Source organism: Triticum aestivum, chromosome 3A (genome assembly GCF_018294505.1).
Source record: "Triticum aestivum cultivar Chinese Spring chromosome 3A, IWGSC CS RefSeq v2.1, whole genome shotgun sequence".
NCBI lineage: Eukaryota > Viridiplantae > Streptophyta > Magnoliopsida > Poales > Poaceae > Triticum > Triticum aestivum.
In genome coordinates this window covers 103,541,776-103,613,864 of record NC_057800.1, presented here as the reverse complement: position 1 = coordinate 103,613,864, position 72,089 = coordinate 103,541,776, and positions in this window count along the sequence as shown.

The following is a 72,089-nucleotide window of genomic DNA, read 5'->3' as shown; positions in this document are numbered from 1 at the left end:
CGGGGTACCTCACGAGGTGCCCATGATGCAAGCCATGACAACTCAGGGCGCCAGGCGGGTGCCAGCCCGCGCAATGTCCTCCTTTCCTCTTTGGTGCAAAGGGGCAAGCGCAGGCACGGAGTACCGAGGCATCAGGCAAAGGTTGCCATTTTGGTGCAACGAGACCAAGACCAGGAGGACTACGAGACGGAGGTCACCATGGAGCCCAAGACGGTGTCATCACCAGAGCTTTGCGCAGGCGAAGACTACTTTTGTCAGGATAGCTGATACTTGCTGTCCCCCTTCAAATTAGCCCGCCATTGTTGGCTCCCTTCCCACTCAATATTTGGGAAGAGGACCAGGGCCTCTATAAATAGGACCAGCCACCCACACAGCAAGGGGGTCGGCCGGTCGGTCGGTCGGTCAGAGCAGAGAGAGAGAGAGAGAGAGAGAGAGAGAGAGGTGGCTGAACTCCTCCAGCAGTTCATCGCCTCAGCCAAGAACAGACCCTCGTGAGGCTGCTCTTCCCTATATTGTTCATCATCATCAGCCCAAGAGGCAATCCACACACCACACACTGGAGTAGGGTATTACACCACAACGGTGGCCCGAACCAGTATAAACCCTGTGTCTCTTGTGTTGTCCTTTCCTTAGTTTAGATCCTAGCATGGCGGAGGGGTGCAGGTAGGTAGGAGGCGAAATCTCCGCGCGCACCCCAGTGTTCCAACCTCAAGGGTCTGCCGGAACCCGAAATCCGACAGGTCCCATGTAAGAAATGGGAATGAATGTCAAACACCCTGCCACGGTCACTCAGCCGCAAACATTGATATACCTGGTTTTTAAGTTCTAGTAAATCGAAAGGTTGTCTGAAATTCATGAAACTTGGCATGCTATCATGGAGCGGCATCAAACATGCTGTGGTAAATTTTTTGTCCCATTTGGGGCAGGTTTGGAGAAATGCTTCTTACAAACCAGAGCTTCTCACAACAAGCATGATGGTTTCGGTAGGGAGCATCCCACCTTTGGGGATGAAACGATATCCATTGCCTCTTATTGATTTCAAAAAAAAATCTCGTGTCAACATAGAACAACAGGAGTGTTGTGTCAATTTTTGGGATAATTCAGGGTTCGTTTGGACATTTTTATGCATTAATTGAGTTTTCAATGCATTTATGTGCATAATTCAAATTTGAACTACATGCACATGCTCTAATGCATATAAATTGGTTGAAAAATCAAATATGTGTCCTTGGGTGCATGCTTAGGTCCCATGCAAGAAATGGGAATGAATATCAAACACCAGGGCACCCTTAATTGCCGGAAAAACGTTGAGATACTTTGTTTTTAAATTCTAGTAAATCCAAAACTCGTGCGAAATTCATGAAACTTGGCATGCTTTCATGGAATGGCACCCGACATGTTGTGATATTTTTCGTGTCCATTTTGAGAGAAGGCGCACTCGAATAACAGCCAACAAAGGCGTTTTGAAAAAAATAGCTGCCACTTTAATATCTGATACGGTTGTATAATTCAAATCATGTGCGTTCTGTTAACCATTCACGTGACGCCACGTGTCTTCGTTCTAATGGCTATAGGAGGTTCCGTGCGGACAGCTGCTTGACCTTGACTGAATGGGAGGCGTGCAAGCAGAGTCCGGTGCGCAGGCTGACCAAGAGGCGTGCAAGCTGTCCTCTAATGCGCAGGCTCATCGGGAAGCATGCGAGCTGTATGCGACGCAGGATCGCTGGGAAGCGAGCCCTTTGACTTCCATGGACGCCCTCCTTCCTCTCCGTTAATGGAGCCCAATCCGCTATTTAATAAAGGTGGCCTTACTGTTCGCCTCCCATTCCCCTCCCTCCCGTAGACCTCCACTAACGCCATGGCGCAGAATGATCATGTCACATCCCTAGTTCTGTCCTGACCTATGCTTGCTTCCATCTGTGCATCATATTTAAATTTTTGAAACTTGAACTAAGGGAAATTGGAAGCCTCAAAATCCTAAATTAAAGAAGGGCAAAAACCCTAAAATCTCATTCATTGTTCCAAAATGTTCTTCTTAAATGTTTGATAATTTTTGGCAAGGGTTCTGGTCCCAACCAAAATATTGAACATTTTTAAGGATTTATTTTTGGGATTTTGAATTTAAATCATTAGCTATTTGAATTTGAATTATATTCATATAATTAGAATATAATTTCAAATACCCCTGAAATATTTTATGAGCTTTTGGAAAAGTCCATCTAGCCAAATAAAATTATTCAGAGGAGTTTTTGGCATTGTTTGAATTTGTTTAAAATTCAAAAACAATGGCAAAAGATATTAAATAAAACAAAACAGAAGAAAAAAAATAAAACAGAGCAGAGAAACCTTACCTGACGCAGCCCACCTGGCAGCCTGCTGGCCGGCCCAGCACTGTGCTGGCCCGTGCCAGCCACCTGCTTCCTCCCGCCAGAGCAGGCAGGCAGCTGCCTGTCGGCCGCGCGCGCCGCCGTGTGCCACCTCCTGCCTGGTTGCCTCCCTCCTCGATGCGCCTGGAGACGCCACGACACCCCTGGCCTCTCTCTCACTCTCCCTGGAACCCCTCTCGCTCTCCCTCCGTCCCTATTCCTCCTCTGCTTCTCTCCCCCCCCCATGGCCGAGAGTCGCCGTCGCCGCCGCTCGCCATAACCACGGCCACCGGGCCTCCCTCGCTCCCCCGACTAGCCCAGAGGCTCCGCCTCGACCCCCTCTTCCTCTCCACCGAGCCACGAGGCCCCGGACGCGCTGCAACGCCGCCACCATCGTCGTTTCCGTCGCCGGCCGTCGTGGATCCTTGTCGTCGATTCGAGAGCTACCGGACGTCCCCGAGCCCGCTAACCATCCCTGCAGCTCCGCGGTGAGCCGCTGACCCGATTCCCCCTTGCCCCGTCGTCCCTAGCATCCTGTAGTTGCCGTCCCCTTGAGCTCCGAAGCTCGCCGCCGCCGTGCCTCGTCACCGCCGTGGCTGGAGCCGTTGTAGCTCGAAGCCGAGCACACCACCGCACTCAACACGTTTCCAGGAGCCGAGCGCGCCCACCCGTGCGACCTGCCGTGCCCCCTAGCGCCAACCCCGACCTCCCCGAGCTCCGGCGACCGCCAAGGTCGACGCCGGCGACAACTCCGGCCACCCCCGCACCCAACGCCTGCACCACTCGACGCACGAGTCCACCAGCGTCACGTAGATGCCCTCCGCCGGCCGTTTGGTCGCCGGAGATGCAAACCCGAGGCTCGCCACCGCGGTTGGCCTCGCCGGCGTCAAGTCGCCGGTGGGGTTGACCCCGTTGACAGTTGACTTGCTGGGCCCAGTCTGACCCTGGGTCACTGACGTGTGGGCCTCGGGCCACTAACTAAATTAGGATTAGCACTAATCGGATTAGTTAAACTAATTACCCCCTGCTGACACTGACATGTGGGCCCTAGTGCCCTAATCTTTAATTAAACTAAACTAAACCCCCCCTGTTTAACCCGTGTCACTGACGTGTGGACCCCACACGTCAGGTTTGACCTGGACCGCCCTGTTGACCTGATGACGTCAGGGTGAGGTCATGCTGACGCCATATTCCTTTTCTGGAATTTAATTTATTTTATAATAATCAGGAAATTCCAGAAATAGCTAAAACTTCAATAAATCATAGAAAATTAACCGTAACTCCAAATTAAATAATTTATATATGAAAAATTATCAGAAAAATTCAAGGAATCCATATGTACCATTTTCATGCATGTTAGAAAAACTTATCACTACTGTTTAGGGCAAATGAAGTGAATGACATTTAAATAACCACATATGGAGTTTGAATTTAAATCTTGGATTCAAACCAACTTCATTTAATCTGGTTTTAGGTGCATTAGCCCAAAACACATTCATATTGCCATGTCATAGCATGCATCATATTGTGCATTGCATTGATCGTGTTTTTCTGTATTTGCCGGTATTTGTCCCCTCTCGATAGACGTGATACCGATGATGTGATCGTTGACACTGATGAAGACTCAATGTTATCTTCAGAAGTGCCAGGCAAGCAAAACCCCCTTGTTCATTCCGATAAAATCCCACTCTCTCGCTCCTGCTCTCTATTACTGCATTAGAACAACAACGATTCAGCTGTTACTTGCTGTGGTAGCTGAACCCCTTTATCCTTTGCATGACCTGTCATTCCACAGTAAATAGATGAAACCCACTAGCATGAGTAGGAGTTGTTTGAGCCCTGTTGTGCCTACTCATTCATGCTTGTTTGTCATGCCTGCTACTGCTTAGAGTTGTGTCAGGTCTGATTCATCGGGGATGAATCAGAGGCGTGTGAACATGTCCCAATGTGTGTGAGCTAAGTGTGTGAACACGATTTGGTAAAGGTAGCGGTGAGAGGCCATGCAGGAGTACATGGTGGGTTGTCTCATTGCAGCCGTCCTCAGGAACTGAGTTCTGTGTTTGTGATCCATGACCAGCTACTACCACACATTGGAATGCTTAAGTGCCCCTCTCGACTTATTAATCAACATGATCTCTGTCCAGGAGTTGCAACTAGTTTCTGGTGTTTGTAGGTAGTGTTAGTAGTCTACCAAGTGGCACCCGGTATAGGTGGGCTTGGGACAGACTAGGCACAGTGGCCCGGTGTACCAAGTGGCACCCGGTTGGTGGGCTTGGGAACCCTGCACACATCGTTTGGGGCCGTAAGCGACACCCTGGCCGGATCTCCTTGCGGATGGAACCCGAATAGGCGATAAACCTGGACTAGAGACTTGTTCGGTTAGTCAGATCGTGGCCGACTCCCTCGCCCGGCTTCCGCTTGAAGGTTGCCGAGGTACATGACGTGTACAGGGCGGTAAGTGGCGGGAGCGTGTGTGAAGAAGTACACCCCTGCAGGGTTATCATTATCTATTCGAATAGCCGGATTCCTTGGATATGGAAACTTGGACCCCTTGTACAGTTCATAGACAAGTGAAAGTGGATACTCTAAAATACGCAAGATAAGCGTGAGTGCTATGGATGGCGTTCTCGTAGGGAGACGGGAGCGGATCCATAGTGGTGTATTGATATGGTGTATATGTGGACTCGTGTGCGCCACCTCAAAAGAGTTACTTGCAGTCGTAGTTCAGGATTATCCACCGAGTCAAAGCTGGCTTGCTGCAGTCAAACTCCACCATCCCCTTTGTTGATAATGATGCATATGTAGATAGATCTGATGTAAGTCTTGCTGGGTACATTTGTACTCACGTTTGCCTATTTTATGTTTTTGCAGAGAGACTTCAGTCTCACTAGTAGTTCCACGTGGACTTCGACGTTTAGCTTGTTACCTCAGCTACGATCTTGTGCCCTCGGCAGGATCTGGTAGATAGTCAGGCTTCTTAGCCTTTTTCGTTTATAGATGTCTGTACTCAGACATGATAGCTTCCGCTTGTGCTTTGACTTGTATGCTCTGAGTGTTGGGTCATGAGACCCATGATTGTAATATCTCGCTCCTCGGAGCCTTTTGAATATAAACTACTGAGTTGTAGAGTCATTTTGTGATGCCATGTTGTATTGCACATATCGAGCATATTGTGTGTATGTTATTGAAATGCTTGGTATGTGTGGGATCTGACTATCTAGTTGTTTATCTCTAGTAGCCTCTCTTACCGGGAAATGTCTCCTAGTGTTTCCACCGAGCCATGGTAGCTTGCTACTGCTCCGGAACACTTAGGCTGGCCGGCATGTGTCCTTCTTTGTTCCTGTGTCTGTCCCTTTGGGGAAATGTCACGCGGTGAATACCAGAGTCCTGTTAGCCCGCTACAGCCCGGTTCACCGGAGTCCTGCTAGCCCAGTGCTACAGCCTGGATTCACTCGCGGATGACCGACACGTTCGATGCTGGGTCATGGATGCCTGTCCCTGTAAGTTTGTGCCACTTTGGGTTTACGACTAGCCATGTCAGCCCGGGCTCCTTATCATATAGATGCTAGCGACACTGTCATATACATGTGCCAAAAGGCGCAAACGGTCCCGGGTAAAGGTAAGGCGACACCCGTGGGAATACCGTGCGTGAGGCCGCAAAGTGATATGAGGTGTTACATGCTAGATCGATGTGGCATTGAGTTGGGGTCCTGACAGCGTTGGTATCAGAGCTTGACTGCCTGTAGGATTACCAAGCCAAACTGGTCGAAGTTGAGTCTAGAAATTCTTTAGTTATATAAGGGAATTGATTGTGGGATGGAACGTAAGGCTCTTTTTACTCCTTTACCTCATGCCCTTCTGATCTGAGTCATCTTATCTTTCCTACGGGGATTAAGAACTAGGCTATCTCTTCTTTCTATCAGGATCACGTGTTACTAATCTGCAGACTTGTAGGATTGATGGTTCTAAGCTTGAGTTCAGTTTCTACTTCTGTATGTTAACTGTTGATCTCGAAACCTTGATATTGTGCTTTTAAGTGGTTATGCCACCATTTTTGTGAATGTCTCAAATCTTTTCTGAGCATTTACAACCGTTATGCTGTCCGAGTCATTCCAGGTTTCTAAATAGTCTGATGCATTTGCAAAATCCTTTCCCTCTGGTTTCGATGTTCCTTTATGCCAGCTCAATCACACTAATTGTTGAGTTGAGGTATTCTATTGCCTTGACATTATGTTGGAGTTACTATTATGACCCTAGGTGTCTCAGGGGATCATCTAGTAGTCTAGCCATGATTTATGTTCCAGTGTGATGACTCTGGCCGTCATTATCGAAAGCATCCCGTGATGCCATTTAGTAGTAGGTATTCTATCCCTGGGTTTTGAACCCGAGATTCACCCTACTTGCTTCATGTTGATAGTTTTGCTCGTTCCTTTAGGTTATTAGTAACCTTTGCATTAGTCCTCGATGTTCGTGGTATTCCTTTCTTCCAAATACTATGAACCGCTTATGGCAGATGTTCCTCGCTGATCGAAAGATCACAATTAGAGTGCTCTCGATGGGTTCTCGATTCTACATTGTGACTCTGCCAGTTCTACCTTTCTGCATGGGTTATCCGGAAGAAATATGTGGAATTCGTTCGACATGCTAAACCATGCATCCACAACTCAGAAAATCGTATGTTCCTTTGAGTTGTCCCTCTTTAGTTGTCTTCTGACCCTCGTCTATCAATTGATAGTCAAGAGTATGCGTGCATTCGTTCGTTGATGCCTATTACCCTTGTGGTCCGCCAAGCCATTCTATTTCAGAATGAATAGGAGAAACAAACTCCAGTACCTCATCCATATTTAGGATTGGGTCAAAGTAGTTGTGTTCCACAGATCAAGTTACAATCTAGCTTCTAGTCTGCTCTACCCTGAAGTATTACCTTCTTTATGACAGGAATTTCATGAGAATTGCACCACCTTTTGTGAATTCTTGACATAGTGATACTTCTCGCCATCCTTTTTCATTCCTCGGTTCCGTGTTGTTGCAACCGGAGTGCCAACAAGTGAATCATGGTGTGTGAAATCAATACCCCCAGCAACCCCATTGCTTGGTAGTTAATGGACAATAATCTCATTCTTAGCGTGCTGATTTTTGAATCATCCTTCTAAGACTGATCGTGCTACCTAGTCCTTATTTCCTGATGCACTCGTTGATTAATGAGTTAGGATTTTGTCAAGTCCTCGCTCATTTGATCATATCATCTTGCCCTGAAAAGCAAGATTGTTCTCGAGCTTAGTAACATATCGGTGGTTCGTGATTTCCGAAGATCTTCTCGGAAGTATTACCAGGTTGTCACCTGACCGCTATGTTGAGCTCGTGATCAAGTTGGTTTCTTGTGAACCACCTTCTCTCCAAGAATCGGTGTTAGATATCCCTGAGCTAGTTGGTTAAGCTAAACGATAACTTGGAGGGTTGGAAGATAAAAGCTTGCCTGACTTAGTTCGTTCCAAAGGGATATTCTTGTGTAGTGTGTGTTGAAGAAAGATGATATCTTCATCGATTGGTCCCTGTGATCAGTTGCTGGACCTATCGTCTTATCAATCCTTTGATTTGAGTGTGGGCTATCGTCAAATCAAGTCAGAACCAACGATGTTCGTAGTGTTGTCTTCCTCCTGGTTGATCCCTCGAGCATACACCATTATATCTTTTGGGTCTGACCAATGCTATCACCGTGTTCACACGATGGTGGAAGTCCAGTGATATGGAAATTCCGATGAGTTGTTGTTGAGCCCATTGACAACATCCTTATCTCCTCCATGATGTTGTTGAACATTAAGTTAGTGTTGGAAACTTTTGAAAGCATTTTCTTCATGCTAGCTCATGAAGTACTTGTTTGATGAAACGAGTGACTTCCTTTGATTCACGTGCATTTTGATGTAAGTTGCCGTCGTGAATTCGAGAAAGTTTGTTTTTGCTCCTTTGGAATCATCCCAAGTCGGTCATGCACGTGCGAAGAATTCTGTGGTCTGTTAGGCTGATCATCTTCATTCCATATGTGTCCCGAGCACACCAAGCCACTGATTGATTTGTTCAAGGAGAAGAAGTTCCTTTATAAGAGCTAATCATATGACTTATGCAAGGACTTCGTTATCCACGGTGATGGTTCCCAACCAGAACTCGGTAGTGTTTTATTGTAAGACTACCATGTGATCATGTTTGTCTGAGACAACATGTTCACACGTACGTAGCGGAACCAGCTCATGTTTTGGAGCTTGCTATCGTAGTTCATTTCCCAAGAATCTCGCAACGTCATCTCGTCGATTTGTGTTGCAAACTTTCATTTTCTTCCTAGACTCGATGAGTCTGGAATATCCTGACACCAACCAGATCTGAATCTCAGGCAGATATGATGGTTTGAACATTTCCCAAGAACTATAATATTGGTCCCTCGATAACCGGTAATGTGGATGTCGTGGCCAACACACCCAGCCGGAAGACCTATCATTGTAGTATCTTGTTTGAGGAAGTTGGCCACCTCCCCATAAGGATTTCGTAGGATTTACCTCCGTAACTGTTCCTTATGGATTCTATTGCTCCCGAAGTCCGACCTTTACTTGATGTTCTAGTTATCAAACCATATCTATGAATGGGTTACACTAGCACGTCAAGGAGAACATTAGAAGCGGAGTGCTAAATGTCTCTCGGTCGATCATCCAGATTTTGTTTCCTTGGCCTCGCTAGGGTGAAATCTGAGTTGATGTTATCTTCCTATGCATCTGCATCGTCCATCGTTGTTCATCATGGTGGTATGTTGTGTTGCCAGGATCCTTGACACGGATGTTGGTAAAACCTTGATGAATATGGAAATGCTCGAGTTCTTGAGAGCACGCACAAGCGCTACGTGTTATCATCGGCACTAACTGGGTTTGCTCTCAGTTTCCTCGGCAATGCTATGATCCTTTCAAACAGTGAATTCACTCTCTATTGTTGGGTTCTTCCCCCGTTACCAGAATCATTCCCAGCATTTGCATTTTGTTCCCAGCTTACACCGCCAATGTGCCATTCTACCATGGGTCTCTTCCATTTCCGGTGATAAGAAAATCATCCATTGCGTTGTCTTCAACAAGGTAATCCACATCATCCAAGTCCGGGTATGCCTTTCTACCGAACCCCTCTAAATGATCGATTATGAATTTCCTTAAGCTGGTATAAAGAGTTTCAATGATCTTTAAATCAAAGGTAATTCTTTTTGCCACTTAAGGGGATATTTCTACGAGTCACCGTCCCTAAGGTGCTTTGTTGTGGTATCATGGCAACTCAACTCCTCGCTACGTTGACAATCGTTTACCACCTTTTAAGTGTGGAATTGTTGTCCACCTAGTGAACCTTCGTCATCCATTTCTTTCCACCCCTCTTGATGTGTATCTCGTGTCTCAACCCAAGAGATGGTTCTATGTCTCATTCCGTGAGTTGTTCGACCTTCAAGAAGTTCGATCCTTCTAGAGTTTCCCTTTCCTCTTCTTGTCATGATTAGTTGGAGTTCTCAGAACAAGACGACAAGACAAAGATGGTGATCGAAACAACATTCCTATGAAGTGCAACCTGGATCATGAAGATTGTACTAGTTTGCGTTTCCCTTTCATCCTACCCTACGCTTGAATCTCGAGACGAGATTCTTGTTTAGTGGGGGTGAGTTGTCACATCCCTAGTTCTGTCCTGACCTATGCTTGCTTCCATCTGTGCATCATATTTAAATTTTTGAAACTTGAACTGAGGGAAATTGGAAGCCTCAAAATCCTAAATTAAAGAAGGGCAAAAACCCTAAAATCTCATTCATTGTTCCAAAATGTTCTTCTTAAATGTTTGATAATTTTTGGCAAGGGTTCTGGTCCCAACCAAAATATTGAACATTTTTAAGGATTTATTTTTGGGATTTTGAATTTAAATCATTAGCTATTTGAATTTGAATTATATTCATATAATTAGAATATAATTTCAAATACCCCTGAAATATTTTATGAGCTTTTGGAAAAGTCCATCTAGCCAAATAAAATTATTCAGAGGAGTTTTTGGCATTGTTTGAATTTGTTTAAAATTCAAAAACAATGGCAAAAGATATTAAATAAAACAAAACAGAAGAAAAAAATAAAACAGAGCAGAGAAACCTTACCTGACGCAGCCCACCTGGCAGCCCGCTGGCCGGCCCAGCACTGTGCTGGCCTGTGCCAGCCACCTGCTTCCTCCCGCCAGAGCAGGCAGGCAGCTGCCTGTCGGCCGCGCGCGCCGCCGTGCGCCACCTCCTGCCTGGTTGCCTCCCTCCTCGATGCGCCTGGAGACGCCACGACACCCCTGGCCTCTCTCTCACTCTCCCTGGAACCCCTCTCGCTCTCCCTCCGTCCCTATTCCTCCTCTGCTTCTCCCCCCCCATGACCAAGAGTCGCCGTCGCCGCCGCTCGCCATAACCACGGCCACCGGGCCTCCCTCGCTCCCCCGACTAGCCCAGAGGCTCCGCCTCGACCCCCTCTTCCTCTCCACCGAGCCACGAGGCCCCGGACACGCTGCAACGCCGCCACCATCGTCGTTTCCGTCGCCGGCCGCCGTGGATCCTTGTCGTCGATTCGAGAGCTACCGGATGTCCCCGAGCCCGCTAACCATCCCTGCAGCTCCGCGGTGAGCCGCTGACCCGATTCCCCCTTGCCCCGTCGTCCCTAGCATCCTGTAGTTGCCGTCCCCTTGAGCTCCGAAGCTCGCCGCTGCCGTGCCTCGTCACCGCCGTGGCTGGAGCCGTTGTACCTCGAAGCCGAGCACACCACCGCACTCAACACGTTTCCAGGAGCCGAGCGCGCCCACCCGTGCGACCTGCCGTGCTCCCTAGCGCCAACCCCGACCTCCCCGAGCTCCGGCGACCGCCAAGGTCGACGCCGGCGACAACTCCAGCCACCCCCGCACCCAACGCCTGCACCACTCGATGCGCGAGTCCACCAGCGTCACGTAGATGCCCTCCGCCGGCCGTTTGGTCGCCGGAGATGCAAACCCGAGGCTCGCCGCCGCGGTTGGCCTCGCCGGCGTCAAGTCGCCGGTGGGGTTGACCACGTTGACAGTTGACTTGCTGGGCCCAGTCTGACCCTGGGTCACTGACGTGTGGGCCTCCGGCCACTAACTAAATTAGGATTAGCACTAATCGGATTAGTTAAACTAATTACCCCCTGCTGACACTGACATGTGGGCCCTAGTGCCCTAATCTTTAATTAAACTAAACTAAACCCCCCCTGTTTAACCCGTGTCACTGACGTGTGGACCCCACACGTCAGGTTTGACCTGGACCGCCCTGTTGACCTGATGACGTCAGGGTGAGGTCATGCTGACGCCATATTCCTTTTCTGGAATTTAATTTATTTTATAATAATCAGGAAATTCCAGAAATAGCTAAAATTTCAATAAATCATAGAAAATTAACCGTAACTCCAAATTAAATAATTTATATATGAAAAATTATCAGAAAAATTCAAGGAATCCATCTGTACCATTTTCATGCATGTTAGAACAACTGATCACTACTGTTTAGGGCAAATGAAGTGAATGACATTTAAATAACCACATATGGAGTTTGAATTTAAATCTTGGATTCAAACCAACTTCATTTAATCTGGTTTTAGGTGCATTAGCCCAAAACACATTCATATTGCCATGTCATAGCATGCATCATATTGTGCATTGCATTGATCGTGTTTTTCTGTATTTGCCGGTATTTGTCCCCTCTCGATAGACGTGATACCGATGATGTGATCGTTGACACTGATGAAGACTCAATGTTATCTTCAGAAGTGCCAGGCAAGCAAAACCCCCTTGTTCATTCCGATAAAATCCCACTCTCTCGCTCCTGCTCTCTATTACTGCATTAGAACAACAACGATTCAGCTGTTACTTGCTGTGGTAGCTGAACCCCTTTATCCTTTGCATGACCTGTCATTCCACAGTAAATAGATGAAACCCACTAGCATGAGTAGGAGTTGTTTGAGCCCTGTTGTGCCTACTCATTCATGCTTGTTTGTCATGCCTGCTACTGCTTAGAGTTGTGTCAGGTCTGATTCATCGGGGATGAATCAGAGGCGTGTGAACATGTCCCAATGTGTGTGAGCTAAGTGTGTGAACACGATTTGGTAAAGGTAGCGGTGAGAGGCCATGCAGGAGTACATGGTGGGTTGTCTCATTGCAGCCGTCCTCAGGAACTGAGTTCTGTGTTTGTGATCCATGACCAGCTACTACCACACATTGGAATGCTTAAGTGCCCCTCTCGACTTATTAATCAACATGATCTCTGTCCAGGAGTTGCAACTAGTTTCTGGTGTTTGTAGGTAGTGTTAGTAGTCTACCAAGTGGCACCCGGTACAGGTGGGCTTGGGACAGACTAGGCACAGTGGCCCGGTGTACCAAGTGGCACCCGGTTGGTGGGCTTGGGAACCCTGCACACATCGTTTGGGGCCGTAAGCGACACCCCGGCCGGATCTCCTTGCGGATGGAACCCGAATAGGCGATAAACCTGGACTAGAGACTTGTTCGGTTAGTCAGGTCGTGGCCGACTCCCTCGCCCGGCTTCCGCTTGAAGGTTGCCGAGGTACATGACGTGTACAGGGCGGTAAGTGGCGGGAGCGTGTGTGAAGAAGTACACCCCTGCAGGGTTATCATTATCTATTCGAATAGCCGAATTCCTCGGATATGGAAACTTGGACCCCTTGTACAGTTCATAGACAAGTGAAAGTGGATACTCTAAAATACGCAAGATAAGCGTGAGTGCTATGGATGGCGTTCTCGTAGGGAGACGGGAGCGGATCCATAGTGGTGTATTGATATGGTGTATATGTGGACTCGTGTGCGCCACCTCAAAAGAGTTACTTGCAGTCGTAGTTCAGGATTAGCCACCGAGTCAAAGCTGGCTTGCTGCAGTCAAACTCCACCATCCCCTTTGTTGATAATGATGCATATGTAGATAGATCTGATGTAAGTCTTGCTGGGTACATTTGTACTCATGTTTGCCTATTTTATGTTTTTGCAGAGAGACTTCAGTCTCACTAGTAGTTCCACGTGGACTTCGACGTTTAGCTTGTTACCTCAGCTACGATCTTGTGCCCTCGGCAGGATCTGGTAGATAGTCAGGCTTCTTAGCCTTTTTCATTTATAGATGTCTGTACTCAGACATGATAGCTTCCGCTTGTGCTTTGACTTGTATGCTCTGAGTGTTGGGTCATGAGACCCATGATTGTAATATCTCGCTCCTCGGAGCCTTTTGAATATAAACTACTGAGTCGTTGAGTCATTTTGTGATGCCATGTTGTATTGCACATATCGATCATATTGTGTGTATGTTATTGAAATGCTTGGTATGTGTGGGATCTGACTATCTAGTTGTTTATCTCTAGTAGCCTCTCTTACCGGGAAATGTCTCCTAGTGTTTCCACCGAGCCATGGTAGCTTGCTACTGCTCCGGAACACTTAGGCTGGCCGACATGTGTCCTTCTTCGTTCCTGTGTCTGTCCCTTCGGGGAAATGTCACGCGGTGAATACCAGAGTCCTGTTAGCCCGCTACAGCCCGGTTCACCGGAGTCCTGCTAGCCCAGTGCTACAGCCTAGATTCACTCGCGGATGACCGACACGTTCGATGCTGGGTCATGGATGCCTGTCCCTGTAAGTTTGTGCCACTTTGGGTTTACGACTAGCCATGTCAGCCCGGGCTCCTTATCATATAGATGCTAGCGACACTGTCATATACGTGTGCCAAAAGGCGCAAACGGTCCCGGGTAAAGGTAAGGCAACACCCGTGGGAATACCGTGCGTGAGGCCGCAAAGTGATATGAGGTGTTACATGCTAGATCGATGTGGCATTGAGTCGGAGTCCTGACAGATCATCTGCCACTAGTCTTCAAGTTTGGTGAAGTCGACTCCGAGCCGGAGGATATAGAAAATAAGGAGGAATAGGGCCGCATGGACATGGCCCAGAACGAGCTAGCCGCGGCGGTTGCTGCCCCCGCTCCCGTCCCAGGCCCCATCCCCGCGCCCGCTCCAGCGACCATCCCCGTAGCATTGACGGCCGGGCTGGTCGCCGAGCACTATCGTAGAGCTGGAAGCCGTGGGTGTCAGCAAGGTTTCCGCGGACCCGGCGAGCTCATGTACATGCCAGCGCCAGCGCCCGTGCCCGTGCCCGTGTGCGCCCCTCCACCCACTATGGCGTCGGCCCCCTGCATTTGGTTGCACCCGCCACGCCCGTGCCCCTACCCGTGCGCGCCCCTCCACCCACCGCGGCACCGGTCCCCGTGCGTTTGGCTGCACCCACTATGCCCGTGCCCATGCACATTCCCCCCTCAGTAGCATGGGACACTACCTTCGACCGCTACCTCTCAGCGGTGCCAGTTGTCGTCCTCCCGTGCCCCGCCTGGTGATCGCGCGACGACATGATGTTTGATTTACAAGTGAAGAACATTTTGTACTGCCTTGAAGACTTCAACACCGGCGTCCCGGAGGACGACAACGACAATGACGGCGCGGCATGCCACCTCCGCCGCCGCCGGAAATAGTTTTTTTGGGGTTTAATACTATATCTCGAATTCTCGATCATATAAATATAAATTCGTAGTGTGACTGAATGAAAGATATGGTTTGAACGAACTTGCGTTTTTCTCTCCTAATGTACAGACTTATCAAATGATTTTCTTTTGAAAAAAACATCAATGGTATTTAAATATAAAACACTCATCACAAACGTTTTAGTTACAACACCCGTATGCAAATCGATAGCTTCCCCAGGAAGCCAAGGGAAAATGTGATGAGCAGGATTTCTCCAGCTCTTGATCACAAACATTTTAGATAGAACACCCGTAAGCAAAGTGAGAGCTATGGTCTTCCCTTGCAGTGCAGGATTTGTGCATCCCTTCAACGCAAACGACTGCTTTGCATGACCCGTGTGCAACCACGTAGAAACAATTGGGTAAGATTTGCATCTGTCATTATGGGTATGTTGCCATTTGTTAAACTGGAAAGATTGAAATTTGTTTATCTAGTAACATTGCCATTTGTCAACCTTGTAACACTGCGATTTGTCAAAACATGCAGCTAAAAATCACTAGCACTATCTAATTTTTGCAACTAAAATCACTATCACTGTTCATATGGACACCACTAGCAGGCGTGAGTTGATGGATGCATATGCAAATGTACCATTGATTACATACAACAAGTCATCAACCCATGAAAACAACGAGGATAAACGTTGGATTATAGATCATTTCCAACAAAACATTCTAGTAAAGTAAAGTTTTTCTCACACAACAAATAACAAAGCGATGAAATGAACTTCAGCTCAACCACTCGTCGGCGTTGGAAACGCTTGCTTTGAACCAGAAGTGATTCTCTGGGAAGGGCCAGCTACTGTCAATCTCGAGACCAACGCAGGACTGATCATCCAGGCTGAAGCGGCCTATGTCAGGACCCATATTGGGACGGTAGGGAAGCATAGTAATGTCCAAGGTATAGATACAATTGCTTCTCATAAATGGTAGTAACATTGTGTCAACAGCAGCTGGATCGCCTTCCACCATCATTGGATAGTTTTGTCTAAGGAAGAGCGAGTTTCCTCCAAGACTTTCAAATTGAACCAAGGAGAAGGTGTTGGCTCTAGTACACTAGTATCCATCCCGAATACCCTGCAACGGATGTTGAAATAGGTCCAGATAGTGCGACCATGCGAAACAACACCTGCTTCCTTAGTAACATCAGCAGTGCCTGATACGTCTCCAATGTATCTATAATTTTTGATTGTTCCATGCTATTATATTATCAACCTTGGATGTTTTATATGCATTTATATGCTATTTTATATGATTTTTGGCACTAACCTATTAACCTAGAGCCTAGTGCCAGTTTATGTTTTTTCCTAGTTTTGAGTATCGCAGAAAAGGAAAACCAAATGGAGTCCAATTGACCAGAAATTTCACGGAGATCATTTTTGGACCAGGAAAAGCCCACGGAGTACCGAAGATGAGCCATAAGAGTCCCGAGGTCACCACGAGGGTGGGGGCGCGCCCCCCTACCTCGTGTCCGCCTCGGGGACCCCCTGACTTGTTCCCGACTCCAACACCTCTTATATATACCCAAACTTCCAGAAAGAAACCGAGATCGGGAGTTCCACCGCCGCAAGCCTCCGTAGCCAACAAAAACCAATCTAGACCCGTTTCGGCACCCTGCCGGAGGGGGGAATCCCTCTCCGGCAGCCATCTTGATCATCCCAGCGCTCTCCATGACGAGGAGGGAGTAGTTCACCCTCGGGGATGAGGGTATGTACCAGTAGCTATGTGTTTGATCTCTCTCTCTCTCTCTCTCGTGTTCTTGATTTGGCACGATCTTGATGTATCGCGAGCTTTGCTATTATAGTTGGATCTTATGATGTTTCTCCCCCTCTACTTTCTTGTGATGGATTGAGTGTTCCCTTTGAAGTTATCTTATCGGAGTGAGTCTTTAAGGATTTGAGAACACTTGATGTATGTCTTGCATGTGCTTATCTGTGGTGACAATGGGATATCACGTGATCCACTTGATGTATGTTTTGGTGATCAACTTGCGAGTTTCGTGACCTCATGAACTTATGCATAGGGGTTGGCACACGTTTTCGTCTTGACTCTCCGGTAGAAGCTTTGGGGCACTCTCTGAAGTTCTTTGTGTTGGTTGAATAGATGAATCCGAGATTGTGTGATGCATATCGTATAATCATACCCACGGATACTTGAGGTGACATTGGAGTAGCTAGGTGACATTAGGGTTTTGGTTGATATGTGTCTTAAGGTGTTATTCTAGTACGAACTCTAGGATAGATCGAACGGAAAGAATAGCTTCGTGTTATTTTACTACGGACTCTTGAATAGATCGATCAGAAAGAATAACTTTGAGGTGGTTTCGTACCCTACAATAATCTCTTCGTTTGTTCTCCGCTACCAGTGAATTTGGAGTGACTCTTTGTTGCATGTCGAGGGATAGTTATATGATCCAATTATGTTGTTATTGTTGAGAGAACTTGCACTAGTGATAGTATGAACCCTAGGCCTTGTTTCCTAGCATTGCAATACCGTTTTCGCTCACTTTGACCACTTGCTACCTGTAACACCCTCGGTGCGACTATAGCTCCCACGTGTCGAGGCACGACTTAGAGACATAATCGCATTGAAGGCATATGTCGCAAGTTAGGCAATCTTCACAACATCCCATGTAATATAAATAATAAAGAGGAGATAACATAGTTGGCTTACACTGGCCACGTCAATCAAGTACATAAATAACATTACATCATCCAAACACTCATGGCCCGACTATGGCGCCAAAATAAAAGAGAACCCAACATGCGACAACGGCCCCGTTCACCCCCAACTGGGCACCACTACTGATCATCGGGAAAGGAAACGTAGTAACGTTGAGAGTCTTCGTCGAACTCCCACTTGAGCTCATACGCGTCTCCTGGAGCGGAATCATCAGGCCCTGCATCTGGTGTAATAGTAATCTGTGAGCCACAGGGACTCAGCAATCTCGCACCCTCGCGATCAAGACTATATAAGCTTGTAGGTAAGGCAAGGTAAAATATAGGTGGATCTGCAGCAAGCGACTAGCAAATATGGTGGCTAACTTATTCGCACAAGAGAGCGGGAAGAGGAGGCAAAGCACGAGCGAGAAACTAGAGAGCAACCTGCGCAAACATTACTCCAACACCGTGTCCACTTCCCGGACTCCGCCGAGAAGAGGCCATCATGGTAACACACTTAGTTGATTCATTTTAATTAAATTAAGGTTCAAGTTATCTACAACCGGACATTAACAAATTCACATCTGCCCATAACCATGGGCACGACTTTCGAAAGTTCAAATCCCTGCAGGGGAGTCCCAACTTAGCCCATGACAAGCTCTCATGGTCAACGAAGGAATAGACCTCCTCCCAAGATGTTCCGATCAGACTCGGTATCTCGGTAACTCAAGACACTTCGACAGGTTAAAACAAGACCAGCAACACCGCCCGAATGTGCCGACAAATCCCGATAGGAGCTGCACATATCTCTTTCTCAGGGTAGACTCAGATGAGCGCTCCATACAACTAAAACCAAACCTCGAGTTTCCCCGAGGGGGCGCTGCACAGGACTCTAGTTTGGACCAACACTCAGAGGAGCACTGGCCCGAGGGGGTTTAAAATAAGATGACCCGCGGGCTCCGGAAACCCAAGGGAAAAGAGGCTAGGTGGCAAATGGTAAGACCAAGGTTGGGCATTGCTGGAAAAGCTTTAATCAAGGCGAACTATCAAGGGGTTCCCATTATAACCCAACCGCGTAATGAACGCAAAATCCGGGAACATAACACCGATATGACGGAAACTAGGGCGGCAAGAGTGGAACAAAACACTAGGCGAGAGGCCGAGCCTTCCACCCTTTACCAAGTATATAGATGCATTAAGATAACATAGCAATATAATGATATCCCAACAAGTAAGTAAAAGAATGTTCCAACAAGGAATGGCCTCCAATCTTCACCTGCAACTAGCAATGCTATAAGAGGGGCTGAGCAAAGCGGTAACATAGCCAATCAACGGTTTGCTAGGAAAATGGTGGGTTAGAGGTTTGACATGACAATTTGGGAGGCTTGCAAGCAAGTGGTAGGCATCGTAGCAATGGCATAGCAAAAGAGCGAGCAAACTAGCATAGCAAAGATAGTAGTGATTTCGAGGGTATGATCATCTTGCCTGCACAGTTGTCAGAGTTGACTGGATCCTCAAAAGAAAACTCAACGGGCTCCTCGTTAGCGAACTCATCTCCCGGCTCTACCCAAACATGACAAACAAGCAACAAGGATATAATCAACTACGTGCAAGCTCAAACAACACAATGCAAAGATGATATGCTATGCGGGATGCGATGCGGGATGCAAAATACAAGATATGACAGGAAATGCATGAACCTGGCCTCAACTTGGAAATCCAAGTGTGCCACTAGAAAGATGAGATGAAATCGCTTGAAAACGATATAAAGAACGCCGGAATCGGAGTTACGGTTTGGAAATGGCAAACGATTCAAATATGACACCGGTCTGCGATTTACAGCAAGTAGGCATCTAAATGCAACGAAATGAACATGCTACAGCACCCAAACATGACAACAAAATACATGGCAGGGATGCACACAAGATGCTTAACAAAAGTCTAGCACTGAGCTACGGCCAATTCATCCATTAACAGGTTCAAACAAACATGGCAAAAATGCAAATGGCAAACAGATCTCAGACTTAGTGAAATTAACACTTGTCTGGAATTTCAGATCAGGTAGCCCTCTTCGGAGCAACGAAACTACATGCTACAGGACCTGAACATGGCAAAGTAAAGCATGGCATGGAGCTACTCAAAGATCTTAACAAAAGTCCCTTAGTGACCTTGAGTCAAAAGGGATCAGAAAATACAATTGCAAGCATGTGAATATAGCAAAGACATAATCAGTTTTCAGACTTGCTGAAAAACTGACACATGCTGAAATATAACTCACTACGGTGCAAGTCATGGCAAAACAAGCATACATCTATCAATAAGGCACACAATTAAAGCTAGAAATGGCAAGAACAATAGCATATCATGCACGGATCAACTACAACATCACCGGAAAAATTGCAAACAAGTTGACAATCTGCCCAGATTCACAAAGTAGCAAAAGTAGAGCTTGATTGACTCAATCTAGGGTGCTCCATAATTGCAAAGAAAGACATGGATGGATAGAGCACTACAAGGTTAACAAAACTCCCTTACTGATCATCCTCAAAAGAGGCACGGATCACTAGGAAACAACAAGAACATATGGCATCATGAGATAAACAGCTCCAGGACTTAGTGAAATCACTAAGTCCCTGAAAACAGAATTAGCAAGTGCACCACTTTGCAAGCTTGCACAAGTCACCACATACATCACAAAAATACATGGGTTGCACATCTGGAAAGATGACAAAACCCTTAACAAAACATATGTAGAGCACACGGGCATAGCATGCACACATTAATCATGGCAAAAATGACAAAAGTGCTAAACGGAGTAGCAGATCTGACAATTAACTCAAGTAGCCCTCTTCTAACAGCATTTCGGGCATCCAGATGAACTCAAATAAAAATGATGCAATGGAATGAAATGATGTACTCTCTGAGGTGAACATTTTGATATGCTATATGCATGAATCGGAGCTACGGATGCAAAGTTACGGAGCCGCGAACATGTGCACATGGATCTGCAATTTCTGGGACTTAGTGAAAAAACGACCTAGGGTTAGGGTTTACTGTTCACGCCAGATCTAGATCGGGATCGCTCGGAGCCCGAGCATCGCCGGCCGGAGTCTTCGCCGGGGTTCGTCGGAGAGGGAGAAGATGGCCGGGGGCGGCTGCCGAGAGGAGGTGGCGGCCGGATCTGGTCGGGGCCGGGGCGGAGGCGGCGGAGCTGGGCGGCGCGCTGCCCGGCGGCGGAGGCGGCGGGGACCCGCGGGCGAGGCGGCGGCGGACGGCGGGTGGGGCGGCAGCGGCCGGCGCGCGCGGCGGGCGAGGCGAAGGGCGGCGGCGCGCGGGGCGGCCCGGTGAGGCGCGGGAGAGGGCCCGCCTCGGGCCTGGGCGGGCCGCGGCGGCGGCGGTGGCCGGGTGCCACGTGGCGCGCTGCCACTGGCTGCGGGCGGCGGCTGCAGCGTGTCCGGCCGGAACGGACACGTCCGGCCCGCGCGGTGGATTTTTTTAGGGTTCGGGGAGGAAGGAGATCCGAAAACGGAGGGGTTCTATTTATAGGCATAGAGGGAGCTAGGAGAGTCCAAATGAGGTGCAGTTTTCGGCCACGCGATCGTGATCAAACGCTCTAGATGATGGAGCAGAGTTAGGTGGGTTTTTGGGCCAAATTGGAGGGGTGTTGGGCTGCAACACACACGAGGCCTTTTGGTCCCTCGGTTAACCGTTGGAGTATCAGACGAAGTCCAAATGATACGAAACTTGACAGGCGGTCTACCGGTAGCAAACCAAGGCCGCTTGGCAAGTCTCGGTCCAATCCGGAAATGTTTAATCCCCACACACGAAATAAAGCTAGAAATGACCACCGGAGGAGAACGAAGCGCCGGAATGCAAAACGGACAACGAGGAAAATGCTCGAATGCATGAGATGAACACATATGCAAATGCAATGCACATGATGACATGATATGAGATGCATGACAATGACAACAACACACGGAGACAAAGAAACCGAACCCGAGGAAATAAATTAACTTAACGCTGGAAACGACAAGAGTTGGAGTACAAATAGGGAAAGTTACATCCGGGGTGTTACACTACCTTGCTGTTTTTTCGATTACAAAAACCTATATCTACCATCCATATTGCACTTGTATCACCATCTCTTCGCCAAACTAGTGCACCTATACAATTTACCATTGTATTGGGTGTGTTGGGGACACAAGAGACTCTTAGCTTAGGTCATCCACTTGAGGGAAATTTGCTACTGTCCTACAAACCTCTGCACTTGGAGGCCCAACAACGTCCACAAGAAGAAGGTTGTGTACTAGACATCAAGCTCTTTTCTGGCGCTGTTGCCGGGGAGGTTAGCGCTTGAAGGTATATCTTTAGATATTGCAATCGAATATTTTAGTTTCTTGTTTTATCACTAGTTTAGTCTATAAAAGAAAACTACAAAAAAATGGAATTAAGGTTGCCTCATATGCTTCATATTTTTAATGTCTTTCGTGAAAATAAGGATTCCAATAATTGTGCCAAAGTGTTAGAAGAATAATGTATTAAAATGTTTGGCACTAAATCTTTGGATGATGACATGATTGGAATGTTGTTAGTATGAATTATTTGAATACCCATGATGCTAATGATATGCAAAGCCACAAGCTTGGAGAAGCTATGTTTGATGAAAATGATATTTTTTGTCTCCCAAGTTTTGATGAGCAAATTTATTATGATGATAGCATGCCTCCTATTTATGATGATTATATTGATGAAATTCGGTTGGAAGAGTGTCAACTTTAGGAAGTAATGATCCCACTATTTTGGAGGGTGTTGAATCTTATTGTGATAATTATGAAAGTGGATTTGGAGAGGTCATGACTTTATTTAGTGATGAATCCACCCACCATTCCGGAAGAGGTTCCAATTGATTATGTGAACAAAGTTTATATCTATGATAATTATTGTGATGACATGCATGCTATAAAGAACGAGGATAACCATGAAATTTGTCATCATGATTTTAATTTTCAATTGGGTTGTGCCTCAGATGATAGTTATATTGTTGAATTCATTCATGATGCTACTGAAAATTATTATGAGGGAGGAATCTATGCTTTTAGGAACTGCAATAATATCAAGTTTCCTCTCTATGTGCTTAAAATCTTAAAGTTATGCTTGTTTTGCTTTCCTATGCTAGTTGATTCTTGTTCCCATAAATTGTTTGCACACAAAATCCGTATGCATAGGAAGTGGGTTAGACTTAAATGTGCTAGTAATATTCTTCATGATGCTCTCTTTATGTTTCAATTCTTATCTTTTATGCGAGCATCACTGAAATCATCATGCCTAGCTAGGGGCGTTAAACATTAGCGCTTGTTGGGAGGCAACCCAATTTTAGTTTTGTTCTTTGCTTTTTTCTCCTGTTTAGTAATAAAAAATTCATCTAGCCTATGTTTATATGTGGTTTTATGTTTTAATTAGTGTTTGTGCCAAGTAGAACCTTTGGGAAGACTTGCGTGAAGTCTTTGCGATCTTGCTGTAAAAAACAGAAACTTTTGCGCTCACGAGATTATATGCCATTTTTTACAGGAGAGTGCGGTTAGGTTGATTCTTTTTGCAGATGATTAATAGAAAATTCCTCAAGTACGAAAATTTATTTCAGAATTTTTGGAGTGACAGGAGTATTCTAATGATACAGATTGCTACACACTGTTCTGTTTTTGACAGATTCTGTTTTCATTGTGTTGTTTGCTTATTTTGATGAATCTATGAGTAGTATCAGAGGGTATGAACCATAGAGAAGTTGGAATACAATATATATTATACCAATATGAATTTATAATGAGTTCACAATAGTACCTAAGTGGCGATTTATTTTCTTATACTAACGGAGCTTACGAGTTTTCTGTTGAGTTTTGTGTTGTGAAGTTTTCAAGTTTTGGGTAAAGATTCGATGGACTATGGAATAAGGAGTGGCAAGAGACTAAGCTTGGGGATGCACAAGGCACCCAAGGTAATATTCAAGGACAACCAAGAGCCTAAGCTTGGGGGTGCCCCGGATGACATCCCCTCTTTCGTCTTCGTCTATCGGTAACTTTACTTGGAGCTATATTTTTATTCACCATATGATATGTGTTTTGCTTGGAGCGTCAAGTTATTTACTTTGTTTTTCTTACTGTTTGAATAATATACCAAGATCTTAAAATCTTAAATGTTAGAGAGTCTTCACATAGTTGCATAATTATTCAACTACTCATTGATCTTCACTTATATCTTTTGGAGTAGTTTCTCATTTGCTCTAGCGCTTCACTTATATCCTTTTAGAGCACACAATGATGGTTTTATTTTGAAGAAATAGATGAAATATCATGCTTCACTTATATTATTTTTAGAGTCTTTAGATGAAATCTCAGGGCTGAGGGTATGTACCAATAGCTATGTGTTTGATCTCTCTCTCTCTCTCTCTCTCTCGTGTTCTTGATTCGGCACGATCTTGATGTATCGCGAGCTTTGCTATTATAGTTGGATCTTATGATGTTTCTCCCCCTCTACTTTCTTGTGATGGATTGAGTGTTCCCTTTGAAGTTATCTTATAGGATTGAGTCTTTAAGGATTTGAGAACACTTGATGTATGTCTTGCAGGTGCTTATCTGTGGTGACAATGGGATATCACGTGATCCACTTAATGTATGTTTTGGTGATCAACTTGCGAGTTCCATGACCTCGTGAACTTATGCATAGGGGTTGGCACGCGTTTTCGTCTTGACTCTCCGGTAGAAACTTTGGGGCACTCTTTGAAGTTCTTTGTGTTGGTTGAATAGATGAATCTGAGATTGTGTGATGCATATCGTATAATCATACCCACGGATACTTGAGGTGACATTGGAGTATCTAGGTGACATTAGGGTTTTGGTTGATTTGTGTAGGCATGTATTCTGAATATAGTCATACGGTCTTACGGAAAACAACTTGCATGACATCTTTTGTCCTACCCTCCCGTGGCAGTAGGGTGCTATTGGAAACTAAGGGATATTAAGGCTGAGGGAGTCCTGGATTAGGGGGTGTCCGGATAGCCGGACTATACCTTCGGCCGGACTCCTGGACTATGAAGATACAAGATTGAAGACTTCGTCCCATGTCCGGAAGGGACTTTCCTTGGCGTGGAAGGCAAGCTTGGCGATATGGATATGTAGATCTCCTACCATTGTAACCGACTCTGTGTAACCCTAGCCCTCTCCGGTGTCTATATAAACCGGAGGGTTTTAGTCCGTAGGACGAACAACAATCATACCATAGGCTAGCTTATAGGGTTTAGCCTCTCTGATCTCGTGGTAGATCTACTCTTGTACTACCCATATCATCAATATTAATCAAGCAGGAGTAGGGTTTTACCTCCATCGAGAGGGCCCGAACCTGGGTAAAACATCGTGTCCCTTGTCTCCTGTTACCATCCGCCTAGACGCACAGTTCGGGACCCCCTACCCGAGATCCGCCGGTTTTGACACCGACATTGGTGCTTTCATTGAGAGTTCCTCTGTGTCGTCACTTTTAGGCCCGATGGCTCCTCCGATCATCAACGACGATGCGATCCAGGGTGAGACTTTTCTCCCCGGACAGATCTTCGTATTTCGGCGGCTTTGCACTGCGGGCCAATTCGCTTGGCCATCTGGAGCAGATCGAAAGCTACGCCCCTGGCCATCAGGTCAGATTTGGAAGTTTGAGCTACACGGCCGACCTCCGCGGAGACTTGATCTTCGACGGATTCGAGCCGCAGCCGAGCGCGCCGCACTGTCACGATGGGCATGATCTAGCTCTGCCGCCGAACAGTGCCCTGGAGGCCGCACCCGCATCAGCTCCGACCCTTAATTCGGAGCCAACTGCGCCAATCGAGGATGGGTGGTTGGACACCGCCTCGGGGGCTGCAATCTCTACGGCGATCGAGCCGAACACCAGCCCTATTCTCTGCGAAGCCCGTGACTCCAAGGAGCCGGACTCCTCTCCAGACTCCGAGCCCTCCGCGCCCCTACCGATCGAACCCGATTGGGCGCCGATCATGGAGTTCACCGCCGCGGACATCTTTCAGCACTCGCCCTTCGGCGATATTCTGAATTCACTAAAGTCTCTCTCTTTATCAGGAGAGCCCTGGCCGGACTATGGTCAGCAAGGTTGGGATGCGGATGATGAAGAAATTCAAAGCCCACCCACCACCCACTTCGTAGCCACTGTCGATGATTTAACCGACATGCTCGACTTCGACTCCGAAGACATCGACGGTATGGACGCCGATGCAGGAGACGATCAAGAACCAGCGCCTATAGGGCACTGGAAAGCCACCTCGTCGTATGATATATACATGGTGGACACCCCAAAAGAAGGCAATGGCGATGGAACAGCGGAGGATGACCCCTCCAAGAAGCAGCCTAAGCGCCGGCGTCAGCGGCGCCGCTCTAAATCCCGCCAAAGCAAAAACGGTGATTCCGGCACGGGAGATAATAACACCCCGGACAGTGCCGAAGACAACCACCTCCAGCAAGATTCAGCACAGGAGGATGGAGAAGCCAGCCCTCATGAGAGAGCGGCAGACAGAGAGGTCGAGGACGATAATTATATGCCTCCCTCCGAAGACGAGGCAAGCCTCGACGACGACGAATTTGTCGTGCCGGAGGATCCCGTCGAACAAGAGCGTTTCAAACGCAGGCTTATGGCCACGGCGAGCAGCCTCAAGAAAAAACAGCAACAGCTTAGAGCTGATCAAGATTTGCTAGCCGACAGATGGACTGAAGTCCTTGCGGCCGAAGAGTATGAACTCGAACGCCCCTCCAAGAGCTACCCAAAGCGCATGTTGCTACCCCGATTAGAGGAGGAAGCACCTAAACCTACATCACCAGCGCATGATGCGGCCGACCGGCCACCCCGTGGCCGCGACAGAGAGGCCTCTCGGCCCTCCACTCCAAGCCGCACCCCGGCGCCGCTCAAAAAATACCAAGGCACGGGAAAACGCGCCAGACCTGCGAGATATATTGGAGGACAAGGCAAGGCAAACAAGATCGATCTACGGATCGCGTGGGCGCCCCACGGCACGAGACGGTAATCGTCACTCCGGATACAGTAAATCCGGCCGGGCCGAACACAGTAGACAAAGCTCGTTTGAGCTGCGTCGTGATATAGCCCAATACAGAGGCGCCGCACACCCACTATGCTTCACAGATGAAGTAATGGATCATCAAATCCCCGAGGGTTTCAAACCTGTGAACATCGAATCATACAATGGCACAACAGATCCTGCGGTATGGATCAAGGACTATCTCCTTCATATCCACATGGCCCGCGGTGATGACCTACACGCCATCAAATACCTCCCACTCAAGCTTAAAGGACCAGCTCGGCATTGGCTTAACAGCTTGCCAGCAGAATCAATTGGTTGTTGGGAGGACCTGGAAGCCGCATTCCTCGACAATTTCCAGGGCACTTATGTGCGACCACCAGACGCCGATGACCTTAGCCACATAATTCAGCAGCCAGAGGAATCGGCCAGACAATTCTGGACACAGTTCCTAACCAAGAAAAATCAAATCGTCGACTGTCCGGATGCAGAGGCCCTAGCAGCCTTCAAGCACAACATCCGCGACGAGTGGCTTGCACGGCACCTAGGACAGGAAAAGCCGAAATCTATGGCAGCCCTCACGACACTTATGACCCGCTTTTGCGCGGGAGAAGACAGCTGGCTAGCTCGCAGCAATAACATGACCAAGAGCCCTGGTAATTCGGATACCAAGGACAACAGTGGCAGGTCGCGTCGCAACAAGCAAAAGCGCCGCATTAACGGCGACAATGCTGAGGATACGACAGTTAATGCCGGATTCAGAGGCTCTAAACCCGGTCAGCGGAAAAAGCCATTCAAAAGAAATACTCCGGGCCCGTCCAGTTTGGACCGAATACTCGACCGCTCATGCCAGATACATGGCACCCCCGAAAAACCAGCCAATCACACCAACAGGGATTGTTGGGTGTTCAAGCAGGCAGGCAAGTTAAATGCCGAAAGCAGAGACAAGGGGCTGCATAGCGATGACGAGGAGGAGCCCCGGCCGCCGAACAACAGTGGACAGAAAGGTTTTCCCCCACAAGTGCGGACGGTGAACATGATATACGCAACCCACGTCCCCAAGAGGGAGCGGAAGCGTGCGCTAAGGGACGTATACACGATGGAGCCAGTCGCCCCAAAGTTCAACCCATGGTCTTCCTGCCCGATCACTTTTGATCGAAGGGACCACCCCACTAGCATCCGTCATGGCGGATTCGCCGCATTGGTTCTAGACCCAATTATTGACGGATTTCACCTCACTAGAGTCCTTATGGACGGCGGCAGCAGCCTGAACCTGCTTTACCAGGATACAGTGCGGAAAATGGGCATCGATCCCTCGAGGATTAAACCCACTAAAATGACCTTTAAAGGCGTCATACCAGGTGTAGAGGCCAACTGTACAGGCTCAGTTACACTTGAAGTGGTCTTCGGATCTCCGGATAATTTCCGAAGCGAGGAGTTAATCTTCGACATAGTCCCGTTCCGCAGTGGCTATCACGCACTGCTCGGGCGAACCGCATTTGCCAAGTTCAATGCGGTGCCGCACTACGCATACCTCAAGCTCAAGATGCCAGGCCCTCGAGGAGTCATCACGGTCAATGGAAACACCGAACGCTCTCTCCGAACGGAGGAGCATATGGCGGCTATCGCAGCGGAAGTACAAAGCAGCCTCTCAAGGCAATTCTCCAGTCCGGCCATTAAACGTCTGGACACCGTCAAGCGCGCCCGGAGTAACCTACAACAAGACCGCCTGGCACGTTCCGAGCAAGCGTAGCAATGCGGCCCCAACCCCAGCCCTCGCGAACTTGCGAAACCAGTGTTGCGCGTACATAACTACGCTCTGGAAATACCATGGGCACAGGGGGAGGGGCACCATCACGGCACGCCCGAAACGCGGCTTAAACCGCACTAGGGGCTGCCGATTTCTTAATTTTCTCTTATTTTCAGGACTCCATTCTTCGGAAGGCTTGTCCGGCAGTACAATTGCCGCACAAACGATACAACCAGGGAAGCAGAAAGCTACGCCGCACTATGGAACTCTAAGGTGGTCTCTATAACGAGCAGTATACCTGTTTCACATACCATTCCGCAGCTCGCCCCTGGAAAGGACATGTTAAATAGTCCCATCTTTTGCTTATTGCACTATTTGTATCGTTCTGCTTTGATCGCAGCTTTTTAAATAAACAATGCATAGCTTCCGTCTATTATTGCATTACTCTTTTTTACGAATATATGTTCATTAATGACATGTTGCACCCGTACACTTTGGTACGGCCAATACGCCAGGGGCTTAAGTACCCCACAATACGGTGTGAGAAGTCCGAACACTTTCACAAGTGCGGCACCCCGAACTTATAGCATTATATGCATCGACTCCAAATCATGTCTTGGGTCAATAGTTGGGTTTCCCCGGTCCTATGTTTTGGTACCTTACGTTTCGTTATATCGGCTAAGGTAGCACTAGGAGAACTACTGCGATTGTGCCCCAGTGGAGCTGGGCTAAGCACCTCAGTAGAGAAAGCTAAAACTGACCGTCATGATGAGGCGAGAGCTGGTCGCTGTTCGAGAGGTTTTCGAGTCCCTAAAGACTTATGCCGCTTAGAGCGAGGAGTCGGCTTTGTCCGGCCTAGGCGTGGATAGCGCCCCGAACTCGGTCTTCCGAACACTAGGGGCTTCGCTGAAATTTAAAATTATAGAATTCTATGGCTAAGTGAGAGTGTTCAAGCATTATAGTCCGATTGCCTTGTTCGTTGTGTTGAGCGCCTCCCTCGAAGGACCCAAGAATGGGAAAAAGAGCGCTCATGTTTATCCCGAACACCCCAGCACTCGTGGCATGGGGGCAGAAGCCGACGACTCGCCATCTCTCAAATTTGATAAACGGCCGCACAGAAGGTAATATTTTAAATTCAAAAGCGTTGCTTAGCGCATATGAACAAGTTTTCAGCGTACAGGATCACAAATGCGAGTTTACTCAAAAATTACATCTTTGGAGCATTCATCCGCTATAAGGCGGGCACCCTTCAGGACGCCCTCATAATACGCTTCCGAGACGCGATGCTCCTTGCCCGACAGTGGCCCGTCCTTCACCAGCTTCTCCGCATCCATCTTGCCCCAGTGCACTTTAGCACGGGCAAGTGCCCTACGGGCACCTTCGATGCAGACGGAGCGCTTGATTACTTCAAGCCGTGGACAGGCATCCACCAGCCGCCTCACCAGCCCGAAGTAGCTCCCAGGCAGAGCCTCTCCAGGCCAAAGCCGAACTATGAGGCCCTTTATGGCCTGTTCGGCCACCTTGTGGAGCTCGACCATTTGCTTCAGCTGGTCGCTCAAAGGAACCAGGTGTCCGGCCTCAGCATACTTAGACCAGAACACCTTCTCCGTCGAGCTCCCCTCCTCGGCTCGATAGTAGGCGGCGGCATGAGATGCACTGCGGGGCAAATCTGCGAATGCTCCTGGAGAGCTCTGGACTCGGGTAAGTAACAACTAATTCACTTTCACGTGCTTGCTTTGCATAATGAATGCCTTACCCGCCGCTATCTTCTTCATCGCTTCAATTTCTTGGAGGGCTTTCTGGGCTTCGGCCTTGGCAAACTTCGCGCTTTCGAGGGCTGCCGCAAGCTCGGACGCTTGTGTCTTTGAGTCAAGCTCCAAACTCTCGTGTTTTTTCACGAGAGCCTGGAGCTCTTTCTGCACCTCCTCCACCCACGCCTCCGGCTTCCCTCTCTCTGTGCGCTCCGCGGCCGCTCTATTTTCGGCCTCGGACAGCGCTTTCTTAAGGGTTGCCACCTCGGTCGTGGCCCCTATAATAGCACGTTGATCATGTCATTTTTTGCAACCACATCTTCTCTATATACTTGCGCAAGGTATTACTTACATTCCTTCTCCTCGAGTTGCCTCTTAGCATGGCCGAGCTCATTATTGGACCGCGCGAGGTTTCGCTTCAGCATATCCACCTCCGCAATTAGTGCGGCGGAGGCCAGCAGCGAAGCCTGCATACGCATATTGACTTGATTATGTTAGACTCATGCGAATGTTATTAGATCCTCTATTCGGCTTTTCTTTCCAAATGCCAAATAGAGCATCAGGGGCTACTGTCTATGCGGTAATATTTTTACATATTCTTTACTTACCTCAAAGCCTGTTAGGAGGCTGGCACAGGCTTCAATCAGTCCGCTTTTGGCGGACTGAACCTTCTGGATCACCGCACTCATAATAGTGCGGTGCTCCTCGTTGATGGAGGCGCCGTTAAGCACCTCCAGCAAATTGTCCGGTGCCTCCGGTTGGACGGAGGTCACCGGCTCGGTAGGCTTGCTCCTCTTGGAAGGAGGCTACCTACCGGAGTCCGGAACCGTTGAAGGTTTCGGCGCAGTGTCCGGCTCAAGGCCAAACTTGGAGCCCTTGGGGGTTCTATCCCCTTTACGCCTAGAGTCCAGGAGGTCGCCTTGCGGCGCCTCTAGGACCACCTCCTCCTGGCTTGGAACCTGTTGGGACGCCACCTCGGCGTCGTCCATAGGGTGGGGGGAGGTAGCCATCGGAAGCGAATTCACATCCGACGAATCCAGGGAGCCGCTCGATGACTCGTCGAGCCCGGCCTTGGGCGGACTGCATAGTCATATTCGGCGTAAGGAGGAGCCATGCAAGAAAGGAACACTATGAATTGCTCTGGTGTCCGAATACTTACGATCTCGCCAGGGGCTTGGCCCTGTGCGGCCACTACTCTTCACCGCCGTCGGCGTTGGTGGAGTAGTCCGGAGGAAGGGTCTTCCCCTTCTTGGGCCCTTCGGCCTCCCCAGTTGGGGCGGCCTTCCTTTTCTTCCCTCCCCCCGCTGGAGGGGGAGAGGTCTCTTCTTCCTCCTCCTCGTCTTCACGGGAGGAGTGCGTCTTGGAGTCGTCGGATGATGAATCCGACACCTCCAGGCGTCGGGCACTCTTTCGAGTCCACGTGGCCTTCTTCCTGGCCTTCTTCTTCGGCACCACATAGGGTGCCGGAACCAGCAGCTTCGCCAAGCGAGCGGCCGCTGGGCCTTCGGGAAAAGGAGCCGGACAGTTGATCTGTCCGGACGTCTCCTGCCAATCCTTTCAAAGGTAAGGGAGCTTAGATCCCGCATGGAGTCAAACTATGAAAAACTAATACCGTGTAAAAGGTAAAAACAGCTTACCGCACTAGCATGATGCTGCGTGCTGAATCCGCGATCCTCGGTAGCGGATGCGGGGGCCTCGGCGCCCTTGAAAAGCACCTTCCAGGCATCTTCGTACATCGTGTCGAAGAGCCTGCTCAGAGTTCGGTGCTGCGCCGGGTCAAACTCCCACAGGTTGAAAGCCCGTTGTTGACACGGGAGGATCCGGCGGATGAGCATAACCTGGACTACGTTGACAAGTTTGAGCTTCTTGTCCACCATGGTTTGGACGCACGTTTGGAGTCTGGTCAGCTCTCCTTTTTTACCCCACGACAGGCCCGTCTCTTTCTAGGAGGTGAGCCGTGTAGGGGGTCCGGATCGGAACTCGAGGGCTATGACCCATTTAGGGTCGCGCGGCTCGGTGATGTAAAACCACCCCGATTGCCACCCCTTTAGGGTCTCCACGAAGGAGCCCTCGAGCCATAGGACGTTGGGCATCTTGCCCACCATGGCGCCTCCGCATTCCGCCTAGTTTCCGCGCACCACCTTTGGCTTGACATTGAAAGTCTTGAGCCATAGGCCGAAATGGGGACAGATGCAGAGGAAAGCCTCGCACACGACGATAAACGCCGAGATGTTGAGGACGAAGTTCGGGGCCAGATCTTGGAAATCCAGGCCATAGTAGAACATGAGCCCCTGGACAAATGGGTGGAGAGGGAAACCCAGTCCGTGGAAGAAATGGGGGAGGAACAACACCCTCTCATGGGGCCCGGTGGTGGGGATGAGCTGCCCCTCTTCGGGAAGCCGGTGCGCAATGTCGTTAGACAAGTATCTGGCCTTCCTCAGTTTTTTGATGTGTCCCTCCATGACGGAGGAAACCATCCACTTGCCTCCCGCTCCGGACATGGCTGGAGAAGGTTGAGGTGGGGTGTGCGGACTTGGGCGCTAGAGCTCGAGTGCGCGGAAATGGATAGGCAAAGGAGGAAGAAGGCGTGGATGAAAAGGTGGATCCTTATCCCCTTATATGGGCGGACGCGACTATGCGTCCCCACCAGCCTGGTAAAACTCGCTTATCTCCCAAGCGCCATAATCAATGGCGCGGTTGGGTTACCCATGCCCGTATTGATGAGAATCCCGGAATAAGGGGACACGATCTCTGCTTTGACAAGATGTGCCAAGGAAACTGCCTCGCTAAACGCGCTGAGGTGGGATAGTAAAACGATTTGAATAAAGACTTGGCCATGGTGTGATGTCATGCTACAGAATACGTCAACAGATTAGATTTGTGTAAATATTATTCTCTCTATGGCAATATGTGGAAACTTATTATTGCAGAGCTGGACACTACCTTTGGGTTCAAAATCTTCTATGAAGTACTTGGAGGAGGAAGCCTCCTTGCAATGCTGAAGACAATCTCCACGCCAGACTCGTCGTCATTGAAGCCTGGTTCAGGGGCTACTAAGGGAGTCCTGGATTAGGGGGTGTCCGGATAGCCGGACTATACCTTCGGCCGGACTCCTGGACTATGAAGATACAAGATTAAAGACTTCTTCCCGTGTCTGGAAGGGACTTTCCTTGGCGTCGAAGGCAAGCTTGGCGATACGGATATGTAGATCTCCTACCATTGTAACCGACTCTATGTAACCCTAGCCCTCTCCGGTGTCTATATAAACCGGAGGGTTTTAGTCCGTAGGACGAACAGCAATCATACCATAGGCTAGCTTCTAGGGTTTAGCCTCTCTGATCTCGTTGTAGATCTACTCTTGTACTACCCATATCATCAATATTAATCAACCAGGAGTAGGGTTTTACCTCCATCGAGAGGGCCCGAACCTGGGTAAAAACATCATGTCCCTTGTCTCCTGTTACCATCCGCCTAGACGCACAGTTTGGGACCCCCTACCCGAGATCCGCCGGTTTTAACACCGACAAAGGCCTCCTTTTAATAGAGTACCAGACCAAAGCATTAACACATAGTGAATACATGAACTCCTCAAACTGCGGTCATCACCGGGAGTGGTCCCGACTATTTTCACTTCGGGGTTGCCGGATCATAACACATAGTAGGTGACAATAGACTTGCAAGATAAGATCAAGAACTCTCATATATTGATGAAAACATAATAGGTTCAGATCTGAAATCATGGCACTCGGGCCCTAGTGACAAGCATTAAGCATAGCAAAGTCATAGCAACATCAATCTCAGAACATAGTGGATACTAGGGATCAAACCCTAACAAAACTAACTCGATTACATGATAAATATCATCCAAACCATCACTGTCCAGCAAGCCTATGATGGAATTACTCACGCACGGCAGTGAGCATCATGAAATTGGTGATGGAGGAAGGTTGATGATGACGATGGCGACGGATTCCCCTCTCCGGAGCCCCGAACGGACTCCAGATCAGCCCTCCCGAGAGAGTTTAGGGCTTGGCGGCGGCTCCATATCATAAAACGCGATGAATCCTTCTCCCTGGTTTTTTTCTCCCCGAACACGAATATATGGAGTTGGAGTTGAGGTCAGTGGAGCGTCAGGGGGGCCACGAGGCAGGGGGACGCGCCCCCACCCTCGTGGACAGGTGGTGGGCCCCCTGGCATGGATCTTTTTTCCAGTATTTTTTATATATTCCAAAATAATTCTTCGTTGGTTTTCAGGTCATTCCGAGAACTTTTATTTCCGCACAAAAATAACACCATGGAAATTCTGCTGAAAACAGCATCAGTTCGGGTTAGTTCCATTCAAATCATGCAAGTTAGAGTCCAAAACAAGGGCAAACGTGTTTGGAAAAGTAGATACGATAGAGACATGTCAACTCCCCCAAGCTTAAACCTTTGCTTGTCCTCAAGCAATTCAGTTGATAAACTAAAAGTGATAAAGAAAAACTTTTACAAACTCTATTTGCTCTTGTTGTTGTAAATATGTAAAGCTAGCATTCAAGTTTTCAGCAAAGATTATGAACTAACCATGCTCACAATAACACTTAGGTCTCATGTTTACTTGTATCAATGACATAATCAACTAGCGAGCAATAATAATAAATCTCGGATGACAACACTTTCTCAAAACAATCATGATATGATATGACAAGATGGTATCTCTCTAGCCCTTTCTGAAACCGCAAAACATAAATGCAGAGCACCTTTAAAGATCAAGGACCGACTAGACATTGTAATTCATGGTAAAAGAGATCCAATCAAGTCATACTCAATGTAAACTAATAGTAATGGATGCAAATGACAGCGGTTCTCTCCAACTGGTGCTTTTTAATAAGAGGATGATGACTCAACATAAAAGTAAATAGATAGGCCCTTCGCAGAGGGAAGCATGGATTTGTAGAGGTGCCAGAGCTCAGTTTTGAAATAGATACGAATAATATTTTGAGCAGTATACTTTCATTGTCAACATAACAACCGAGAGATCTCGATATCTTCCATGCTACACACATTATAGGCGGTTCCCAAATAGAATGGTAAAGTTTATACTCCGCCTCCACCAACAAGCATCAATCCTTGGCTTGCTCGAAACAACGAGTGCCTCCAACTAACAAGAGTCCCGGGGGAATTTTGTTTGCAGTTATTTTGATTTGATTTGCATAAAGCATGGGACTGGGCATCCCGGTGACCAGCCACTTTCTCGTGAGTGAGGAGAGGAGTCCACTCCTCTAGAGAATAACCCGCCTAGCATGGAAGATACATACAGCCCTAGTTGATACATGAGCTATTTGAGCATACAAAACAGAATGTCTATTTGAAGGTTTAGAGTTTGGCACATACAAATTTACTCAGAATGGCAAGTAGATACCGTATATAGGTAGGTATGGAATTGGATGCACAAGCAGTATTCCCGCTTAGTACAAGTGAAGGCTAGAAAAAGACTGGGAAGCGACCAGCTAGAGAGCAACAACAGTCATGAACATGCATTAAAATTAATCAACACCGAATGCAAGCATGAGTAGGATATAATGCACCATGAACATAAATATCGTAGAGGCTATGTTGATTTTGTTTCAACTACATGTGTGAACATGTGCCAAGTCAAGCCACTCGAATCGTTCAAAAGAGGATACCACCCTATCATACCACATCACAACCATTTTAATAGCATGTTGGCACGCAAGGTAAACAATTATAAGCTCGTAGCTAATTAAGCATGGCATAAGCAACTATAATCTCTAATTGTCTTTGCAAATATGTTTCTTTCATAATATGCTGAATCAGAACAGGGTCAACTGATAACCCACAAGTATAGGGGATCGCAACAGTTTTCGAGGGTAGAGTATTCGACGCAAATTTATCGATTCAACACAAGGGGAGCCAAAGAATATTCTCAAGTATTAGAAGCTGAGTTGTCAATTCAACCACACCTGGAAACTTAATATATGCAGCAAAGTGTTTAGTATCAAACTAATATAATATTAGTGGTAACGGTAGCAAAAGGTAATAGTAGTAAAAGTAATGTTTTTGGTATTTTGTAGTGATGATAGCAATAGCAACGGAAAAGTAAATAAGCGAAGAACAATATATGGAAAGCTCATAGGCAATGGATTAATGATGGAGAATTATGCCGGATACGGTTCATCATGTAACAATCATAACCTAGGGTGACACAGAACTAGCTCCAATTCATCAATGTAATGTAGGCATGTATTCCGAATATAGTCATACGTGCTTATGGAAAAGAACTTGCATGACATCTTTTGTCCTACCCTCCCGTGGCAGCGGGGTCCTTACAGAAACTAAGGGACATTAAGGCCTCTTTTTAATAGAGTACCGGAACAAAGCATTAACACATAGTGAACACATGAACTTCTCAAACTACGGTCATCACCGGTAAGTATCCCGATTATTGTTACTTCGGGATTAGCGGATCATAACACATAATAGGTGACTATAGAATTGCAAGATAGGATCAAGAACTCTCATATATTGATGAAAACATAATAGGTTCAGATCTGAAATCATGGCACTCGGGCCCAAAAAAAACAGAAGAAGAATTAGGCCAAAAATTAGGATACATTCTAGGAAAATGAAACTTCCATTGAAGAGAAGCAAATGAAATGCTTACATAAAAATTCTCGTAGAATCGTGACAAGCATTAAGCATAGCAAAGTCATAGCAACATCAATCTCAGAACACAGTGGATACTAGGGATCAAACCCTAACAAAACTAACTCGATTACATGATAAATCTCATCCAATCCATCACCGTCCAGCAAGCCTACGATGGAATTACTCACACACGGAGGTGAGCATCGTGAAATTGGTGATGGAGGATGGTTGATGATGACGATGGCGACGGATTCCCCTCTCTGGAGCCCTGAACGGACTCCAGATCAGCCCTCCCGAGAGGTTTTAGGTCTTGGCGGCGGCTCTGTATCGTAAAACGTGATGAATCCTTCTCTCTGATTTTTTTCTCCTCGAAACACAATATATAGAGTTGGAGTTCCAGGGGGCCCACGAGGTAGGGGGCGCGCCCTAGGGGGGCAGGCGCGCTTCCCACCCTCGTGGATAGGTGGTGGCCCCCCTAGCCTTCATCTTTTGCAGGTATTTTTTATATTTTCCAAAAAGTTGCTCCGTGAAGTTTCAGGTCATTCCGAGAACGTTTGTTTCTACACATAAATATGACACCATGGTAATTCTGCTGAAAACAGCGTCAGTCCGGGTTAGTTCCATTCAGATCATGCAAGTTAGAGTCCAAAATAAGGGCAAAAGTGTTTGGAAAAGTAGATACGACGGAGACGTATGAACTCCCCCAAGCTTAAACCTTTGCTTGTCCTCAAGCAATTCAGTTGACAAACTGAAAGTGATAAAGAAAAACTTTTACAAACTCGGTTTGCTCTTGTTGTTGTAAATATGTAAATTTAGCAATCAAGTTTTCAGCAAAGATTATACTAACCACATTCACAATAACGCATAGGTCTCAAGTTTACTCATATCAATGGCATAATCAACTAGCGAGCCATAATAATAAATCTCGGATGACAACACTTTCTCAAAACAATCATAATATGATATAACAAGATGGTATCTCGCTAGCCCTTTCTGAGACCGCAAAACATAAATGCAGAGCTCCTTTAAAGATCAAGGATTGACTAGACATTGTAATTCATGGTAAAAGAGATCCAGTCAAGTCATACTCATTGTAAAATAACTGTAATGAATGCAAATGACAGCGGTGCTCTCCAACAGGTGCTTTTTAATAAGAGGATGATGACTCAACATGAAAGTAAATAGATAGGCCCTTCGCAGAGGGAAGCAGGGATTTGTAGAGGTGCCAGAGCTCGGTTTTGAAACAGAGGTGAATAATATTTTGAGCGGTATACTTTCATTGTCAACATAATAACCAAGAGAGGGCAATGTCTTCCATGCTACATACATTATAGGCGGTTCCCAAATAGAATGGTAAAGTTTATACTCCCTCTTCCACCAACAAGCATCAATCCATGGCTTGCTGGAAAGAACGAGTGCCTCCAACTAATAAGAGTCCCAGGGGTAGTTTTGTTTGCAATTATTTTGATTTAGTTTGCATAAAGCATGGGACTGGGCATCCCGGTGACCAGCCATTTATCTCCTGAGTGAGGAGAGGAGTCCACTCCTCTTGAGAATAACCCACCTAACATGGAAGATACGGACAACCCTAGTTGATACATGTCACAGCCCTAGAATTGTTTGCAGATAGTTGCATCAGTGAGCATCATGCATCCTGTTATTTTCAAGAAACTTGAAATGAGGAAATTGAAAGCCTCAGAAATCATTTTAAAAGAAGGGCAAGAACCCTTTAAATTTCATTCATTGTTTCCAAAATGACTTCATAAATGTTTGATAATTTTGGCAAGGCTTTGAGACCAAACCAAAAATAGTGAACATTTTTAAAGGAATTATTTTGGGACTTTGAATTTAAATCAATAAGTATTTGAGTTTTGGATTATATTCATTTTTTATAGAATATAATTCAAAACGCCCTGGAATTATTTATGTGCCTCTGGAAAAGTCCATAATGGCAACATAAAAATATTCAGAAGGTTTTGCCCTCCTTTGAATTTATTTAGAATTTTGAATCAGTGGCAATATGAATGAATAAATAAAAGCAAAACAAAACAGAAATAAAACAGAACAGAAACGTACCTGGCGGCCTGCTACTGTAGTCGGCCCAGCTTCTGAGTAGCCCACCCGAGCCCACCTTACCAGTCATCTTCCTCGGCGTGCCAAAAGGACAGAGCGCGTGTGTTCGCCGCATGCCAGCACGCGCCCGTGCCACCTCATGCTTCCTGCCACTTCCCCCTTGTCGCCCTGGACCTCCCTTGCGACGCCACGCACCCCTCTGGCCCTCTCTCACTCTCCCCGTGCTCCTCCCCCTCCTCTGTTCTCTCTCCCTCTCACCACCGAACGTGCCGTCGCCGCCGCTCGTCGTTGCCGCAACCACCGGCCCTCCCTTGCTTCCCCGACTGGTCCACGAGCTCTGCGACGTCGTCCTCGACCCCCTCACCAAGCCACACCCGCCCGGAAGCCCCACAGCATTGCCCTCGAGCTCGTCTTCAACCTTCGGCCGCCGGTAACCTCACCTTCGATTCACCGCCGTCCGTGCTTCCCCAGCCTCCCTGAGGTTCTTTCCAGCACCCCTGTGAGCTCCTGATCCCCCCCCCTATGCTCTCCCCCTCTGTTGCCATTCTCTATTTGCCATCCCCGTGCACCCGAGCTCCAGCCGCCGCCATGGCCGGTGAGCCTTGCGCTCGCGAGCTCCTCCGCTCAAACCCGACGCACGGTTGTGCTCCTGGAGCTCCCAAGAGTCCAGAGAACCCCTTTGGCCAGCCACTAGCACTCCGTAGCCTCGTCCCACTCGACGTCCGAACACCGGCCGCCATGCTTGTCATCGCTGGCGAAGATTCCGGCCACCATAGGCCCGGCCTCCACCACCACTTGACGCGCGCCTGCAAGAGCTCTCCAATGAGCCCAAGAACGGCCTCGTCCGTGCCCTGTGGGCGTTTTCCGAGCCGCGCCACCGTCTCGGGCCTCGCCAGCGTCGAGCCACCGACGAGTTTGACCCTGCTGACCAAGTGGACCCTGGGTGGGCCCAGTTTGACCCCCTGGGTCACTGACGTGTGGGCCCCAGGCCATTAACTAAACTAGGATTAGCATTAGTTTAACACTAACTAACCTTAGTTAGTTAACTAACTACTGACCAGTGGGCCCTACTAGTCAGGTTTGACCTGGAGGCGCCCATTTGACCAGCTGATATCACAATGACGCAGTGCTGACGCAATAACTCATATTATGGATTTATTCTTATTCAGGAAATTCCAGAAAATGTTCAAGACTTCTAAAAATCATAGAAAATAATCTATAACTCAGATTGAAAAGATTTATATATGAAAAATGATCAGAAAAATCCAATCTATCCATCTATTGCATTTCCATGCATGTTTAAACAACTTAACCTTGCTGATTAGAACGAAACATGATAATGCACTTTATAAGTTCTTAGTTTGAATTTGAATTTGAACCTTTGGTTCAAATCAACTCAAACCCTTCTGTTCTTAGCTGCATTATCTCAAATCACAGCATGTCGACATGTCATGATCATGCATCATATTGTGCATTGCATTGATTGTGTTCTTTTTGTGTTTGCCGGTGGTTGTCCCTTCTCGATAGACGTGGTTCCGACGATGAGTTCGGTGACACCGATGAAGATTTATATTATCTTCAGAAGTGCCAGGCAAGCAAAACCCCCTTGTTCATTTCGATACAATCCCACTCTCTTGCTCCTGCTCTCTTTTACTGCATTAGGACAACAATGATTCAACTATTACATGCTGCGGTAGTTGAACCCCTTTCCTCTGCATGGCCTGTCATTGCCACAGTAAATAGATGAAACCCACTAGCATGAGTAGGAGTTGTTTGAGCCCTGATGTGCCTACTCATTCATGCTTGTTGGTCATGCCTGCTACTGCTTAGATTTGAGTTAGGTCTGATTCATCAGGGATGAATTGGAATGGCGATGAACATGCCCTACTGTGTCTGAGCTAAGTGTGTGAACACGATTTGGTAAAGGTAGCGGTGAGAGGCCATGTAGGAGTACATGGTGTGTTGTCTCATTGAAACTGTCCTCAGGAACTGAGTTTTGTGTTTGTGATCCATGAACAGCTACTACCACTCATTGGGATCCTTAATTGACCCTCTCGACTTATTAACTTCCCTAGTCCTCTGTCCAGGAGTTGCAACTAGTTTCTGCTGTTTATAGGATATGTGTTGGCGGCCGTGCGTAGCGCTGACCCTAGGGGTGGGCTATGATGCGGTAGATACACCGTGGCACGGTGTACCGGGCGCCCGTTTGGTGTCTCGGGAACCCTGCACACATCATTTGGGGCTGTGAGCGAAACTCCGGCCGGATCTCCTCGCGGATGGAACCCAAATAGGTGATAAAGCTGGACTAGAGACTTGTGTGGTTAGTTAGGTCGTGGCCGAATCCGTCGCCAGGCTTCCACTTGAAGGTTGTCGAGATACACAACGTGTACATGGTGGTAAGTGGCGAGAGCGTGTGTGAAGAAGTACACCCCTGTAGGGTTAACACCATCTATTCGAATAGCCGTGTCCGCGGTAAAGGACTTCTTGGTTGCCTATAACAGTTAATAGACAAGTGGAAGTGGATACTCTAAAATGCGCAAGATAAGCGTGAGTGCTATGGATGGCTTTCTCGTAGGGAGACGGGAGAGGATCCATAGTGGTGTATTGATATGGTGAATATGTGGACTAGTGTGCGCCACCTCAAAAGAGTTACTTCAGTCGTAGTTCAGGATAGCCACCGAGTCAAAGCTGGCTTGCTGCAGTTAAACTCCACCACCCCCCTTTATTGGTACCGATGCATATGTAGACAGTTCTGATGTAAGTCTTGCTGGGTACATTTGTACTCACGTTTGCCTATTTTATGTTTTGCAGAGAGACGTCAGTCTCGCTAGTAGTTCCGTGTGGACTTTGACATTTAGCTTGATACCTCAGCTACGATCTTGTGCCCTCGGCAGGGTCTTGTAGATAGTCAGGCTTCTCAGCCTTTTTCATTTGTAGATGTCTCTACCCAGACATGTTAAGCTTCTGCATGTGCTTTGATTTGTATGCTATGATTGTTGGTTCATGAGACCCATGTTTGTAATATCTCGCCCCTCGAAGCCTATTGAATAAATACTTTGAGTCGTAGAGTTTTGTTGTGATGCCATGTTGTATTTACACATATCGAGCATCTTGCGTGTATGATTGAAATGCTTGGTACGTGTGGGATCCGACAACCTAGTTGTTTATCTTATGGGGAAATGTAGTCTTGTGCTTCCGTGAGCCATAGTAGTCCGCTACAGCCCGGTTCATCGGAGTCCTGCTAGCCCAGCACTACTGCTCCGGAACACTTGACTGGCCGGCATGTGATTCACTTCGTTCCTGTGTCTGTCCCTTCAGGGAAATGTCAAGCGGTGACATCCGGAGTCCTGCCTAGCCTGCTACAGCCCGGTTCACCGGAGTCCTATTAGCCCAGTGCTACAGCCCGGATTCGCACGCTGCTGACTGACATGCTTGATGTTGATTCATGTATGCCTGTCCCCGTAAGTTAGTGCCACTTTGGGTTCACGACTAGTCATGTCGGCCCGGGTTCTCTGTCATATGGATGCAAGCGACACTATCATATACGTGAGCCAAAAGGCGCAAACGGTCCCGGGCCATGGTAAGGCGACACCCGTAGGAATACCGTGCGTGAGGCCGCAAAGTGATATGAGGTGTTACCGGCTAGATCGATGTGACTTGGAATCGGGGTCCTGACAGCATTGGTATTAGAGCCTGACTGCCTGTAGGATTACAAAGCCAAACCGGTCGAAGTTGTGTCTAGAAATGCTTTAGTTATGTAAGGGAATTGATTGTGTAAGGGAACGTAAGGCTCTTTTTACTCCTTTACCTTATGCCTTTCTGAACTGAGTCATCCTCTTCTCTTCTACGGGGATTAAGAACTAGGCCTTCTCATCTATCTATCAGGATGACGTGTTACTAATCCATAGACTTATAGGGTTGATGGATTCATGTCTCAGTTCAGTTTCTATTACATCCGTATGTTCATGGCTGGCCTCAGAACCTTGATATTGTGCTTCTGAGTGGTTATGCCACCATCTTGCATGATGTGTCAAATCCTTTTTGAGCATTTACAGCTATTATGTTGTCCAAGTCATCCCAGGTTTCTAAATAGTTAGATGCATTTGCAAATCCCTTCTTTCCATTCCCGATGTCCCTTTGGGCCAGTTCAACCACACTAATCGATGAGTTGAGGTACTCTATTGCCTCGACATATATGTTGGAGCTATTATTATGACCCTATGTGTCTTAGGGAGTCACCTAGTAATCTAGCAATGCTTTGTATTCCCAGTGTGATGATTCTGGCCCCCATTCTTGAAAGCATCCCGTAATGCCATTTAGTTAGTAGGCCTTCTATTTATGGGTTCTTAAGCCCAAGATTCACCCTACTTACCTCATCTTGATAGTGTTTGCTAGTTCCTTTAGGATATTAGTAACCTTTGCGATAGTCCTTGAGGTTCGTGGTACAATGTTTATTCCAATACCATGAACCAATATGGCAGGAGTTCTCTTGAACCAAAAGATCACAACAGGAGTGCTCTCGATGAGCTCTCCATTCTATATTGTGACTCTGCCAGTTCAACATTTCTGCATGGGTTATCCAGAAGAAATAACATGCTAATCCATGCATCCATAACTCAGAAAATTATATGTTCCTTTGAGTTGTCCCTCTTTAGTTGTATTCTGACCCTCGTCCATCAATTGATAGTCAGGAGTAGTTGTGCATTTGTGTTATCGATGCTTATTATTCTTGTGGTCCGTCGAGCCATTCTATTTCAAAATGACTAGGAGAAGCAAACTCCAGTACCTCATCCATGTCCAGGATTGGGTCAAAATAGTTGTGCTCCGCAGATCAAAATGCCAATCCAGCTTTTGATTCGGTTCTCCCCTAAATATTACCGTCTTATGTCAAGAATTTCATGAGAATTGCACAACCTCTCATGAATTCTTGATATAGTGATACTCCTTGCCATCGTTGTTCATTCTTCGGTCCCGTTGTTATCGTAACTGGAATGCCGACAAGTGAATCGTGATGTGTGAAATCAATACTCCTAGCAACTTCATTGCTTGGTAGTTAAAGGACAATATTCTCATCCTTAGCGTGTTGGTTACTGAACCATCATTCTGAGATTGATCGTGCTACCTAGTCCTTATTTTCGGTGCACTTTTCGATCAATGAGTTAGGATAGTGTCAATCCTTGCTTATTTGATCATATCGTCTTGCCCTGAAAAGCAAGATTGTTCTCGATCTTAGTGACATATCGGTGGTTCGTGATTTTCCGTATATCTTTTTGGAAGTATAACCAGGTTGTCACCTGACCGCTATGTTGAGTTTGTGATCAAGTTGGTTTCTTATAAACCACCCCTTTCTTGATGAATCTGTGTTGGATACCCCTGAGCTAGTTGGTTAAGCTAAACAACAACTTGGAGAGTTGGAAGATAAAAGCTTGTCCGACTTAGTTCATTTTAAGGGATATCTTGTATGCGTGTTGAAGAAAGATGGTATTTTCATCGATTGACCCTCGTGATCAGTTAATGGACCTATCATCTTATCCAATCTTTGATTCGAGTATGGGCTATCCTCAAATCAAATCAGAACCAACAATATTCGTAATGTTGTCTTACTCGTGGTTGTTTCTTCGAGCATACACCATTATATATTTTGGGTCTGACCAATGCTATCACCTTGTTCACATAATCGTGGAATTCCACTTATATGGAAACCTGGATGAATTGTTGTTGAGCCCATCAACAACATTTTTATCTCCTCCAGGATTCGTGTTGAACATCCCGCTAGTGTCGGAAACTTCTAAAAGCATTATCTTCATGTCCCGTTCATGAAGCATATGTTGGATGAAAGAAGCGGCTTTCTCTAATTCATGTGCATTTGGTGCAAGTTGCCGCCGTGAGTTCGAGAAAGACTGTTTTTGTTTCCTCTGGTACCATCCCAAGTCAGTCATGCATGTGCGAAGTATGCTATGGTTTGACAGGCTCGCTACCTCTATTCTATATGTGTTCCCTAGCACACTAAGCCACTGAATGACTTGTTCAAGAGAAGAAGTTCCTTCTTAAGAGCATGCCTTATGCAAGGACTTTGATATCCTCGATGATGGTCCCCACCTAAACTCGATAGTGTTTTATTATAAGACTACTATGTGGTCATGCTTGTCTGGGACAGCGTGTTTACATGTGTGTAGTAGAACCCGCTCATGTTTTGGAGCTTGCTATCGTAGTTCATTTCCTGAGAATCTTGCGACGTCATCTCGTCGATTTGTGTTGCAACTCTTCTTTTCAGACACATGAGTCTAAAGTATCCTGTTTCTAACCAGATCTGAATCTCAGGCAGATATGATGGTTGGAATACTCCCAACATTTGCATTTTGTTCCAAGCTTGCACCGCCATTGTGCCAATTCCCATGAGCTGCCCTATTAGTAATTGTTGTTTAGGATCATTTTGAAAAGTGTTCCTATCATGGGTCCCATCCATTTCCGATGATAAGCAAAAGTCATCCATTGCATTGTCTTCAACAAGGTAGTCCACATCATCCATTCTAGTCCGGGTATGTCATTCTTTCGAACTCCTTCAAACGATTGCTCAAGATTTTCCCTAAGCTGGTATAGCGAATTTTATTGATCTCTGTATCAAAAGTAATTCTTTTTGCCACTTAAGGGATAATTCTACGAGTCATCCTTCTCTAGGGTGTCTCGTTATGGTATCATGGCAACTCAAATCCTTGCTACGTTGACAACCGTTCACCACCCTCTTAGGTGTGGAATTGTTGTCTACATAGTAAACACTCGTCATCTGTTCCACTCCACCCCTCTACATGTGTACTTCGTGTCTCAGCTCGAGAGATGTTTCAATGTCTCACTCCGTGAGTTGATCCTGAGTTGTTCGATCTTCGATATGATCGATCCTTCTAGAGTTTTCTCTTTCATCTCATTGTCATGTTAGTTGGAGTTCTCGGGGCAAGACATCGAGACAATGATGGTGATCGAATCAACGTTCTTATGAAGTGCCACCTGGATCATGAAGATCATGTTAGTTTGCGTTCCCCTTTTTTCCCTATGCTTGAATCTCGGGACGAGATTCTTGTTTAGTGGGGGTGAGTTGTCACAGCCCTAGAATTGTTTGCAGATAGTTGCATCAGTGAGCATCATGCATCCTGTTATTTTCAAGAAACTTGAAATGAGGAAATTGAAAGCCTCAGAAATCATTTTAAAAGAAGGGCAAGAACCCTTTAAATTGCATTCATTGTTTCCAAAATGACTTCATAAATGTTCGATAATTTTGGCAAGGCTTTTAGACCAACCAAAAATAGTGAACATTTTTTAAGGAATTATTTTGGGACTTTGAATTTAAATCAATAAGTATTTGAGTTTTGGATTATATTCATTTTTTATAGAATATAATTCAAAAGGCCCTGGAATTATTTATGTGCCTCTAGAAAAGTCCATAATGGCAACATAAAAATATTCAGAAGGTTTTGCCTTGTTTTGAATTTATTTCGAATTTTGAATCAGTGGAAAAATGAATAAATAAAAACAAAACAAAACAGAAATAAAACAGAACAGAAACGTACCTGGCGGCCTGCTACTGTAGTCGGCCCAACTTCTGAGCAGCCCACCCGAGCCCACCTTGCCAGTCATCTTCCTCGGCGTGCTCGAAGGACAGAGCGCGTGTGTTCGCCGCACGCCAGCACGCGCCCGTGCCACCTCCTGCTTCCTGCCGCTTCCCCCTCGTCGCCCTGGACCTCCCTCGCGATGCCACGAACCCCTCTAGCCCTCTCTCACTCTCCCCGTGCTCCTCCCCCTCCTCTGTTCTCTCTCCCTCTCACCACCGAACGCGCCGTCGCCGCGGCTCGACGTTGCTGCGACCACCGGCCCTCCCTCGCTACCCCAACTGGTCCACAAGCTCCGCGATGTCGTCCTCGACCCCCTCACCGAGCCACGCCCTGCCGGAAGCCTTGTAGCGTCACCCTCGAGCTCGTCTTCAACCTTCGGCCGCCGGTAACCTCACCTTCGATTTGCCGCCGTCCGTGCTTCCCCGGCCTCCCTGAGCTTCTTTCCAGCCCCCTATGAGCTCCTGATCCTCCCCATGCTCTTCCCCTCCATTCCCATTCTCTATCTGCCATCCCCGTGTACCCGAGCTCCGGTCGCCGCCATGGCCGGCGAGCCTTGCGCTCGCGAGCTCCTCCGCTCAAACCCGACGCACGGTTGTGCTCCTGGAGCTCCCAGGAGTCCAGAGAACCCCTTTGGCCAGCCGCTAGCACTCTGTAGCCTCGTCCCGCTCGATGTCCGAACACCGGCCGCTACGCTTGTCATCGCCGGTGACGATTCCGGCCACCATAGGCCCGGCCTCCACCACCACTCGACGCGCGCCTGCAAGAGCTCTCCAATGAGCCCAAGAATGGCCTCGCCCGTGCCCTATGGGCGTTTTCCGAGCCGCGCCACCGTCTTGGGCCTCGCCGGCATCGAGCCACCGGGGAGTTTGACCCTGCTGACCAAGTTGACCCCGGGTGGGCCCAGTTTGACCCCCTGGGTCACTGACGTGTGGGCCCCAGGCCATTAACTAAACTAGGATTAGCATTAGTTTAACACTAACTCACTTTAGTTAGTTAACTAAGTACTGACAAGTGGCCCCTACTGGTCAGGTTTGACCTGGAGGCACCCAGTTGACCAGCTGACGTCACAATGACGCAGTGCTAACGCAATAACTCATATTCTGGATTTATTCTTATTCAGGAAATTCCAGAAAATGTTCAAAACTTCTAAAAATCATAGAAAATAATCTATAACTCAGATTGAAAAGATTTATATATGAAAAATGATCATAAAAATCCAATCTATCCATCTGTGCCATTTCCATGCATGTTTAAACAACTTACCCTTGTTGATTAGATCAAAACATGATAATGCACTTTATAAGTTCTTAGTTTGAATTTGAACCTTTGGTTCAAATCAACTCAGACCCTTCTGTTCTAAGCTGCATTAGCTCAAATCACAGCATATCGACATGTCATGATCATGCATCATATTGTGCATTGCATTCATTGTGTTCTTTCTGTGTTTGTCGGTGGTTGTCCCCTCTCGATAGACGTGGTTCCGATGATGAGTTCGATGACACCGATGAAGAGCTATATTATCTTCAGAAGTGCCAGGCAAGCAAAACCCCCTTGTTCATTCCGATACAATCCCACTCTCTCGCTCCTGCTCTCTTTTACTGCATTAGGACAACAACGATTCAACTGTTACATGTTGCGGTAGTTGAACCCCTTTCCTTTGCATGACATGTCATTGCCACAGTAAATAGATGAAACCCACTAGCATGAGTAGGAGTTGTTTGAGCCCTGATGTGCCTACTCATTCATGCTTGTTTGTCATACCTGCTACTACTTAGAGTTGAGTCAGGTCTGATTCATTGGGGATGAATTGGAATGGCGATGAACATGTCCTACTGTGTGTGAACACGATTTGGTAAAGGTAGCGGTGAGAGGCCATGTAGGAGTACATGGTGGGTTGTCTCATTGAAACCGTCCTCAGGAACTGAGTTCTATATTTGTGATCCATGAACAGCTACTACCACTCATTGGGATCCTTAATTGACCCTCTCGACTTATTAACTGCCCTAGTCCTCTGTAAAGGAGTTGCAACTAGTTTCTGGTGTTTATAGGATATGTGTTGGCGGTCGTGCGTAGCGCTGACCCTAGGGGTGGGCTATGATGCGGTAGATACACCATGGCACGGTGTACCGAGCGCCTGTTTGGTATCTCGGGAACCCTGCACACATCATTTGGGGCTGTGAGTGAAACTCCGGCCGGATCTCCTCGTGGATGGAACCCGAATAGGCGATAAACCTGGACTAGAGACTTGTGTGGTTAGTCAGGTCATGGCCAACTCCCTCGCCGGGCTTCCGCTTGAAGGTAGCTGAGATACACGACGTGTACATGGTGGTAAGTGGCGAGAGCGTGTGTGAAGAAGTACACCCCTGCAGGGTTAACATCATCTATTCGAATAGCCGTGTCTGCGGTAAAGGACTTCTAGGTTGCATATAATAGTTCATAGACAAGTTGAAGTGGATACTCTAAAATGCGCAAGATAAGCGTGAATGCTATGGATGGCTTTCTCGTAGGGAGACGGGAGCGGATCCATAGTGGTGTATTGATATGGTGAATATGTGGACTCGTGTGCGCCACCTCAAAAAAGTTACTTGCAGTCGTAGTTTAGGATAGCCACCGAGTCAAAGCTGGCTTGCTACAATTAAACTCCACCACCCCCCTTTATTGATACCGATGCATATGTAGATAGTTCTGATGTAAGTCTTGCTAGGTACATTTGTACTCACGTTTGCCTATTTTATGTTTTGCAAAGAGACGTCAGTCTCTCTAGTAGTTCCGTGTGGACTTCGACGTTTAGCTTGATACCTCAGCTACGATCTTGTGCCCTCGGCAGGGTCTTGTAGATAGCCAGGCTTCTCAGCCTTTTTCATTTGTGGATGTCTGTACCTAGACATGTTAAGCTTCCGCATGTGCTTTGATTTGTATGCTATGATAGTTGGGTCATGAGACCCATGTTTGTAATATCTCGCTCCTCGGAGCCTATTGAATAAATACTTTGAGTCGTAGAGTTTTGTTGTGATGCCATGTTGTCTTTACACATATCGAGCATATTGTGTGTATGATTGAAATGCTTGGTATGTGTGGGATCCGACAACATAGTTGTTTATCCTTGGTAGCCTCTCTTATGGGGAAATGTAGTCTTGTGCTTCCATCAGCCATAGTAGTCCGGTACAGCCCGGTTCATCGGAGTCCTGCTAGCCCAGCACTACTGCTCCGGAACACTTGACTGGCCGACATGTGATTCACTTTGTTCCTGTGTCTGTCCCTTCAGGGAAATGTCACGCGTTGACATCCGGAGTCCTGCCTAGCCTGCTACAGCCCGATTAACTGGAGTCCTGTTAGCCCAGTGCTACAGGCCGGATTCGCACGCTGCTGACCGACATGCTCGATGTTGATTCATGTATGCCTGTCCCCGTAAGTTAGTGCCACTTTGGGTTCACGACTAGTCATGTCGGCCCGGGTTCTCTGTCATATGGATGCTAGTGACACTATCATATACGTGAGCCAAAAGGCGCAAACGGTCCCGGGCCATGGTAAGGCGACACCCGTGGGAATACCGTGCGTGAGGCCGCAAAGTGATATGAGGTGTTACCGGCTAGATCGATGTGACTTGGAATCGGGGTCCTGACAATACATGAGCTATTCGAGCATACAAAACATGATACTTATTTGAAGGTTTAGAGTTTGGCACATACAAATTTACTTGGAACGGCAGGTAGATACCGTATATAGGTAGGTATAGTGGACTCATTTGGAATAACTTTGGGGTTTATGGAGTTGGATGCACAAGCAGTATTCCCATTAGTACAGGTGAAGGCTTGCAAAAGACTGGGAAGCGTCCAGCTAGAGAGCGACAATAGTCATGAACATGCATTAAAATTAATTGACACTGAATGCAAGCATGAGTAGGATATAATCCACCATGAACATAAATATCGTGAAGGCTATGTTGATTTTGCTTCAACTACATGCGTGAACATGTGCCAAGTCAAGTCACTTAAATCATTCAAAGGAGGATACCACCCTATCATACCACATCATAACCATTTTAATAGCATGTTGGCACGCAAGGTAAACCATTATAACTCATAGCTAATCAAGCATGGCACAAGAAACTATGATCTCTAGTTGTCATTGCAAACATGTTTATAAATAATAGGCTAAATCCAGAACGATGAACTAATCATATTTACAAAAACAAGAGAGGTCGAGTTCATACCATCTTTTCTCATCTTAGTCAGTCCATCATATATCATCATAATTGCCTTTCACTTGCACGATCGAATAATGTGAATAATAATAGTGCACGTGCATTGGACTAAGCTGGAATCTGCAAGCATTCAATAAACAGGAGAAGACAAGGCAATATGGGCTCTTTTGTCAGATCAACAATAATGCGTATAAGAGCCACTTCAACAATTTAATTATGGTCTTCTCCTATCGACCCCCAAAGAAAAGAAAAGAAATAAAACTATTTACACGGGAAAGCTCCCAACAAGCAAAAGAAGAACTAGAAATCTTTTGGGGTTCTTTTTAATTACTACTACAAGCATGGAGAGTAAAATAATTAAAAGCTACAACTAATTTTTTTGTTTTTCTTAAGGTTAATCAAACACACAAGAAGCAAGCATAAAAAAGGAAAATAAACTAGCATGGATGATACAATGAAAAAGCATGAGCACCGACATCTAGCAATGAGTGTGTGAACATGAATGTAATGTCGGTGGGAAATACATACTCCCCCAAGCTTAGGCTTTTGGCCTAGGTTGGTCTATGGCTACGGCTGGCCTGGCTGATATCCGTAGTAGAAGTTGGGATCATACTGAGATGAAGAAGACTCTGATTGCCACAGGTTGGCAATCATCTACGGATCCCACAGGTAATTAGACTGTCGTGGAGGATCAACTTGTGGTTCCGCCTCTAGCTCTGTGGCTGATGTAGGGTTCCGGTAGGCGTGAATGTCCTTCGGCGAGACAAGGTACTTGCCTAAAGATAAATTAAACAAGGAAGGAGCAGGCAAGGTGATAGTCTCAAGATGATGTTTATCAAAGAACAGTTTGTATTTCGGCTCCCCTTCCCTATTCTTTATAATAAAATCATGTGCTACCATACTCTTATAGTCTAAATAAACATGAGGAAACAATTTTTCTTCTTTTTCATAGTGCCTGATAGGTATGTCATAATGTGCAGCAAGGCGTGAGGCATAAATACCACCAAAGATGTCTCCATTAAATCTATTAAGATGCAACCTACGTGCAACAATGGCTCCCAAATTATAAGATTTATCTCCCAACATAGCACTCCTAAGAATACTAAGGTCGGGGACATACTTGTGACATGCTTCATCTTTACCGTTAATGCATCTACCTATGAAGAGAGCAAAATAATGTATAGCAGGAAAATGAATGCTCCCTATGGTAGCTTGTGTTATATCTCTAAATTCCGCCACAGTTATACTAGCAAGAAAATCTCTTAATTCAGATTTGCGAGGATCCCTGATACTACCCCCATTGTGGAAGTTTGCAAGCAGTGGTAAAATCCTCTAAGTCCATAGTGTAAGAATTTTCATAAAGATCAAACGGGATAGTTGGAGAATTATGTGAAGATGAAAATTCAAACCTCCTCACAAAGGAACTAGTGAGATAGTGATACTGGCTGCACTTTTCTTCCTCGAAGCTCACAAGGACGCACTGGAGCATCTCTTGGTGGCTCTTCATCAGCATCACGCATTGCAAGGACGCACTGGAGCATCTCTTGGTGGCTCTTCATATGCGTTAAATTCTTCCTTAATTCCCGCTCGATCCATAAAATTTTCTGAAGGCTATTCACAAGGACGCACTGGAGCATCTCTTGGTGGCTCTTCATCAGCATCACGCATTGCAAGCCCGGGTCCTTGCTTCCTTGAAGAACCACCTTGGAACATTTTCCTATGCATATTTCTTCCTCTGAAAAATTTCTGAAATTTTTAGTAACTTCAAAATAAAAGTAAACCAAACTCAATAATATTGATAGCAACTACTCCTACAGGTGCCTAGAGCCTATATCATGCATCAAAACTACTTTTGACCAAATAAATTTGACATGCAAGCTCAAGAACAGGGTCACCTAAGCAACAAAACATTTCAATGAATAAAGCACTAGAACGAAAACTAATTGGACCAATGGAGGAGTCACATACCAAGGAACAATCTCCCCAAGCAGTTTTGTGAGAGGTGCTTTGAGCAAGGAGATCTTAAATGGCAGCAAAATGAGCTAGAACTCGTGCTTGAGCTGGATATTCGTGTTTGTGGGAGGAAGAAGAAGTGTATGGGTGAAAGGATAAGTGGAGGAGGGCCACCGTGGGCCCACGAGGCAGGGGGTGCGCCCAGGGGGTAGGGCGCGCCCTCCACCCTCGTGGGCAGGTGGTTGACCCCCCTATTGTGTTGTCAGTGCCAAATATTCTCAAATATTCTGGAAAAAACCATATTTAAATTTCAGGGCATTTGGAGAACTTTTATTTTTGGGGTATTTTTATATTGCACCGATAATCAGATAACAGATGGGAAAATACTATTTTTATTTTATTTAATATAAATAACAGAAAGTAAAAGTGGGGTACAGAAGGTTGTGCCTTCTAGTTTCATCCATCTCATGATCATCAAAAGGAATCCACTAACAAGGTTGATCAAGTCTTGTTAATGAACTCATTCCGAATAACATGGAACTAGAGAAATTTCAAATAACACTATGTTACCTCAACGGGGATATGCACATCCCCAATAATAAGAATATCATATTTCTTCTTGACTGTGGGAAGAGGAAATTCAAAACCTCCAAATATAATCGATGGAATTCTTCCAATAGAGTTGATAGTATGAACTTGAGGTTGTTTCCTCGGGAAGTGTACCATATGCTCATTACCATTAACATGAAAAGTGGCATTGCCTTTAGTGCAATCAATAACAGCCCCTGTAGTATTCAAAAAGGGTCTTCCAAGAATAATAGACATACTATCGTCCTCAGGAATATCAAGAATAGCAAAGTCCATTAAAATAGTAATGTTTGCAACTACAACAAGCACATCCTCACAAATACCGATAGGTATAGAAGTTGATTTATCAGCCATTTGCAAAGATATTTCAGTAGGTGTCAACTTATCAAATCAAGTATATGATATAAAGAGAGAGGCATAACCCTAACACCATCTCCAAGATCACATAAAGCAGTTTTAACATAGTTTCTTTTAATGGAACATGGTATAGTTGGTACACCGGGATCTCCAAGTTTCTTTGGTATCCCACCCTTAAAAGTATAATTAGCAAGCATGGTGGAAATTTCAGCTTCCGGTATCTTTATTTTATTGGTAACAATATCTTTCATGTACTTAGCATAAGGATTGGTGTCGGTGTCAAAACCGGTGGATCTCGGGTAGGGGGTCCCGAACTGTGCGTCTAAGGCGGATGGTAACAGGAGGCAGGGGACACGATGTTTACCCAGGTTCGGCCCCTCTTGATGGAGGTAATACCCTACGTCCTGTTTGACTGTTCTTGATAATATGAGTAGTACAAGAGTTGATCTACCACGAGATCAGAGAGGCTAAACCCTAGAAGCTAGCCCATGGTATGATTGTATGTTGTCCTACGGACTAAAACCCTCCGGTTTATATAGACACCGGAGGGGGCTAGGGTTACACAAGGTCGGTTACAAAGGAGGAGATATACATATCCGTATTGCCTAGCTTGCCTTCCACGCCAAGTAGAGTCCCATCCAGACACAGGACAAAGTCTTCAATCTTGTATCTTCATAGTCCAACAGTCGGCCAAAGGATATAGTCCGGCTGTCTGGAGACCCCCTAATCCAGGACTCCCTCAGTAGCCCCTGAACCAGGCTTCAATGATGATGAGTCCGGCACGCAGTATTGTCTTCGGCATTCCAGGGCTGTTCCTCCTCCGAATACACCATGGAAGAATTTTGAATACAAGGATAGTGTCCGACCCTGCAAAATAAGTTCCACATACCACCGTAGAGAGAATAATATTTCCACAAATCTAATCTGCTGACACGTTTTGACAGCATGACATCATGCCACGGGCCGGTCATTATTCGAACCGTTCTTTAACCAGCCCCGCACATAACGCGAGGCAGTTTCTTGACACGTCTTGTCAAAGCAGAGATCGTGTTCCCCTTATCACGGGATTCTCATCAATACAAACATGGGTAACCCAACCGTGCCTATTGGTATGACTCCTAGATCTTAGGTAAGTCTCAAACGGCCATGAGGAGGATGCCTGATATTCACCCTCTTTATAAAGGGACAAGGCTTTTTCTTTTTTCCCGCGCTCAATCGAATCCTTCCCCCGCCTCAAGTTCTAACACCCAAAGCTCAGGTCAGGTGCTTCGGACCTTCAATCATGTCTGGATCCAGCCTTCAAGGCCGGTGGATGCCTTCCTCCATCACGGAGGAGGACATCAAAAAGTTGAGGGAGGCCAGATATCTGACCGCCGAAATTTTGCATAGGCTACCCGCCCGAGGGCAGATCGTCCCTACTCCCGAACCCAATGAAAGCGTCGTCTTCGTCTCACACTTCCTCTGAGGGCTAGGCCTCACTCTGGATCCTTTTGTTAGGGGTCTTATGTACTATTACAGGCTGGATTTTCATGATCTGGCCCCGGATTCCCTTCTTCACATCTCATCATTCATTGTCGTATGTGCGGCCTTCCTCCGCATTGCCCCTCACTTCGGCCTATGGCTCAAGACCTTCGATGTGAAGCCAAAGACGGTTGAGGGGAAGTACGCAGCGTGCGGTGGTGCTTTAATAAGAAAAATGGCTGACGCTCCATGGCCAAAGGGTTCCTTTCCAGAGGTGTCCGGATTGTGGCAGCGGGAGTGGTTTTACATCATAGCTCCCCGAAGTGCCAAATGGGTAGCTGCCCCCACCTTTCGCCCGGGACCCCCACCACAACTGATGTCATGGACCAGTAGGGGGCTGAGCTGGGGTCTAGCCAAGGACGTGCCAGTGCTGTAGAGCCGAATCCGAGATCTCTTCGAGGGAGACTTCAGTCTGGTTATGGTAATGCAAGTTATGCTAGTTCGTCGAGTCCAGCCTTGCAAACGCCGACCCCCTCCGTATGTGGGAATTCAACCCAGAAGGACCGTGCACTATTCTGCATTTCCTCGGCATGACGCAAGAGGAGATGTACAAATCGTTCTTCGAACCCAAAATAGAGTGTCCGGACACCACCGAGGACGTGGGCCTAAGCTGCAACCGCCCCGCTACCCAAGTAAGTAATCCCATGGCCGAACACACTGTCCTTTTATTTATCATGACATCATTCTGAAGAATCGTTCTTTGACCAGGACTGGATAACAAAGACGAAGATGATCCGGTGTTTGGCCCCCCTTCCTGAGGGCTTCGACAATCCGGTGATGTAAAAGATGCTCGAGCCAGCACCTTGTCTAGTGCCCTCAAAGGAAAATGAAGGGGGCGTAAAGAGGGAGAAAGCGGGTGTTGGTGTCAAAACCGGCGGATCTCGGGTAGGGGGTCCCGAACTGTGCATCTAGGCCGGATGGTAACAGGAGGCAGGGGACATGATGTTTTACCCAGGTTCGGGCCCTCTTGATGGAGGTAAAACCCTACGTCCTGCTTGATTAATATTGATGATATGGGTAGTACAAGAGTAGATCTACCACGAGATCAGAGAGGCTAAACCCTAGAAGCTAGCCTATGGTATGATTGTTGTTCGTCCTACGGAATAAAATTCTCCGGTTTATATAGACACGAAGAGGGCTAGGGTTACACAGAGTCGGTTACAATGGTAGGAGATCTACATATCCGTATCGCCATGCTTGCCTTCCATGCCAAGGAAAGTCCCTTCCGGACCCAAGACGAAGTCTTCAATCTTGTATCTTCATTGTCCAGGAGTTCAGCCGAAGGTATAGTCCGGCTATCCGGACACCCCCTAATCCAGGACTCCCTCAGTAGCCCCCGAACCAGGCTTCAATGATGACGAGTCCGGCGCGCAAATTGTCTTCGGCATTGCAAGGCGGGTTCTTCTCCAAATTCCATGTACCTATTGAACAGTGTCTGGTTTCTTGTAAATGTAGTGCTCCTTGGCTTCTACGCCCAATAATGGCCGTTTTCCACGTGTCAAACGAACACGAAAAGTCTGGGTGTTTTTTATATTTACACCCCTAGCCGCGTCAATGAGCCGCCTATTTAAGGGGACGAGGATTTAGATCCAAACCACACCTTCTCCCTTCCGCGAGTATTCATCAGAGCGTATCCGACAGAGGTCCATTCCATCATGGCCGGCCGCCGCAGCTCCTCCTCTCGCCCTTCCAGCCCTCAGCCTGGAGATTGGAAGAGGTGCTCCATCCCGCACAGCGAGCTAGTGATGCTCCAGACCAAGGAATTTCTCCCCGCGGCCTATATGGTCCCGGTTCGAGCCGGACTTGCCACCTACAATGGCGGAGAGCAAGCGGAGAGCACCCCCAATCCCTCCAAAAGAGAGAGGGTATGCCTTGCCACTTACTTAATAGGAGGGCTCGGATTTCCAATTCATCCGTTTCTCCTGGGGCTTCTTGAGTTCTATGGCCTCCAGCTGCACAACCTCTCGCCTGCCTCCATATTGCATATCACGGGCTTCGTAGCCCTTTGCGAGCTGTTCTTAGGCTGCGAGGCTCATTTCACGCTGTGGAAAAGGCTATTCTGCCTTGTGCCCCGCTCCAAGGAGGGGTCAATATATCAAGTGGGCGGAGCTGAAGTGTGGCGCATCGCCGGGACCAGATATCTATCCGGAACCCCAAAGAAGGCGTCCGAAGACTGGCCTTCGGAATGGTTTTATATAGAGGACGTCTTGATGCCGGATCCTGTCTGGATCGGCCTCCCTGAGTTCCACAGTGCTCCCCTAAAGAAGCGCCTAAGCTGGCGTCCACGGAGCCCTCAGAGGGAAAGTGACAGGGACGTTATTTACCTGATGGGGCGGGTAAGATTGTTAGCTCATTCCGGACTGACAATGATCGGGGTCATGGCCGCATGCATCATGCGAGGGGTGTAGCCGCTTCAGTATAGAGGCCGCCCCATGTGGGACTTCAACGGGGAGGACGACGCCACCCGCTATGGCCGTAAGGGCCCGGATTCGGCTGCCACTCTAATAAAGACCTTGTCCGCTTTGTACAAGGGAGAAGAGGAGGAATTTCTCCGCGTCAACCCACAGGGTGGATTTTCTATGTACAATGCCCCAAGTTGGGTAAGTGGACACTTTTACCTGCCCATCTGTTTTATATTCCCATTGTTAAATTTTCAGTCTAACGACTTCAACGCAGGAACTGCGCCAGGCTGTTAAAGAAATAAATAGCCCTCCTCCACAACCCGAGGATCCAGGACGGTCCCTCGAACCGGCCTCTCAAGAGGATCCGGACTTATCTGTGGAGCTGATTGATGGAGTGTTTCATCAATTGAGCAAGGACAACGCCTTGGTGGCCATTACGGCTGATTATCCAGGGCTACTCCGAGCCTCACAGGTAACTGAGACCGGAGCCCCAGTACTTTGAAAAGGGCCTTGTCCTCACGTGTTTTCGATTGCCGTATGACAACCGTGTTTTGCAGGGGAGGTCCTTCAGACGGGAGGCCGAGCCTGCGGCGACTAGCCAACGAGGGGCGGCAAGGCCCCGCGAGCTGAAAAGAAGTGCGGTCCGGACTGAGGCACCGGCGCAAAGGTATAGCGCTCTGCCTTATTCCCAGGTGTTATTCCTTCGAGGCATATTAACACTCGTGCTCTCTTCAGGACGAAGAGACCTCGCCGGACTATATCCGGAGAGGCTGCCAATTGCGCCCCCACCAGCCAGGCTCCAAAGCCTGGTCCGGAAGCGGAGGCGAACACGAGGCGCGCACCGGACGCTCCTCCGACAAAGGATGCGGACAGGCTGTCTACCACCCATTCCGAGGTGGAGAGTGCCATGAACCACAGGCGTCGCTGGACAGTTCTTCGTGACGCTTGTTTCTCCCAAGAGGCATTGGATGCCTTCAATTCGGGAGACGCGTACCTCCGTGCCGCTCAAAATGGTCTAGCCAGAGCCACGGTGCAGTATGTGAAAGACATACAGGTAAGAAAATTTTGGTAATTATATATACATACCAGTAGCCCCTGAGACTTGAAATAGTTAGAATAACTGTTTTAAGGATCATTTGTTATGCAGGTTCTTACAGAAAAGAATACCCTACTGTCCCAGGAGCTGGAAGAGTGCAAAGCCCAACTTGAGGCCGCACTAGCCGCGGCAGGGGAGCCCAAGGAGACCCCCTCTGGTAATATACACTTCGAAAGATAAGTATTTTGCGAAGTGCGGCGTGGGTGCAAATCTGACAAATGAAATTGCAGATTGTGCCGGATTAAATCCAGAAGTGCAACAACTCCGACGCCAGCTAAAGGCTGGTGAGAGCATGCTGACAAAGGTGAGGCGGGAGAAGAACGATCTCCAAGATGCTAGCACCAAGCTGGGCGTTGAACTGAAGGACGTTCGTGCCCAGCTGTCGGACTCCGTGAAGGAGAATCAGCAGCTTCGACGCGGCATATATAGTAAGTGCTTAAACGAACTTTGAAAAAAGAGTTCGGCGAGGAAGTCGACTAACAGAGTAATGTGTGTAGGTATGCTGACAGGACATCCTGCAGAGGAAATGCCCGGTTCTATGGGTGACCTTCTTCCCGAGCTCTCACAACGGCACGAGCGAGTTCGGCAGGTGATGCAAGGCGTCGCCCAGGCCTTGTGGCCATCCATCTCCATGCCCGAAGGCCTTGGAGAGCTTGTAGAGAAGCTGAAGGGAGCACAGCGGCGCTTCCAATTGTGGAAGATGTTGGCCTGCTGTAAAGGCGCCAGGGAGGCTTGGGCCATGGTGAAGACGCGGTACACGAAGGCTGACCCAAACCACATGGCCAAGGTCAGACCCGTAGGGCCCGATGGGAAGGAGATCCCTGTGAGCTTAGTATATGGCCAAGTAGAGTTGGCCGCAAAGTATTCCCAACAGGACTGTAAACTAGACAGCCTGTTAGATGGTATTGAAGAGGAATACAATCAGTCAGATTGACTATGTAATTTTAATTGACATGTGTAATGCCTTCTAGGCGGATTGTAGATCGTTTGTCATGGCCGACCTTTTCGCTTCAACCTCGGGACCTGACGGTCCGGAGTGTGTCCGAATACCTTCATGGTTATATAAGAACCGGGGTATGCATGGAGACCAGGCGTAGGGGTCATTAGTGCTTGAACAGACAAGTGCCCAACTAGTTATGTTATATTACATGGTTAGTAAGAAACATCTTCCAGGGAGAATAGTTCCGTTAGGGGTTCCTTTCCCTAGGAGGCATGCCCTAAAGTGCATGTCCATTCTGCGAAAAGAGACGCAGGAAAAACATTTGGGGGTGTAGAGATAAATAAGTGAAAGAAAAGATCATCTTTAGTTCACCGACCAAATATTCCCTTAAGAACGCTAGCTTTCGGCTTCACCCAGTCTGAGGTACACATCCGGCTGACCCGGCAGTAACAATCGCAGAGGTGCTCCCTTTACTACCTAGCCGAACAATTGGGAACGTAGGAGTAAGCACAGGAGCCAGGCAGCCCAGCTTGGCCAAAAGTTAAGTCATATCGATGCATATAATGGCGAATAAAAGGTACATGCAGAAGTATGACACATGTGTTGGGCATGAAGCCCGTATAAATAAGCTTCTATTTAAAGAAGCCCCCAGGTTTAATGAGTGCGGATAGCGCGTCACTTTATGAGACTTTAAAGGCTATAAGAGAGAGAGAGGAGAAGGACAGAAATGTAAGACACAAATTATATAAAAAATGGACAGAGGAAGGAGACGAACATGGAGTCCGGCGCTAGGCATAGAATCTTCGTAGAGGGACTACGTTCCATGGGTTCGGCTCGAGTCGGTTATCCGATGCATCTCGCAGGCAGTACGCTCCACCAGTTAGGACTTGGTCGATTATGAAGGGACCTTCCCACTTGGGCTTGAGTTTGTCCTTTTTCTTGTTCGGCAGGCATAGAACTAATTCGCCAACGTTGTAATTTTTGGCCCATACTTCTCTGCTTTGGTATCTTCGAGCCTACTGTTGATAGAATGCGGAACGGGCTTTTGCCACGTCACACTCTTCCTCCAAGGCGTCCAAACTGTCCTGCCGATCGAGCTCGGCTTCTCTTTCTTCATACATGCGCACTCGAGGTAAGTCATGAATTATGTCGCAGGGCAAAACTGCCTCTGCGCCATACACCATGAAGAATGCTGTGTATCCGGTGGTGCGATTCGGCGTGGTCCGCAGCCCCCAGAGTATGGAGTCGAGCTCCTCTACCCAGTGCGTATTATATTCCTTAAGGGATCACACTAATCTGGGTTTGATGCCGCTCATGATAAGACCATTTGCATGTTCGACCTGGCCGTTGGTTTGTGGGTGATAGACGGAAGCATAATCGAGCTTGATGCCCATGTTTTTGCACCAGAGTTTTACCTCATCGGCCGTAAAGTTCGTGCCGTTATTAGTGATGATGCTGTGGGGGACGCCGTAACGACGTACAACCCCGGATATAAAGTCTATCACCGGTCCAGATTCGGCTGTCTTAACAGGCTTGGCTTCTATCCATTTGGTGAACTTATCCACCATGACCAGTAAGTATTTTTTCTTGTGGGTTCCTCCTTTAAGGGGTCCAACCATGTCAAGCCCTAGACCGTGAAGGGCCAAGTGATGGGGATAGTTTGGAGGGCGGTGGGTGCCATATGGCTTTGGTTTGCAAAAAGCTGGCAACCGACGCATCGTTGGACTAAGTCCTGGGCGTCTGCCTGGGCCGTCGGCCAATAAAAGCCTATATGGATGGCCTTGCTTACAAGGGACCGAGCTGCGGGGTGATGTCCGCCGAGTCCGGCATGAATTTTCGCTAGGAGGTTCCTCCCTTCCTCTTCGGACTTGCACCTTTGAAGGATTCCGGTAGTGCTTTTCTTATAAAGCTCTCCCTCATGGACTTTATAGGCTTTAGATCACCGCACTATGCAGTGTGCCTCATTTTGGTCCTCGGGGAGTTCCTGCCTGGTAAGGTAGGTGACGAATGGTTCTGTCCACGGGGCGATGACGACCATTATTACGTGGGCTGAAGGTGTTATTTCATTGGCAGAGCCTCCAATTATGTCAGAGTGTTCGGTATCGGGCAGTGCGGTTGGGTCCGGGCTGTTATTGCCAGGTTCCCCTTCCCATACTATGGACAGCTTGAACAGCCTTTCCAAGAAGATGTTGGGGGGGACTACATCGCGTTTTGCCCTGATGCGTGCCAGGACATCTGCCGCCTGATTATTTTCCCGGGCTATATGGTGAAATTCGAGCCCTTCGAACCGAGCTGACATTTTTAGGACGACGTTGTGATAAGCTGCCATTTTTGGATCCGTGGCATCAAAGTCTCCATTTATTTGGGATATTGCGAGGTTCGAGTCCCCGCGCACCTCTAGGTGTTGAATTCCTATGGATACTGCCATCCGGAGACCATGTAAAAGGGCCTCATATTCGGCTGCGTTGTTGGAGTTTGTGTACATTATCTGGAGTACATATTGAACTGTGTCTCCTGTGGGGGACGTCAAAACGACGCCAGCCCCTAGACTGGCCAACATTTTGGATCCGTCGAAGTGCATGACCCAGTTTGAATATGTGTCATACTCTTTTGGGAGTTCGGCCTCCGTCCATTCTGCGATGAAGTCGGCCAAAACTTGCGACTTGATAGCTCGCCGTGGCTTGTAAGTTATGTCAAACGGGAGGACCTCAATGACCCATTTTGCAATCCGGCCCGTCGCGTCGCGGTTGTGTCAGGACCCCAATTCTAAGTCACAATGATCTAGTAACACCTCATATCACTTTGCGACCTCACGCACGGTATGCCCACGGGTGTCGCCTTACTAGGGCCCGGGACCGTTTGCGTCTTTTGGATCACGTATATGACAGTGTCGCTAGCATCCATATGACAGAGAACCCGGGCCTACATGGCTAGTCGTGAACCCAAAGTGGCACTAACCCATGGGGACAGGCATACATGAATCAACTTCGAGCATGTCGGTCAGCAGCGTGTGAATCCGGGCTGTAGCACTGGGCTAACAAGACTCCGGTAACCCGGGCTGTAGCAGGCTAGGCAGGACTCCGGATGTCACCGCGTGACATTTCCCCGAAGGGACAGACACAGGAACGAAGTGAAACACATGCCGGCCAGTCAAGTGTCCTGAGCAGTAGTGCTGGGCTAGCAGGACTCGGGTGAACCGGGCTGTAGCGGACTACTATGGCTCATGGAAGCACAAGACTACATTTCCCCATAAGAGAGGCTACCAAGGATAAACAACTAGGTTGTCGGATCCCACACATACCAAGAATTTCAATCATACACACAATATGCTCGACATGTGTAAATACAACATGGCATCACAACATAACTCTACGACTCAAGTATTTATTCCTTAGGCTCCGAGGAGCGAGATATTACAAACATGGGTCTCATGACCCAACATACAGAGCATACAAGCAACAAGCACATGCGGAAGCTTAACTTGTCTGAGTACAGACAACTACAAATGAAGAAGGCTGAGAAGCCTGACTATCTACCAGATCCTGCCGAGGGCACAAGATCGTAGCTGAGGTATCAAGCTAAACGTCGAAGTCCACGTGGAACTACTAGCGAGAATGAAGTCTCTCTGCAAAACATAAAATAAGCAAACGTGCGTATAAATGTACCCAGCAAGACTTACATCAGAACTAACTACATATGCATCGGTATCAACAAAGGGGGTGGTGGAGTTTAACTGCAGCAAGCCAGCTTTGACTCGGTGACTACCCTGAACTACGACTGCAAGTAACTCTTTTGAGGTGGCGCACACGAGTCCACATATTCACCATATCAATACTCCACTCTGGATCCGCTCCCGTCTCCCTGCGAGAATGCCATCCATAGCACTCACACTTATCTTGCGCATTTTAAAGTATCCACTTTCGCTTGTCTATGAACTATGCAAGGGGTCCAAGTTTCCATATCCGAGGAATCCGGCTATTTGAATAGATAATGATAACCCTGCAGGGGTGTACTTCTTCACACACGCTCTCGCCACTTATCGCGTTGTACACGTCATGTACCTCGGCAACCTTCAAGCGGAAGCCGGGCGAGGGAGTCGGCCACGATCTCACTAACCAACAAGTCTCTAGTCCAGGTTTATCGCCTATTCGGGTTCCATCCGCAAGGAGATCCGGCCGGGGTGTCGCTCACGGCCCCAAACGATGTGTGCAGGGTTCCCAAGCCCACCATCCGGGTGCCACTTGGTACACCGTGCCACTGTGCCTAGTCTGTCCCAAACCCACCTATACCGGGTGCCACTTGGTAGACTACTAACACTACCTACAAGCACCAGAAACTAGTTGCAACTCCTGGACAGAGATCGAGTTGATTAATAAGCTGAGAGGGGCCGAGTTACCGGAACCCAATGTGTGGTAGTAACTGTTCATGGATCACAAACACAGAACTCAGTTCCTGAGGGCGGCTGCAATGAGACAACCCACCATGTACTCCTACATGGCCTCTCACCGCTACCTTTACCAAATCGTGTTCACACACTTAGCTCACACACAGTAGGACATGTTCAACACCATTCCAATTCATCCCCAATGAATCAGACCTGACCCAACTCTAAGAAGTAGCAGGCATGACAAACAACATGAATGCGTAGGCACATCAGGGCTCAAGTAACTCCTACTCATGCTAGTGGGTTTCATCTATTTACTGTGGCAATGACAGGTCATGCAGAGGAAAGGGTTCAGCTACCGCAGCATGTAACAGTTGAATTGTTGTTGTCCTAATGCAGTAAAAGAGAGCAGGAGCGAGAGAGAGTGGGATTATATTGGAATGAACAAGGGGGTTTTGCTTGGCTGGCACTTCTAAAGATAGTATAGCTCTTCATCGGTGTCATCGATCACGTCATCGGAAACAACGTCTACTGAGAGGGGGCAATTACCGGCAAACAAGGAAGAATACAATCAATGCAATGCAACAATATGATGCATGATCATGACATGGCAATATGTTGTTATTTGGGCTAATGCAACATAAAATCATTTTAATTGAAGTGGAATTCAAAACTATATCAAATTCCAACTCCAAACCTATTATGAAATTTTCCCTTATCATGTTTCATCCTAAACAGTGAGGTTAACTTGCTCAAACATGCATGAAAACGGTACAGATGGATTCCTTGAATTTTTCTGATAATTTTTCATATATAAATTATTTCATTTGGAGCTACGGTTGAATTTCTATGAATTTTAGAAGTTTTGGATATTTTCTGAATTAAATAAATCATTTCTGATTTATTTAAAATCCAGAAAACATATTACTGTGTCAGCATGATGTCACTATGACGTCATAAGGTCAACTCGGTGGTCCAGGTCAAACCTGACCAGTGGGTCCCACTGGTCAGTGTTAGAGTGCTGGTTAGGGTCGCTGACGTGTGGACCCAGTCAACGGCCATGTCAGCACGGTCAAAGATGACACGTGGGGCCACCGAGATTAACTTAAATCTAAGTCCTGTAGTTAATTAAGGGACGGGGCCCGCTGTCAGTGCCTTGGGAGGTTAATTAGCGGGTGATTAGCCTTTAACTAAGTGGCCACGTCGGCGGCTAACCACCGGTGACACACAGACGCGGCGGCGTCGCTCGTTCCGTCGATTCCGGTGACGAGAGGAGGCGGGGTTGGGCTCTACGGGTAGCTGGCGCAACGTCGCGTCCGTTGGTGGCCGTGGTTGGGCCTGGGGTGGCCGGGGTCGACGGCGGCGAGCTCGGTTGCGGCCGCCAGAGTTCGGGTGGCCATGGGTTAGCTGCTGCAGCCTGCAAACGGGCGGTTGCTTGCGCTAGGAACACTCTACGGGACGCCGCGAACGCGTTGGAGTCGCCGGGGTGACCAAATGGTCACCGGAGGTGCGTTGATGGCGAGCTCAAGCGGCGGCGTGCTATGGTCTGCAAGGGGGCGACGGCTACGGCAAGAGACAGACCACGGGGTAAGGGGAAAACGGTGGCGGAGCTCACATCGGTGCCGTAGGGATGGTTAGCGGGCTCGGCAACGCTCGGAGGTGTCGAATCGGCGGTGGCGATCTCCGGTGGCCATCGGTGATGATGGCGACGATGGCGACGCGTAGGGCTCTTCCGGTTGCGTGAGACGAAGTGGAGGACGAGGGAGGCACGGCGGAGCTCGGGGCCGCGTCGGAGAGGTGAGGGGGTGGCGGTGAGCGCAGCGAACGGCGTCGATGGTCTCGGGTGTGTTCGGCGGCGTGAGGAGGAGAGGCCAAAGGAAGGGGGCGAAGCAGAGGAAGGAGGGGAAAGTGAGAGGGGGCCACCCTCATCTCCTGGGCGTGCAGGTGGACTCGGGGAAGGCTAGCCAGCGCGAAGCAGGAGGTGGCACACTCGGCCGCGTGCGAAGTCTCTCCCTCTGCCTACTGGCAGAGGTTGAAGATGACTGGCAAGTCGCCAGGTGGGCTGGGCCGGCCACTTGGGCTCCAGGTGGGCTGCACAGGTAAGGTTTCCTCTCTCTCTCTCTCTCTCTCTCTCTCTCTCTTTTCCATTTCTGTTTTCTATTTATTCTGTTTTGTTTTGATTTAGTAAAATACTAAACCATTTTATAAAATGCTGAAAATATTTATGGGCACCTCTGAAATTAATTCCAACAGCCCAAAAATACTTCCAAGATTATTTGGACATTTAAAAATATTTATAGCATTTAAATGTCCAAATGCAAATACTTTAAGATTTAACTCAAAGATCCAAAGTGTCCTAGAAAAGTGAGCACCATTTTTGGCAGAGGTTATGGACCAAGGCAAAGATGATGAACATTATAGAAGGGCATTTCAGGATCATTGAAAAGATTTTTATTTTGATCCTAATTGCATTTCATTTAGTGCTAGGGCTTGTCATCCCCATTTCAAATTTCAAACAAATATAGACATGATGCATGGATGCTTATGAAACTAGTTGCAATCAAATTCTAGGGCTGTGACAACTCACCCCCACTAAACAGGAATCTCGCCCCGAGATTCAAGACGTGAGGTAAGAAGACAGAGGGGACACAAAGCTAACACCATGTTCGCCCTCCTCGAAGATGTTGATTCATTTCTCCAATTGATCTTGACGTCTTTGCATCTGAGCTCTTCATCCAACACGATGACGGCGGAAGGAAACTCTATAGGAAACGATCTTCTCAAAGATCGAGCAACTCAAGATCAACTCATGGAGTGAGATATAAAACATCTCTTGAGCGGAGACACGAAACACACATCAGGGGTGTGGAAAGAAGCGGATGATAAAGGTTCAAATTTGGTAGGCAACAATTCCACGCTTAAGATGATGGTGCATGGTTTCAAAGTAGCGAGGAGATAATTGCCATGATACCATAACGGGACATCTTAAAGAAGGTGACTCGCAGAAATATTCCCTTAAGTGGCAAAAAGAATTACTTTTGATACAAACATCATTGAAACTCTTTATACCAGCCTGAGGTAATCACAATCGATCATTGGAAGGGGTTCAAAAGAATGGCATACTCCGACTAGCATGGATGATGTGGACTACCTTGTTGAAGACAACACAAGGGATGATTTTGCTTGTGCGTGCTCTCAAGAACTTGAGCATTTCCATATTCATCAAGGTTCTACCAACATCCGTGCCGAGGATCCTGGCAACACATCCTACTACCATGGTGAATAGTGATGGTCAATGCAGATACAAAGGAGGACAACACTTTCTCAGATTTCACCTTAGAGATGCCAAGGAAACGAAATCTGGATGTTCGACCGAGAGACATTTAGCACTCTGCTTCTAATGTTCTCCTTGATGTGGTAGCGTAAACCATTTATAGATATGGTTTGGTATCTAGAACATCAAGTAAAAGGTCGGACTTCGGGACACAAGAATCCATAAGGAATAACTACTGGAGTAAATCCTACAAAATCCTTATGGGGAGGTGGCCAACTTCCTCAATCAAGATACTACAATGATAGGTATTCCAGCTGGGTGTGTTGGCCATGACATCCACCTTACCAGTTTAGAAAGACCAACATTATAATTCGTGGGAGAAGGTCCAACCATCATATCTGCCTGAGATTCAGATCTGGTTGGTGTCAGGATATTCCAGACTCATCAAGTCCAGAGAAAAAAAAATGAAAGTTTGCAACACAAGTCGACGAGATGACATTGCAGGATTCTCGGGAAATAGACTACGGTAGCATGCTCCAAAACATGAGATGGTTCTGCTAAAAACACATGTGAACACGTTGTCCCAAACAAGCATGACCACATAGTATTCTTATAATAAAATACTACCGAGTTCAGGTGGGGAACCATCATCGAGGATATCGAAGTCTTGTGCACTTAAATTAGACTTCTTTACCTAGAACAAGTCAATCAGTGGCTTGGTGGGCTACGGAATTCATATGGAGTGGAGGTAATTAATCTACCAAACCATAGTATACTTTGCACATGCATGACTGACTTGGGACGATTCCAAAGGAAGCAAAACTAACTCTCTCAAATTCACGGCGGCAACTTGCATCGAATGCACATGAATGAGAGGAAGTCACTTCTTTCATCCAAACATATGCTTCATGAACGGAACATGAAGGCATTGTTCACAAAGTTTCCAACACTAGCTTAATGTTTAACACGAATCATGGGGGAGACAAGATGCTGCTGATGGGCCCAATAGCAACTCATCGGAATTTCCATATCACTAGACTTCCACCATCATGTGAACACGGTGATAGCATTGGTCAGACCAAAAGATGTAATAGTGTATGCTCGAGGGATGGACCATGAGTAAGACAACATTACGAACATCGTTGGTTCTGATTTGACTTGAGGATAGCCCATACTCAAGTCAAAGTTTTGACAAGACAGATAGATCCAACAACTGATCATGAGGACCAATCGATGAAGATATCATCTTTCTTCAACACACACACAACACACAAGGATATCCCTTTGGAATGAACTGAGTCAGACAAGCTGTTATCTTTCAACTCTCCAAGTTGTTGTTTAGCTTAACCAACTAGCTCGGGGTATCCAACCCAGATTCTTGGAGAATGGCTAGTTTACAAGAACCCAACTTGATCACGAACTCCACATACCGGGCAGGGGATGACCTAGTGATACTTCCGTGAAGATAACCGGAAAATCATGAACCGCCGATATGTTAATAAGATCGAGAACAATCTTGCTTTTTAGGGCAAGACGATATGATCAAATGAGCGAGGATTTGACAAAATCCTAACTCATCAATCGAAGGGTGCACCAGGAACAAGGACTAGGTAGCACGATCAATCTTAGGGTGATGATTCAACAACCAACAGGCTATGAATGAGATTATTGTCCATTAACTACTAAGCACCGGAGTTGCTAGGGGTATTTATTTCACACATCATAGTTCACTTGTCGGCATTCCGGTTGCGACAACACGGGACCGAGGAATGAAAAATGATGGCAAGAAGTATCACTGCATCAAGAATTCATAAGAGATGGTGCAATTCTCATGATATTCTTGACATAAAGTGGGTAATACTTCAGGGTAGAATAGACTCAAAAGCTTGATTGCATTTGATCTGCGGAATACAACTGCTTTGACCAAATCTTAGAAATGGATGAGGTACTGGAGTTTGTTTCTCCTAGTCATTCTGGAATAGAATGGCTTGACGGACCACAAGAATAATAAGCATCGATAACACGGATGCACAATTACTCTTGATCAACAATTGACAGACGAAGGTCAGATAACAGCTAAAGAGGGACAACTCAAAGGAACATATATCTTTCTGAGTTGTAGATGCATAGATTAGCATGTCGAACGAGTTCAACATAATTCTTCTGGATAACCCATGCAGAAGGGTAGAACTGGCAGAGTCACAATATAGAATCGAGAACTCATCAAGAGCTCTGGTCGTGATCTTTGGTTCAAGAACTTCTGCCATATTGGTTCATGGTACTGGAAGAATGATGTACCACGAACCTCGAGGTCTATCACAAGGTTTACTAATGTCCTAAGTAACTAGCAAACACTATCAACATGAAGCAAGTAGAGTGAATCTCGGGTTCAAGTACCCAGGAATAGAATACCTACTACTAAGTAGCATCACGGGATGGTTTTGGAAATGATGGCCAGATTCATCACACCGGGAACACAAAACATGGCTAAATTACTAGGTGACTCCCTAAGACACCTAGGGTCATAATAATAGCTCCAACATATATGTCGATGCAATAGAGTACCTCAACTCACGGATTAGTGTGGTTGAACTGGCCCAAAGGGACATCAGGAACGGAAAGAAGGGATTTGCAAATGCATCAGATTGTTTAGAAACCTGAGATGACTCAGACAGCATAACGGATGTAAATGCTCAAAAATATTTGAGGCATCCTGCAAAATTGTGGCATAACCACTCAGAAGCACAAAATCAAGGTTTCAAGACCAACTATGAACACACGAGGGTGGTAGAAACTGAACTGGGGCTTAAATCCATCAATCCTATAAGTCTCTAGCATAGTAACTCGTCATCCTGATAGATAGATGAGAAGGCCTATTTCTTAATCACCGTAGAAAGGAATAGGATGACTCAGATCAGAGGGCATGAGGTATAAGGAGTAAAAAGAGCCTTACGTTCCCTTCCACAATCAATATATAACTAAAGCATTTCTAGACACGACTTCGACCAGTTTGGCTTGGTAATCCTACAGGCAGTCAGACTCTGATACCAAAGCTGTCAGGACCCCGATTCCAAGTCACATTGATCTAGCTGGTAACACCTCATATCACTTTGCGGCCTCATGCACGGTATGCCCACGGGTGTCGCCTTACCAGGGCCCGGGACCGTTTGCGTCTTTTGGCTCACGTATATGACAGTGTCGCTAGCATCCATATGATAGAGAACCCGAGCCGACATGGCTAGTCGTGAACCCAAAGCGGCATAACCCATGGGGACATGCATACATGAATCAACTTCGAGCATGTCGGTCAGCAGCGTGTGAATCCGGGCTGTAGCACTGGGCTAACAGGACTCCGGTAACCTGGGCTGTAGCAGGCTAGGAAGGACTCCGGATGTCACCGCGTGACATTTCCCCGAAGGGACAGACACAGGAACGAAGTGAGACACATGCCGGCCAGTCAAGTGTCCTGAGCAGTAGTGCTGGGCTAGCAGGACTCCGGTGAACCGGGCTGTAGCGGACTACTATGGCTCATGGAAGCACAAGACTACATTTCCCCATAAGAGAGGCTACGAAGGATAAACAACTAGGTTGTCGGATCCCACACATATCAAGCATTTCAATCATACACACAATATGCTCGACATGTGTAAATACAACATGGCATCACAACATAACTCGACGACTCAAGTATTTATTTCTTAGGCTCCGAGGAGCGAGATATTACAAACATGGGTCTTATGACCCAACATACAGAGCATACAAGCAACAAGCACATGCGGAAGCTTAACTTGTCTGAGTACAGACAACTACAAATGAAGAAGGCTGAGAAGCCTGACTATCTACCAGATCCTGCCGAGGGCACAAGATCGTAGCTGAGGTATCAAGCTAAACGTCGAAGTCCATGTGGAACTACTAGCGAGAATGAAGTCTCTCTGCAAAACATAAAATAAGCAAACATGAGTACAAATGTACCTAGCAACACTTACATCAGAACTAACTACATATGCATCGGTATCAACAAAGGGGGTGGTGGAGTTTAATTGCAGCAAGCCAGCTTTGACTCGGTGACTACCCTGAACTACGACTGCAAGTAACTCTTTTGAGGTGGCGCACACGAGTCCACATATTCACCATATCAATACTCCACTATGGATCCGCTCCCGTCTCCCTGCGAGAACGCCATCCATAGCACTCACACTTATCTTGCGCATTTTAAAGTATCCACTTTCGCTTGTCTATGAACTATTCAAGGGGTCCAAGCTTCCATATCCGAGGAATCCGGTTATTCGAATAGATAATGATAACCCTGCAGGGGTGTACTTCTTCACACACGCTCTCGCCACTTATCGCCCTGTACACGTCATGTACCTCGGCAACCTTCAAGCGGAAGCCGGGCGAGGGAGTCGGCCACGACCTGACTAACCAACAAGTCTCTAGTCCAGGTTTATCGCCTATTCGGGTTCCATTCGCAAGGAGATCCGGCCGGGGTGTCGCTCACGGCCCCAAACGATGTGTGCAGGGTTCCCAAGCCCACCATCCGGGTGCCACTTGGTACACCGTGCCACTGTGCCTAGTCTGTCCCAAGCCCACCTGTACCGGGTGCCACTTGGTAGACTACTAACACTACCTACAAGCACCAGAAACTAGTTGCAACTCCTGGACAGAGATCGAGTTGATTAATAAGCTGAGAGGGGCCGAGTTACCGGAACCCAATGTGTGGTAGTAACTGTTCATGGATCACAAACACAGAACTCAGTTCCTGAGGACGGCTGCAATGAGACAACCCACCATGTACTCCTACATGGCCTCTCACCGCTACCTTTACCAAATC